We start from the raw sequence: 72,089 nt of genomic DNA on the forward strand, positions 1-72,089 counted from the left end.
AAATGATTGGGAGCACTGGTTAACTCTTGCATTAGAGATTTGTTCAGAAAAGAGATGAGAGGAAGAAGAAAGCCTTGTGCACTGAGGCTGCAGGAGGAGGAGAGGCATGCAGTTAGCAAGATCAGTAGAAAAGTTAGCATGAAAATAGCGATAAGAGATAGAAAGAGATGCAACATTTCAGCGGTGAGAAATAGACTGCAGACAGTCAGTCAGAGGAGGGGAGTTAATGAGACGAAAAGCTCTTCATTCCACTCTATCTAATAAAGCTGTACGAGAGAAACCTTCCCCAAACATGTGAAGAGTACTCCATACAGGGGCAGATAATGCCCTTGTACAGAGTAAGCAGTTGGAGGGGAGAGAAAAACTGGGGAAGACACTGCAGAAGCTGTTTTAGCAAGAAATGAGATGTGAAGTTTCCAGTTAAGATTATGAGTAAAGGACAGACCAAGGATATTCAATGTGGAAGAGGGAGACAGTTGAGTGTCTTTGAAGAAGAGATGATAGTTGTCTGGAAAGCTGCGTCGAGTTGATAGATGGAGGAATTGAGTTTTTGAGGCATTGAAAACTACTAGATTTTCTCTGCCCCAATTGGAAATCTTAGAAAGATCAGAAGTCAGGTGTTTTGTGGTGTCCCTGTGTGATCTGTTGACTTCCTGAAGGGTTGGACATCTCTGAAAGGACATGGAAAGATGTAGGTTGGTATTGCCATGCTGGTGATCAGATAGAAGATTGTGAAGTGACAGATGTTTAAGAATCTTCCTGTTGAGGATAAATAAAAAAAAATTTAGACAAGCAAGAAATTAAAAGCTATAGGATGGTAGTTTGAGGGATTAGAACATCACCCTTTTTTTAGGGAGATGCTGAATGTAGGCAAACTTCCAGCAAAACGGGAAGGTAGAAGTTATTAGACATAGACAGACAAGGTGGAAGCACGGAAACACAGTTTTTTTAAAACCATAGGAGGGACCCCATCAGGTCCATAAGCCTTCCAAAGGTTTAGGCCAGTGAGGGCATGGAAAACCTCATTATGAAGAACTTTAATTGTAGGCATGAAATAGTCAGTGGGAGGAGGAGAGGAAGGAACAAGCCCAGAATCATCCAAGATGGAGTTGCTAGCAAAGCTTTGAGAGAAGAGTTCAGCTTTAGAGACAGAAGAGATGACAGTGGTACCATCGGAGGGAAAAATGTAGAAATAAAGTTACAGTAAGGTTCCGGGTTACGTCGGTCTCGAGTTACGTCAAACTCGTAGTTACGTCAGTCCACTATAAGGCAATTTAAGATTTTAAAAAATTGAAAATATATAAATCGTAAAGCGCGGGATTTATTGTTATTGTTGGCCACCAGGCGTCACTAGTGGTTACCCGCCACACCACCCGCCTCACGCTTGAATACAATAACACTCGGCCTCAGTTCCACCACACCGTCGCCCCTGGCAAGAGTGTTATCCTACTTCTGCGTTTACTGACTCAAGTTCTTAGTATCCTGCTCAATGGCACCAAAGAGAAAACTCCTTAGTGACAGCAGTGATGCTAAGAAAAGGAAAACCATTACGCTACAAGAAAAAGTGGACACAATTAAAAGACATGAGAAGGAAGGCAGCAGCTGTGTTTGAGGGAGGGAGGAAGAAAATGGGAACCCCGTTACCATGACAACGGGGAGGTTGACGACCTTGAGGGCTCGCGCACCCACCATCACAACAATAACAACTCTGGAGCCTTCGCCTGGGCCACACAACACTTGCAGCTCACTTGCACCGTCTGCGCCTGTCTGCTGATCCCTATTGCCCTTTCCTATTGCATTTCCTGCTCCGCTGCCCACGCTTTTACTCTTACCGCACTGGACTACGCTCCCAGCTGTCTGCCCTGGGCGTCACAACATTCGACCTGCCCACCCTCCTGGCAGCCTCAGGCGTCCACCCCTCTCGGCAACCTGCAGTCCTTCGCGTTCGCGGCCCTAATCAACAACAAAAACAAGCTTGTGTTTCATATTCCTACATAGTTGTAAATAATATAACAATATAACCTTTTACTTACCTGAATGACCATAAACAATGATTGGTTGAAAACTCGATAATATGCTTTGAAATGTACGGAAACTCGAGTTACGTACAAAATCAACTTACGTCATGTTTCAGGAACGTAACTCTGACGTAAACCGAGACCTTACTGTATTGATATTTTTGGCTAGATGCCAAAAGTCATGAGGGGAGGTGGAGTTAGAAAAATTTTGACATTTTATATTTGTGGAAGAGTGTCTGGCAAATTGAAGAACAGACTTTGCTTGATTCTGGGCAAAAATATAGCGCATGAGATTTAGGAGATGGAAGGCTCACGTACCTTTTGTGGGCGACTTTTCTATCATGTATAACATGAGAACAGTCTGTGTTAAATCAAGATTTAGAAGGTTTAGGTTGAGAAAAAGATTGAGGAATGTACACCTCCATGCCAGACACTATCACCTCTGTTATGTGTTCAGTACACAGAGACACGAAAACAGTAATAATTCCAGAGAAAATTAGCATAATACCTCCTCAGGTCCCCCATCTGACAGAGGCAAAATGCCACAGGCACCTTTGCTTTTAGGGATCCTGAGGAGGAATCAGAGAAATAGGACAAGATACAGAAATGAGATTGTGATCGGAGGAGCCCAGCGGAGAAGATAGGGTAACAGCATAAGCAGAAGGATTAGAGGTAAGAAAAAGTTCAAGAATGTTGAACGTATTTCCAAGATGGTCAGGAATACGAGTAGGGTGTTGCACAAGTTGCTTTGGTCATGGAAGATAGCAAAGTTGAAGCCTAGTTCACCAGGATGGTCAGTGAAGGGAGAGGAAAGCCAAAGCTGGTGGTGAATATTGAAATCTCCAAGAATGGAGATCTCCACAAAAGAGTAGAGGGACAAAATGTGCTCCACTTTGTAAGTTAGATAGTTAAAAGATTAACTATAGTCAGAAGAGTTAGGGGAGAGATAGACAGCACAGATAAATATAGTTAGAGAGTGACTATTGAGTCAAAGCCAGATGGTGGAAAACTTGGAAGATTCTAGAGCATGGGCACGAAAGCAAGTTCAGTCGTTGCACACAGACACAAAATCCAGCTTTGGAGCGAAAATGAGGATAGAGAAGGGAACAGTTGCTTCAGACAGCTGTGTTTTGGTAAGGAAAAGAAGATGAGGTTTAGTAGGGGAAAAGTGGTGTTCTTCAGATTGAAAATTAGATCTAAGACCACAAGTGTTGCAGAAATTAATGAAGAAAAAAAAAGGAAGGTGTCAAGACATTTTGGGTCAACACCAAGAGAGCAGTCCTACCTGGGGACATTTCTGGTCCCCTCCCCAGAAGGGGACTCCAAGGCTGGATTTGGAGTCACCATTTTGAATTTTGAATTTTAAGTGAAGGGTGTGTATGTGTGGTAAGTGCATGTAGTTTTGTGTGGAGAATGAAAGTTGTCTTTAGAGGGCAGGCTGTGACTGCCCCCTTGAGTTGTGAGACACAAAAGGAAACATTCAGTGAGATCACAATTAGCATTAATGAAAAGTTCACAGCACCTCCTGAACTAGTGCTATTAGACCACATGGGTAGATAATGCCCCTGAAAAGAGTTAACAGTTAGAAGAGTGAGAAAAATTGGCAGAAACAACTCAGATTTCTTCATAGAAGCAGTCTTAGCAAGAGATAATGTATTTGTCCTTGGCACCAGTGTACTGGGGCCCCAGTACCAGTTACAGACTATTTACCCCTTCTGTCCTCCCTTGGACAAGTCAAAACTAACAAGGTAAAAAAAATATAAATTTTAATGACAAAAAGTAACAAAAATATACTTTCTCTTCTCTATTGGTTGACAATGCCCTTACATTACCAGGTACGCTATGAACACCAGTCACCAACCACTCCTACCACTACTTTAACTAATCTGACACATGGTCTATGTTGGGACTATAGTTGTGGGGCAATAGACTCAACTGGCAGGGTAGCTGTGGAGATCCTCCTCCTGGTGTTTTCCTTGTCACTTGTCTCTCTTTCTCTTTTTTCTGTTTCTATCCTGGGTGTCTCCAGACAGCCGTACACACCCAAGGGGGTTAAGACAGACTCGGACTGGTCTACCTGCATTAGCAATGACAGATACAGGTTAGCTACCTGGTCTAGATTATCCACGTGGATTATTGAATCCTACGAGGCGTATGGGTGGGAGGTTATCATACCTTTGTGTGTATTTACCTAGTTGTAGTTTTACAGGGCCTGGGCTTTATGCTCGTGTGGTCCCGTCTCCATATCTACACTTATCCAATTTTTCTTTAAAACTATGTACACTCTTTGCTGATACCACTTCCTCACTCAAACTGTTCCAAGTCTCAACACATCTTTGCGGGAAACTAAATTTTTTAACATCTCTCAGACATCGTCCCTTCCTTAGTTTCTTACTATGCGATCTTGTGCTTCTAAAGTCATATTCTTCTCTCAGGATCAGTTTCTCATTATCCACTTCATCCATTCCGTTAATCAATTTATAAACTTGTATCAGATCCTCTCTCTCTTCTCTGCTCCAAGGTTGGTAGATCCATTGCCTTTAGTCTCTCCTCATATGCCATCCCTTTAAATTCTGGAACCATTCTTGTAGCCATTTTTGTAGTCTCTCTAATTTTCTTATGTGTTTCTTTTTATGGGGAGTCCACACAACTCCTGCATATTCCAATCTAGGTCTTATTTTAGTACTTATCAATTTCTTCATCATTTCCTTGTCCATATAGTGAAATGCTACTCCAATATTCCTTAGCAAATTATACGTCTCTCTGAAAATTCTATCAATATGGCTAACCGGTTGATTATTTTCTTCCATTGTCACTCCCAAGTCCTTTTCCTTTTTTACTTTTTCTAGTTCTACTCCATCTCCAAGCAAGTAAGAGACTGAGCTACCTACAGTCATAGCAGAAATTTTGGGCACAAAATTACAGTCGAAAAATGTGATAACGGAAGTGAAGAATAAATAGGAAATAAATAAGTTTGTGCCTCGACCCAAAATTTTTTATAAAAAAACAGATCTGAGCAACAGAATACAGGCAAGCCCCGCTTGACGAAGGGGTTACATTCCTAAAAAATCCTTCGTTAAGCGAATTTTTGTTAAGCGAACCAATTATAACAAGTTTAACACCTGACTTGAACTTCCATTGAGAGTAAACAAAGCTAGAGGGCATCATAGTTTTAATGAAAGTAAAGATTATGAAGTTAAACATTTAAGCAGTTTAATTTAAGACTAAGTCATTATAATGTACACTAATGTATGTATGTAAGTAACTTTATAATGTTGATGATCTTAAATTTATGAAGGGAGGGAGAGTGGAGCAGGAAATACGCTAGCTGGTAACCTGTGGAATGTAAACAAAGAGCGCATCATTCTTCTGCATACAAAATTATGTACCACATTTCCACAAGCCTTTACATTTTATCCATTGCAGAGTCACGTGTTCAGGTGGTTCTTTTAGCTTGAAAGGAAGATATGATCTCACCAGCCTTCTTAATAGAGTCTGATGACTTGAAAATGGTAGACAGTAGATGGAGTCAAGCCATGGTGGGTAGCAATGCTTTTAGTTTTCTCGCCTCGTGTCTATGAATAATATCCAGCTTCACTTCAAGAGTAAGAGATTTCGTGGTCTTCTTAGCAATGCTGGGCAACATTGCAGGGCGTTTTGGTGGCATGTAGAGCGAGGGAAGATGAACTGCTGCTGACGCTGTTATTGTTTTAAACTAGGGGAGTGAGTGGTGCATGTTTTGTCCACTAGAGGTGCTGGTGTATTCAAAAGCCTGTCGGCTTGCATGATACAGTGGGGCTTTCAAACTTGGAAAAAATTACCTGGATAAAATTTTTTTAAAGAAAGTGGTGGTGGGCAGAGTGACCGGAACCAGTCAGCTCCCTTATTCAAATCACATGACGTGAATACACAGCAATGATTGGCTGCTGGCTCCTCCTCCTCATGATCATCATTTTTCTCCCCCGCCACCTCTTCCTCCTCCTCCTCCTCCTCCCCCATCTAAACATTCATCGGTGTGTGGTAGTACTACTACTACTACTACTACTACTACTACTACTACAACTACTACAGGTGTGCAATAACAACTTTCCAGATGTGCTAAAACTTAATTTTGCAGATTTTCGTAAGTGTGCGATAATGCCTAAACGCAATAATGGAAGGATACGGTAATGGAGAGTTAGGTGTAAACTCAAAACACAATAAATACCTAATCTGCAACCAAACTTTTCACTACTTTCAATGGTATGGTTTGTACCACTATTTAGCAGAGACAATGCGCACGACTTGGCAACTCTGTTGAGTTGCTCCCAGGCCCATGTGGTGTTAATGTACAAGCATATATCATGCAGATTGCATGTTTTTTTTTGTGGTGGTCTCTGTGTTTTTGCCTTAATATCTCTGAAAAGGGAAGTGTTAAAGAGCTGGAAAGGGACACAATTGTTGCTATTATAACCCTCTATAAGAAATATTATAATTGTAAAGATATAACCACTCATGTTGGAATAGAAGTGCGAGAAGTTCAAAAGTGGACCACGAAATTTTGAGTGGGGGAGGTGACGCCATTCCTACCCCCAAGCCTCACTCTAGTCAGTCAAGAAAGATATCAAATCATACTTCTAAAGTCATTAGGAGGCAGTTGGATAAAGATCTAACACTCACAGCTAAAATAATGAAGGAAAATAATCCTTCACTGCTTCATGATGTGTCTGTAAGATGTATCTCTTATCATTTACTCAAAGATTTACAATATTTTAGTTGTTGTTTCAAAGTTCTTCCCTTGCTAAGTGTGAAAACATGCATGATTGCATAACTTTTTGTAAGAAATATAGGGATTGGGCTCTAAAATACTGGGACCAAGTCTTGTGGAGTGATGAGTCAACATTTGTGGTGTCATTAAGCTGCAGATCCAAGCGTGTGAGGCACCCCAGGGGGTCTGACCACAATGACCCATGCTATACTGCTAAAGTGGTAAAACATGCTCCAAGTGTTATGGTGTGGGGTTGCTTTGCATTTGACGGAGTTGGCTCTTTAGTGTTTCTTGAAAAAAAATGAGAGTATAAATCAGCAAAGTTATTTCAAGTTATTGTGTGATAACCTGCCTGAAAGTTTTAAAAAGTGTAACGCTATTTGGTTTATGTAAGACGAAGCTCCTGCTCTTACAGCTCAGTCTGTTACCCAGTGGTTAGAGGACAGTGGTGTAAACTACAGTAAGCCCCCACACTTGGCGAAATTCACTTTTGGCGGTAGGGTGGTCACGGACCACCGAGTGCACACTTGGCGATTTGAATTCAAACTTGGCGATCCCCTGGCAGCTGCACAGCGAACCACGTGGCTCCCATGTGATGTCAGACCTCTCTCTAAACCTATCAGAATACAGTGTGAGAGTCCCCTTCAGCCATTTTGTTTGTGCTGTTCTGCTAGCGTGGGAACGAATTCTGGCGATTTACCGCCAACACGGCCTCTATCAGTGCAACAGGTGGTACCGATGGTGGTACGGACAACGGTGGTGGCGGCAAGGACGAAAGTGGACGAGGAAAACGGGTGGAAAGCATAACAAATGCTTGTTTATTGGTCTGTTTTGTACATGTATTCTACAGTCTGCGCGGATAATCATTGCGCGCCTCCGAAATGGGAGCGTTTATAAATGTGACGTACCATTTTCATTACAAAAAACAAAAAAAATCAACACTTACCATAGTAATTAGTACTTTGTTGCATAGCCCCGTTTCTTAATGACCATTTGAAGGCGACGTGGCACACTGTCAGCAAGATTTTGAAGTTTCTTAGGATTAAATTATTCCCAACACTATCGGAGTTCACTTTCTAGTTTAGGGAGAGTGGAGGTGTCACGCGCACGAAGTTTGCCTTTAATGATGGCACAGAGGTTTTCTATGGATGAGATGTCGAGAGAATTACCTGGCCAGTCATGTATTCTCTGAATGCCACAATCGTCAAGCCACTGTGTTACTTCTCTGGCCGTGTGGCAGGTTGCTCCGTCTTGCTGGAAAATCTCCGCATGTGTTTTTTCAAAGCACTCCTCTAGATGGTCATTAAAAAGTTCAAAATTCACAATTTTGTAAACAGTTGTGTTTTTTGGGAGAATAACTAAATTCCTAACACCATGGTATGTAAAACATCCCCACACCATTAAACTTGGCGGGTGTTTTGTGGTGTTTTGCGTGTACCGGGAGTTGGTAGGGTCTGAACCAGGGCGACGGTACACTCTAGTTCGTCCTCCTCCACTTACACAGAAGGTGCTTTCGTCACTCCACAGCACAGTGCGCCACTTTTCAAGAGGCCAATCTTTGTATTTCTTGGCAAACTTAACCCTCTTCTTCCGCTGGCGTTCATTAATTAGTAGCTTTTGCGTGCAGGGTTGCACTTGTACTTAAGGTCGCGTTGCAAAGTTTCCTGCACAGTACGAAGTGACACATTAGAAAGAAGTCTTGGGTTTTGTTCTTTTAATTCCTTCGCTGTAATGGTAGGAGTGATGTCAATTTGTCGTTTTAGCACATTCCTGGTCCTGCTACCAATTTTCTTGGGTTTCCCTGGCTGCTTCACAGGGAGCGGAAGCACTTTCTCCCCGCCAGCCTTAAATCGGTGGACGAGGTTTTGTATTGTTCTAAGCTTCAGTTTTTTTATCTGACAAATTTCCTTACTGCTGTGCCCAGCTTTGTAAAGATCAATGATTCCTTGAATTGTTTTGGGATCTGTATGTTTTCCAGGCATTAGGTAATGTAAGAAAATAATGCAAAAACACTGCGTGGTAGGGAGAACCTAGGCAGTCACTTCAAACATATTCAAAACTGTCAACTGTCACCAGAGGAAAGGGGGGGGTGAGAGTAACACCCACACACCCCCACCACTGAGTGGGGAAGAAAACGTGCATCACTACCAGACACACGATTCATGCTGCTTGTATTTTTTTATACATTATGGGAGGAGGTTTAAAGATTTGCATGCCAAACACCGCTATAAGGACTACGGCGCAAAGATTATTCGCGCAAGCCTGTAATATGTGAAGGCAAAAATTTTTATTTCAGCTCGAAAGATGGTATTTTAGGAATCAAAAAAGGGACTTTGGCAATAACCAAAGACTAATTGAGGCATTTTTTAGGCAATTTATATGGTATAAAGAACTTGTGCTTGGCGAAATTCACATTTGGCGGTACTTTCGTCAGACTAATTGATTAGTTAAGAGCGTGGGCTTACTGTACTTAAAAAAATGGCCTGGGAATTCACCGGACTTGAATCTCATAGAGTACCTAGGTACGTGTGGTATATCATTAAAAAACAGCTTAAAAATTGTGATGCTTTGACTGTAGCAAAGCTAAAGATAGAAATACAAGATATTTGGGATAACATTATTCCCAATCATGTAGAAAAACTGGCAAGAAGCATCCCAGCATGTTTGGAAAAGGTCATCAAGCTTAAAGAAAAATTGCTTGGCAAATAAAGTATGTCATGTATCATTTATGTCTTGCTCCCGAACTTTCTGCTACGATTGTACAAGCTAATATTTAAGCCCTCCTTGACATCACCACTAATCTAACCCTTCGTTATCGCGCGAAATTGGTGCCTAAATAACCGTGCGATAGCGGAAAACGCGATAACGGAAGTAAAGAATAAATATGAAATAAATAAATTGGTGTTTCAACCCAAAAGTTTTCCTAAAAAATTTTCCTTTTACCCTAAATTTATTACGATTAATACTGATGTAGCTTATTAACATTTGACAATCTGAATTAATTTGAAATCTGAATCTGAAATGAAATGAAAGGTAATGATATTTGCTAATACTTTATTAACCATCATCATGATCATCATTCTCCCCTCCACCTCTTCCTTCTCCTCCTCCCCCCATTTAAACATCCATCAGTGTGTGGTTGGGATATGGGTAGTAATACTACTACTACTACTACTACTACTACTACTACTACTACTACTACTACTACTACTACTATTACTACTACTACTACTACTACTACTACGGGTGTGCGATAACGACTTTCCAAATGCGCTAAAACTGAATTTTGCAGATTTTCATAAGTGCGTGATGACACCTAAACGCGATAACGGAGGGTTAGGTGTAGTCCCTATTTGTGGCCATCGTTTCCCACAACTAATATTCCCTACTCTAAAAATAACAATACATTTAATAATCATAAGAAAGTGTAGAGTATAAGGATTTTTATGATGGCTTCTTGAAAAAGGATGTTAAGGCCTCCCTCTGCCATGACCAATACAGGGCTTTCCCCTTTGAAAAAAAAAGAAATCCTTGTACTCCAACTCTCATAAATATAACGAAAGTTAACAGTGTTTGACACATTACAATGCCTGTGTTTTCACATTTGTCTTTTGTTCCATCTCTTCACTCTTCTTTGTATCTACTTCACTTCATTAATGCCTTCTGTCTTCGACAAGACTGCAGGTCAGACGAGACCCAACCTCATGGCCAGAACAGGTGTGATCTACTCCCACTAGTCCTGGCAAGCTGAGCAGGGTGGTGGTTCCACCAAAGCCATCATCCTTCCCTTCATAGCCCTCAGGATTGCAGTGATATCCACTACAGCTGCAGGACCAGTGTACAGGCAACCCTTGCTTAACGAACGGATTATGTTCCTAAAAAAAACATTCGTTAAGCGAATTTTCATTAAGCGAACCAATTATAACAAGTTTAACCCCTGACTTGAGATTCCATTGAGAGTAAACAAAGCGAAAGAGCATCATAGTACAGTGAAGGGTTTAATGAAAGTAAAAATTATGAAGTTAAACATTTAAGCAGTTTAATTTAAGACTAAGTCATTATAATGTACACTAATGTATGTACAGTAGAATCTCGAATCTCGATCAATCTCATCTCGATGTTTCGCATCTCGATTGCACCATCAAAAACCCACGATTCACATATCTCGATCAAATTACACGAATCCCGATAGCTATTTTTCATTTTACTTCGTCAAATCACCTTCTGCCACGTGGAGATTCCTACACCGGCGAGTCAGTTGCTGGACCGTTCCCGTGCTGGTCAGACGTGTTCTTCAGACGTGGTCATTGTTTTCCACGGTGTTTCCTTCGATCGGCGTTTGTCACGACAGGTACTTTGCCCTTTATACTCAGGTTGGATCTATGGTATGGGATGGGCCTACCATAGGGCATTGGTATGGGATGGGCCTGCCAATTTGCCAAGTTAGTAAATTTTGTGGGCTAATGTAGGCTTTTGGCTTGTTGGGTGCAGGTGTCAGTCATGTCGGGGCTGGAAGACCGCACAGCCCTGCCACCTGAGGTGTCCTGCCATGGTAACAGCAGGAGGAGTGCCACTGGGTCATCAAGTGTGAGGTCAATGGATAGCTTGGACGACTCCCAGGCAAGGCTGGAGAGGGTGCATGACAGTCGGATTCGGCGCCGCCAGGATGTAAACAAACCAGTTAGGCGCACACGTGCACACATCCCCAGTTCATGAGGAAAATGTTACTTCCTGGCAAATGGTCATGAAAGAACTGGTGCATTTGAAAGGTGAAGTGGCTAAACTGTCGGCTGATAAGTCCCCTGACCCACAGACGCACCAAGTAAATTACCAGGCAAGTAATTTGGGGTTGCAGGCAGCTGCTTCGCCTGCGACTTTTTCTGGAATTGTGGACTCCACTGATGAGGAAGAAGGTGAGATTAGAGAGTTTCCTCATCGGGGGTAGTGTTTTATTGCAGGCTACCAAAGTTCTGGGACCCACGGACAGTGTTATTGAGGATATTGACTCTAAGGTGGCTGCTATGGTGAATTTACTTTTTTGAAAAAGGACTGCAGCTGTGGAAGCTCGAATTATATATGTATATTCATTTTAATGCATGCTTAATTTTTTAGTTACTGGTGTTAACCTAAGGATGTAAAAATTCCATAACTAAAAAAGTAACGATTCTGTTTTGTAATCATGTGCATTGTGTATAATTTGTTGCATATTAATTATTCAAGATCATAGCAATACACTAGGAATTTATAATAAACTAAACTTTTTTCTATTTAATTGAAAAAAATAGGTGAAAGCTCATTTTTCTGAATTAGTCTACTAATGTGTAATGAATTAATATCAAAGGATGTCAGATTTAATTAAAGATAAACATACACAACAAAATGAGTTTCTTTTGCTAATATTTTTGTATGTTTTACAATTTTAGTAATTTAAAAAATATTTTTTTATCGCCAAAATATCGTCAATAAAATTTATAATGAAAATGCAGAAGACCAAATGGTCGCTAAAGGAGTACGAAGAATTTAAAATAACTGACAAGAATCAGAAGACTGAGAAGATATTAATTCCAATTACTGAGTAATTTACCTTTGCAAATGGCTTCAAAAAGCTTCTAGAATTGCTCCTATTTCACAAACGTTCTCAGGACTTACAGCATCCCCCAAAACAAAGCCTCCCATCGGATAACGCTCGCCGTCCACCAACTCATCCTGGTGTCCAGTGCAGTATTCACTATAAGGAGTAGTATCGGTATCGGTGGTATCGGTATCGGTAGTAGTATCGGTATTGGCCAAATTAAGTGGTATCGGTATCTGTATTGGAATCGGCCAAAATTTTGGTATCGGTACATCTCTACTCGTTTTTTTTTTTTTTTCCATTTAGAACCTTACAATGGCACCGAAGAGGCTTGTTAGTGGTAAGAATAAGCCTACAAAAAAAATGTGACAACCATCGAAAGGAAAAAGGAGATTATTGATAAATACGAGAAAAAAGGAAGAATAACCGATCTTACAACTGAGTACTGTATGGCTAAATCTACAGTAGCCACAATACCGAAGAAGACAGAGCTCATTAAAAAAGCTGATGTGGCTTTTGGTGTGAAAAGGTAATTTAAGCGACCTGCGGCAATGGAAGAAATGGAAAAATTGTTGATTGAATAAACCAAAGGCATATGGCTGGTGATTCTTTGTCAGAGGGCATAATTTGTGCGAAGGCTAGGCTGCTGCGCATCGTGATCTTATTTCTGATACTACATCTGGGTCCAATGATGATTTTAAAGCAAGTAAAGGGTGGTTTGTGAATTTCAAGAAAAGAACTGGAATTCATTCTGCTATGACGCACAGCGAGCCTGCAAGTGCTAGCAGACAGAGTTGCCGCTGAGTAATTTTTGTGCCTGAATTTAAGAAATTTGTGGATAAGGAGCACTTAAGCCCACAACAGATCTTTAGTTGTGATGAAACTGACCTGTTTTTGAAAAAAAAAAAAAACTACCAAACATGATCTATATAACAAAGGAAGAGAAGTGTTTGCCAGGCCACAAGCTCATGAAAGACAGACCAACCCTGCTTCTGTGCAGTAGCGCCACCAGGGGGTGGCCTGGGGTGGCTGCAGCCACCCCTTCAAATCTGCTGGCCACCCCACTGGCCAGTCACAAATATCGATTGCCAGTTTTATTTTACAGTGTTGCCAGCGCTTGAAAATTTTTTCAAGATCTTGAAAAATTAACCCTAACCTCTGAAAGCTTGAAAGAAAAAGTCTAAATCCCCAAAATCTTGAAAAATCTACACCGACTGTATAAAAGTCGTATAAAATGTTAGAGAGAGAGAGAGAGAGAAAATAGCGCTGGCTCAGCTGACGGCCTGACGCATACAATACACGTGGTAATGTAACATCACACAGTGCTGCCAGGTGCAAGGTAATTACCCTGTTTTAGGGTAATCTGAGCGCTATCAGGGTAACGGCAGAAAATAAAAAAAAACATCGATTTTAGGGTAATTTCGTCACTTTAAACTGTAAACTCTCTGAGACAGCCATTTTGTTGTGTGTGTTAGAAAGAGAGAGAGAGAGGGGGGGGGGTGGGATTCGGGTACCGCGTACTGTTGTCCGTTTAAAGTTCGTCAAGAACGTGTAAAGTATGTATCAACCTGTACTGGACGTGTACTATACGGGACCGGCGGCATCGCTTGCCTAGCCAGCATGCCAGAGTTGCCAGGTCATGTCATATATGGCATTTTGTGACAAATTGGGCATCATATTTTAGAAATTACAGATAAACAATAAAATCTGCCTAATTTCTTGTGGAAGAAAACTATAAAAAAGCTCCGTTAAATAATGTTGAATACCATGAACATGGCTGAGTGCCTAGCAACCTCTGCTAGGTGCCGGCGAGCATGTGGGCCTATGAGGCAGTCAGTAATTACTCAGCGACGCGTGTTACTGCGGCGTGTAGTGCGACTGCCCACACTGATTGGATTGATTGACTTACGTACTGACGTGCTACAACCATGGATTCTCCGTACACTACACCCCCAGCCAAACGCAAGCGTTCACCCTACACGCAAAAGTATAGTGAAAAGTGGGAGGATGATGCGAACTTCAAGGGCTGGCTGAGTAAAAGCAGTAAAGGTGCGCTTTTTTATCACTGCCAAGTCTGCAATTATGATGGAAAAACAGGTAAATCAGAAATTGAAAGACATGTGGGAACAATGAAGCATGTGAATAATGTGAAAACCCCGAAAAACACAAGGAGCATATTGGACATGCCATCCGTTAGTGGAAACAGCAAGAAAGAAAAACTGGTGAAAGAAGGCGAAATACGGTTAGCGGCTGTTGTCAGTGAGCTGAATCTTCCCTTTTCAGCTGTTGATCGTCTCCTTCCTGTGATAAAGGCAATGTGTCCAGATTCAGAAATAGCAAAAAAATTGAAGTGTGGAAAAACAAAATGCTCAGCAATTGTGAAGAATGTATTAGGTAAGAAGGAGCATGATGATTTGCTTGATCTACTAAGGAACAACTGATTTTCTTTGATAGTGGATGAATCAACTGACCGTGGCTGCATTAAACATCTAGCTCTTGTAGCCAGAGTGGTAACTGTGAAAGGTGTGAAGGATATGTTTCTAACGCTTGTTCCTTTGGAAAGTGGCACTACATCCAGCCTTCATGAACACACAAAATCTGTGTTCAGAGAAGCTGACATACCATATAAGGAACACATGATTGGATTCGCTGCTGACAGTGCCAATGTGATGATGGGGGTAAATAATTCCCTTTCAACTCTCCTTAAACAAGATATTCCAAATTTGTTTGTGATGAAATGCATTTGTCACTCTTTTCATCTCTGTGCTTCGTACGCTTGCAAAAAGTTACCTAGGTCAGTTGAGGATCTGGCACGTGACATACACAATTACTTCTTATCTCCTAAGCAGTCCATGGCTTTCAAGGAGTTTCAGGAATTCGCTGATGTGAAACCCCACAAGATTCTACATCCATCCCAAACACGATGGCTATCGCTGCACAGTGTAGTGAAAAGACTTCTAGAACAACTCCCAGCTTTGAAGCTGTTTTTTGCTCAAGCACCGATGGAGGATTGACTACAAGCATCTCAGTCCATCTTACAAAAACTTAGTGATCCTCTAAATAAACTATATCTAGAATTTCTAGATTATGTATTGCCCTTCTTCAATGATCTTAATAAAGAAATGCAAGCCGAGGATCCAAAGATTTATGCTCTTAGCAGTAGAGTCTCTGCAGTCTTGGCAACTATACTCGAGTGTTACCTGAAGCCAGGCTACTTAAAGTCAACAGCACTAGCAAACGTGAAAATCAGAGACCCGGCTAATTTTCTTCCCTTAGAAGATATGTACTTGGGTGGTCGAGTAACTGCATCACTACACTCGTGCCATGGTATCGAGAAACAGGATCTTACAAACTTCAGGTTAAGATGTCTTGATATTTATATTGAGAGTGCATCACAGCTTCTACACAGATTTAATCTGACTGATCCATTACTTGAATCTCTCAAAGCATTGGATCCTCAGTGTATTTTGAAGAAAACCATCCCATCCATTGCCCCATTAGCATCACAATTTCCAAATCTTGTCCCTGAGAATGACTTGAACACCATTGACAATGAGTGGTGTTTGCTACGGAACACAAAAATTAATGTTCAGAGCGACTGTAGTGTTTGGAAGTTTTGGATGGAAGTAAAGAAAGTTAAGAAAGGTGATGACACACCCTTGTTTCCAAAGGTGGGAAACTTCATGACGAACTTGTTATGCTTGCCTCATTCAAACGCCAGTGTCGAGAGAGTTTTTTCTCAAATAAATCTTTTGAAAACAAAAACAAGAAATTCACTTAACACAGACACATAATTGGAATGCTTCATGCTAAGAGAACATTTGAAAATTCAACATCAGACAATTTCAAAATTACATCAACACACGTGAACCTGATGACGGAACGCATATACGACCAGCAGGAGTAATCATTATGGACACTGGCAACACGAGTAAATAGCATTGCAAGTACATGAGAGTATAATTTTGTATTACTGTATATATTATGCTGATATCTTTTACATATATATGCGTATAAATCATTTTTAAAAAATAGGTTAGTAGTAAACAGGGTAATCTTAAAGCAAACAGGGTAATGTTAAGGGTGAATTTAGGGTAAAGTTGGCAACTTGACCTGGCAGCACTGACATCACATCAGTTGAGCAAACACTGTCTGTGCGTTGCCTTCAGTACGTTCTTCTGCTTTGCTTTGCTGGTAAGTGTATCCTACTAAAATTAAACTTGAGCGTTAATTAATCGTATTAATCTTTACTGATATATTCTCACCCTCAGGCATAGTGTATTATTCACTTAAAGACACTCATTATTTATGTCCCACGAGAAAATAGTAAAACTAAGTGTGCCATTCGAGGTGTGGTGTTGAGTAAATTGAGTAATCTAGCTGATGAGAGGGGCAAAAAAATGCCACAGTAGGTGAGGTCACTGGGGTGTACTTGTAAGTATAATGATTCTTATGGAGCTCCGCAACAGGAGAATAAAGTTGTAATAATAGTACTAGTAAAATAAAATTCCTGAAATTATGACTTTTTAATTCCTGTGTGCCACCCTAAGATTTTAAGTGGGCCCCCCATGGCCACCCCTATGAATTTTTTTTCTGCAGGCGCCAATGCTTCTGTGCGCCAATGCTAGCGGCGACTGCAAAATTAAACTGCTGCTTTTTTTCTAAATTTAGGTTTGGCAATGGCTGGAACGAATTACCTTATTTATAGATATCAATAGTCGAACTTTTTAATACTTGAACGGCCATTTGGAACGAATTAAGGTCGAGTATTGAATCTCCACTGTACTTTCTCTTCTCTATTGGTTGACAGTGCCCTTATACTCGTATTACCAGGTACGCTTTGAACACCAGTCACCAGCCATTCCTACACTTCCTTAACTAATCTGACACATGGCCTATGTGGGGACTAGAGTGGTGGGGCAATAGACTCAACTGGCAGACTGGCCATGGAGATCCTCCTCCTGGTGTCTCCTTCATCACTCATCTCTCTCTCTCTCTCTCTCTCTCTCTCTCTCTCTCTCTCTCTCTCTCTCTCTCTCTCTCTCTCTCTCTCTCTCTCTCTCTCTCTCCTGGATGTCTCCAGCAGATGGCCACACACAAACACAAGGGGGTCTAGAAAGACTCAGGCTGGTCTATCTGCATTAACAAGGACAGATACAGGTTAGCTACCCAGTCTAGATGATCCACGTGGTGTATTCAATCCCACAAGGCATATGGGTGGGAGATTAACATACATCTATGCATGTTCAAGCAAATAAGAGACTGAGTTACTAAAAGCTGATATCTATACCCTCTGTGACATCACCACTCTATATCCATAGTCCCTATTTTTGGCTATCGTTCCCCACAACTAATATTCTCTACTCTAAAAATAACAATACATTTAATAATCGTATGAAAGTGTTGGGTATAAGGATATTTATGGTGGCACTTTAACCTTTATGTTCCGGTGATTAAACTATTTTCCAATATCCCATGACGGGTAAAAATGGTAAACCTAGAAATTGTCAGAAGACTGTTTGAATACTAATAATTACTTTCTCTTTGTTTTTCTAGATACAATGATGTACTTTCTAGCTCGATGTGACCTCTGAAAGTTTAGTTATTGCCTTATCAAGGATTCCTCCTCCGCCCGCTGTGTGATCCGTCAAGCAGAAACAGCTCGGTGAGCGATGACACCGTGCAAACACACTCTCTCTCTCTCTCTCTCTCTCATCTTGGAAGAGAAATTGTACACCCAATGAGAGAGAGAGAGAGAGATAGAGTATTCTTTCACCTCTTTTCATATGAAGTTTCAAGCAAATAACATGTAGGTATCATCTCTCTCTCTCTCTCTCTCTCTCTCTCTCTCTCTCTCTCTCTCTCTCTCTCTCTCTCTCTCACGCCCCCTTGATCGTCTTCCCAGAACACGAGAGGCACGCCTGCGTCTCCGTGAGCCACTCTGGGTTCTCAGTACGATGTTTGGAGTCTGTTATCCATCACCACTATCTCTGTCTTCTCTCTGTTCTGAGAAAACAGGTGGATCCTTTGAATAATTTTCCGAGTCTTCACTACTGCTGTCTTCGCTTTCTTCAGTTTCTTCCTCATAATCACTGTCACTGTAGTCAGGCTCAGAAGCACTGCTAAATAAAACATTATCTGTCTTGTTCCATAGTGAGTTATGAACTGAGACGTCCCTTCGCTCTTATCAGGGTGCTTTCGACTCGGCGGGTCGCTGGGGTTGCCAAGTGTCACCCTCAGAATGGGAGAATAGCTTTGTTACCCCTAAATATACAGAGCTAGTGGCAATACTACGGGTGGAAAAAGAAGCCAGATACTTCCACTCGCCATCTGACTCAAAAAACGGCGCGTGGAGCTCAAACATGAGGTGTGAAAATTCTTGATTACGGGAACGATCGCCGTCGCTACGGACGCACTGATGTAATCGTTCATATACAATCGCCGGAACATAAGGGTTAAAAAAGGACCTTACGGCCCAGTTTAGATTATAAGTAAAGGACAGACCAAAGATATTCAGTCTAGAAGAGGAGGGCAGTTGAATGTAAGTTTTCTCTGCCTCAATCAGAAATTTTAGAGAGATCAGAAGGCAGGCATTTTGTGGCATTATTGTGTGATCTGTTTACTTCCTGCATCATTAGTCATCTCTGAAAAAAGACAAACATATGACTTCTTATAATATAGAAATAGTAATACAAGGCAAATGCAATGTATCAACAACATTCCCTTTTCCTCATCCACAGGTACGAGATATGGGATCTGGGCAATTATTGGAGAATGGCCGAGTTACCTGGAGTGATGGTGGGGACCAGATTGCTCCCGACTTCCTAATGTTTCACCCAGATGACAGCAGCCGGGTCATCCATGTTCGCACCCAGGAGATCCGGTAAGAAAAGTAGCAAACACACACACACACACACGGCGTCGCCGTCGCTGAGAGAGGACGGCTCGTCTCCAGCTGCGGAGTGCGGACGGGAAGAAGGAAAATACCTATGGTGTTGCAGGGCCCGGGTAACTCTAAGTTAGTGTCCTGTTAATGTCCAACTATCGCTTAGTGTTGAAAGTGAGGGATATGGAGAGTGGTCCCTGAGAGGAGAGTGTGGGCGGTGATTGTTTTGGCCGTAATCAGCTGACGATAGCAAAAATGGCGTCTAGACAAACAAGAGACTGAATGTTTTATTACTACGCCAAAAGGACTGGAGAAACTTGATGTGGATGCAAGAATCCAGGCACTGGATAGTAAGTTCCTAAAGATTTTGTCAATAGAAGAAAAACTGGATAGAGTTCTAGCCGAGAATGATTCGTTCAAAAAAGAGATCTATTTGTTAACGTTAGCGAATAAAGAGCAATTGAAGGAAAAAGTAGAGATGGAGAAAGAAAACCAACAACTAAGGAAACAATGTGAAGAGATGAAGGCTAAACTCATGGAAATGGAGATAAAAATATCCGAAGGGGACTTGAGGAAGGAGGAATGCCTTAATCTAATTGATACCAGGATGAAAGAAGTGAACCATGAACATCAGGAGGTACAAAGGTCGTTTAGGGAGATAGTAAAAAAACAGGAAAAGGAAAATAAAGGGATTACGCAGAGGGAAATGGTAAAGGCACTAAAGGAAAATGAGTATGTGGTGAGAGATATTGCTGAAAAGAAAAAATGTGCGATCATAATAGGATTGCGGGAGGAAACTAACAGGAACTGGCAAGACAGGAGGGATAAGGAAAATGACAAGATTAAGTCTTTACTGAACAAAATCTCTGTGGAAGAAGAGGACCTATATGCTGAGGCCTTGTTGAGGAGGGCTTGGAAACTTAAGAACTCTGAGGAAACCAAAACAATTTACATAAGAAGAAATATGTCACAAGATGAGAGAATGAAAATGAAGGAGCTTGTAACTGAAGTGAAAGAGAGGAATGACGAAAGAACAGAGGAGGAAAAGACCAAGTTTTTTGGGAGGATGAGAAATGGGAGGCTAAAGAAGTGACGGATAAAACAGACGGAATAGGCATTACATGGAAGAATGAGACTAGGAATGGAATAAAAGTGACTTACATGAACATAGATGGATTTCTGTCTAAGAGGCTAGAATGTATGGATTACCTAAGAAATAACATACCGGACATAATGTGTGTAGTGGAAACAAAGCTAAGGCCCGAAATAAAGCTAGACTGGTTTGTTGTAAAACACTACAAAGTATGGAGAAATGATAGAAAAAATAAAGGTGGTGGTTCTTACTAAGGAAGATCTGATAGTGAAGGAGGTGAACTATAGTAAGGGAAATGAGGAAGTGATAAGTATGCTTATAACAGATGGCAAGAGGGACATTAATATTATAGCAGTATACATACCACCCAGAACCAGTGCTTGGGAATATGAACCGTACCAAATGGTGATGAGAAATACTCTAGACAGAATGAAGCAAGAACTCATCAGAAAGGATAGAGTGATGATAGTTGGAGACTTTAATTGCAAAGAAATAGTGTGGGAAGACTACGAAGTGGTGAACGGTGGTGAGTGGGCAGAAGAATTGTTAAAGGTAGCAACAAATGACACAGTGGGTGAGATCACCAACAAGGTGCAGGGGACAAGATGTTGCAGCAAGGTTGGATTTGGTATTTACCAGGGCAATCTCTCTAAAAGAGGAAATTGAACATGAATGTCCCTTGGGGAAAAGCGATCATGATGTCCTAAGCTTTGAGCTGGATACGGAATTAAGCACGAATAAGATTGTGGAACACAGGCAGGGAAAATTAAATTATACTAGGGCAAATTATAACCATATAAGGGAGTTCTTTAATGAAATTGACTGGTCCGTGTTATACCAGGAAAGGGATATGCAATTGAAATACGATAAATTTATGGATTTGTATAACTCTGCTGTGAAAAAGTTTGTGCCATATCACAGAAAGAGGACTTTAAATAATAAACAGTGGTTTAATAGAAATTGTGAAGAAGCAAAAAAGAACAAAGAAAAGGCATGGAAGAAACTTAAGAAAAACAGTGATGTATTATCAAGAGAAGTCTACAAAACAGCAAGGAATAGATATGTTGAAGTAAGGAGAACAGCACAGAAGGAATATGAACAGAGGGTGGTGGAAAACTGTGATAGTGACCCAAAATGTTTTACAAATTCATAAATGGAAAACTAAATAAAAGGGAGGCAATAGAAAAGGTAAAAACGGGAAGAAGTATATGAAGATGCTGGAGATATAGCTGAAATTTTGAACGACAACTTTTGCAAAGTGTTTACAAAGGAGGAGCATTTTATGGGAGGAAGGCCTACGAAATAAAGCAAATGCAGGACATCATGGTTACTAAGGAAGATGTAAGGAAAATTATAAGCAATCTGGATATTAATAAATCAATGGGGCCTGATGGCATATCTGGGAGGTTGCTAAATGAATGTAAGGATCAATTGTTGAACCCCGTATTTGATATTGTGGAAACCTCCATACGAACAGGATTAGTCCCGAAAGAGTGGAAAAGAGCTGACATTGTGCCTATATATAAGAATGGTAGTAGAATGGAACCGCTAAATTATAGACCAGTATCGTTGACTAGTATATTGTGCAAGGTATGTGAAGAAGTAATTAAAGCTAAGTGGAGTGAGTATCTAGAAAGTGAAAACATTCTGAGTGAAAGGCAGTTTGGTTTCAGAAAAGGAAGATCGTGTGTATCCAATTTATTATGTTTTTATTCAAGAGTGACTGACATACTACAACATAGAGAGGGATGGGTGGATGCTATCTACCTGGACTTGAGAAAGGCCTTTGATAAAGTACCACACAATAGACTGATGTGGAAACTAAAGATGTTTGGAGGAGTAAATGATAAATTAGCAAAATGGATGGAAAATTACTTAATGGGAAGAGAAATGAGAACAGTGGTGAGAGGAAGGAAGTCCGAGTAGAAGAAGGTAACCAGTGGAGTTCCACAAGGGTCAGTGCTTGGTCCCATCATGTTTTTATTTATCTTAATGATATGCCAGTAGGAATTGACAGTTATATGAACATGTTCGAGGACGATACTAAAATTATGAGGAGAGTAAAGAATGTGGAAGATTGTAACAAGTTACAGGAAGATCTTGATAAAATATATGAGTGGAGTAAGGAGTGGCAGATGGAATTTAATATAGACAAGACCCATGTTATGAAAATGGGAAGAAGACCAAACAGGGATTACAGGCTGGTTGATGAGAAAATTAAAGAGACCAATGAGGAGAAAGACTTAGGAGTAACCGTGCAAAACACCTTGTCACCAGAGAAACACATTAACAAGATTTTTGAGAAAACATACAACATGCTTCAAAATATTGGCCTTGCATTCCACTACCTAGATGAAGGAATGATGAAGATATTATGTACCTTAATAAGACCCCAGTTAGAATATGCAGCATGTGTCTGGTCACTGCATATGAAGAAAAATGTGAAGAAGGTGGAAAGGGTACAGAGGCTGGCAACAAGGATGGTACCAGGACTCAGGGAGTTAGACTATGAGGAAAGACTGAGGAAGCTGGGGCTGACCACATTAGAAGAGAGAAGAACAAGAGGAGACATGATAACTATGTATAAATTGGTGAACAAGATTGACATACTGGATAGAGAGTTGATAAAGGTGACCACAAGTAATCATCTCTGAGGACATGGAAAAAAGCTAATAAAGGACATCTGTCTAAATGACGTGAGAAAATACAGTTTCCCGCATCGTAGCATTGATAAGTGGAATAAACTGAGCAGTGATGTCGTTGACGTGGTGTGTGTCAACCAGATGAAAGAGAGATATGACAGGAATGGACAAGGAGACAGGACACAGAGAGCTTAGCTTGGGCCCTGTAATACATAAATAGGTAAATACACACTGCATAGTGTAGTTTTTAGCACGCTCGACTCACAATCGAGAGGGTCCTGGTTTGAGTCCCAGGAAGTGACGAGGCAAATGGGCAAGCCTCTTAATGTGTAGCTCTTGTTCACCTAGCAGTAACTAGGTACGGGATGTAACTCGAGGGGTTCTGGCCTCGCTTTCTCGGTGTGTGGAGTGTGGTGTGGTCTCAGTCCTACCCGATGATCGGTCACTACGAGCTCTGAGCTCTTTCCATAGGGAGAAAGGCTTGCTGGATGACCAGCAGAAGACTGTGGTGGTGGTGATGAACTAGGAAAATTATTAAAGTGGTATGGGGGAAGAAGCCTGGGGAGATAGATTCCTGAATCTAATGATAGATAATATGATGGTCCAAAGAGTAAAGGAAAACAAGATTCAGAGGAAACGATGAGCTGGCAAGATTGGACCTAGTTTTTACAAGGGGTATACAAATGAACGATGATATAAAATATAAATTGTAAGATTAAACGAATACTTACCAAGTGTGAAGTTTGATCGCAATTTTACGATCTATTGAGGACGTCACAGGGGTGTACAACGAGATGCCAATCCGCCAAATCACCGACAGTCAATTTAGAGAGTAGGTTTGAGGAAGCATTTACAAAACAGGTAGGAAACATGCCCCAAAGCCCAAGTAAAACCAGACAGGGTAGGGAGGGGGGGCGTTGTACACCCCTGTGACGTCCTCAATAGATCGTAAAATTGCGATCAAACTTCACACTTGGTAAGTATTCGTTTAATCTTACAATTTCACGTCACGGATTGAGTGACGTCACAGCGGTTCCAACGAGAGATTTAGAGAGGTTCCTCAAACCTACAGAAACCAGGAGAAAGGGGAGTAAAACCCTGACCTTTGGAAAGGAAAAACAACCATAACAGAGTAAGGCATAGCCCATGTATTGAAACCCAAAGTGACCTTACAAAACTTGTCCAGGTGACAAACAATACAAACCAATGTAAGCCACAGTGCTAATAATTATAATACAACCCGTTATACAAAAAATGTGGGACCCAATCCCAGATACATACAAATACAAAAGTATAATGGCAAACCAAAGAAAAGTGACCACAAGGCCTTACAAATATTAAACAAGAGACAATCTCAGAACCATTAGGACAAAACCGCCCTTGCAAACTGGCCAGGCTGAGAAAGAGGCTTGTGGTAATGCCGAGTAAAGGTAGACTCCCTGGCCCATCCAATGGTGGAGACTATTGTAGAAAGGGGCAACCTCCGGGCTGCCTTGCTGGAAGAGGCTGACCTAGTAGAGTGGGGAGAGAAAACAGTAACATCAACGCCAGCAGCTCTCATCACATCCTTTACCCAACGACGCAATGTATCCTTAGAAGCCAACCTCACCGGAGGTCGCGTAGTCAGGAAAAACCCTGTAAGTGATCCTCTGATGGATCTAGTCCTATCCAGGTAATGCTTGATGGCGTCAACGATACACAAGCAGCTGTCATGTGGATAGGCGTCGAAAACCAAACTTGATATGTGGGCCCCAGGACGAGAAGTCTTCAACAAATCCCCAATCCCAAAAACAACCTGTGACTCCATGAGAGACATGTTCCTAATGTCTAGCAAATGTAAGATTTGACCACGATGGCCCGACAACAAAAGCATAAGAGTAACTAATTTTCTGGACAATTGAAGAAGAGACAAGTCCACAGTAGGACCAAGACCACAAAAAAAATCTAACACTATCTGAGGATCCCAAGTTGTATGAGAGCGGGGAAAAGAAGGTCTCTCCAGGAAAGCTGCCTTCATAAATCGCGTGACTAAAGGATGTTGTCCTGCCGGACGGCCGTCAATAGTAGCAATAACTGAGATGGCTGAGCGAATGGTGTTCATGGAGCTGTATCCACGACCTGTCTTGCGTTTAAATTCCAACAAAAGGAAATCTAATAGAATACTCACAGATGGCTGAAGTGGATCAACTTCCCTTCTGAGGCAAAATAACAACCATCTCTTGATATGCGGCCCATATTGTGCCTTAGTGCTAGATCTCCAGGAGTGAAGCAAAAACTGGGCAACCTCCGGCGAAAGGCCGCGATCCGTGAATGCTGCCCTGAGAGCACCATCGCTGTCAAAACCAACCCCTGAGCCCGAGGGTGTGGTAGAGTTGGTTGCTGAGGGAGAAACAGGGGACAGCGAGGAAGCAAAACTGGATCTTCTGTCAGCAACTGCAAAGCTGTTGGGAACCATACTTGAGTCGACCATAATGGAAGAATCATCAGAGCTGTTGCTTTGTCGTCCTGCAGTTTCCGAAGAGTTCTGGATACAAGGCTGAAAGGTGGAAAGGCATATAAGCTCTTATCTTTCCAATCCAAGGTGAAGGCATTAGTGCACATAGCAGATGGGTCTGGCCGCCAGGAGACATAGACAGGCAACTGAGCATTTAAGCGAGTGGCAAAAAGATCAATCCCAGGAGTATAAAAAAGCTGACAAATTTTGTGAAAAATATATGGCAGTAACATCCACTCACCATCCATCCTGGTGACCCTAGATTCTACATCAGCTGTTACATTGTCCAAACCCAGTACATGCTGTGCAGATAGAGTAATATCCCTAGAAGCAGCCCACTCAAAAATCTTTTCGGTAAGAACATGAAGGTTAGGTCTTGTACTGCCACAACGATCAATACAAGCAACTGCAGTGGTGTTGTCCGATCTGAGCCTAACATGGGAGCCAGTCCTATCCTTACACAAGGATTGCAAGCCCAACAGAATGGCCTTTAACTCCAAGATGTTAATATGGTCTAGCTCCTCTTGGGCCCAGTGACCTCCAGTCGTGACATTCCCTATTGAAGCACCCCAACCAGTGAGGCAGGCATCTGTGAACAACTCACAATCTGGGGAAGAAGAGAGTAGAGACTTCTCCTGAAAGTCTATATTAGCCACCCACCAAGAGATCAAATATCTGGCATGGTCATCCAAAATAACATTGGCATAATAATCACCACAGGAGCGAACTAGACCCTGATTTCTAAATATTTCCAGGTACTTGTAACGGAGAGGAGCTAATTCTACTGCAGGGGGCAGAAGCCACAGCCAAACCAATAAAAGATGATAAGTCCTGTAGAGTGACATTACCCTTGAGAAGAAGCAAGCCTTGTTCCTTGATGCGCTCCTTCCTACTGAATGGTAAAGTAGCAGCCATGGCGACAGAATCCAGAACCACACCCAGAAAAGTAACCTTCTGTGTTGGCTCCAAAACAGACTTCTGCACGTTGATAGTGAGACCCAGGGAATCAAAGAGAAGTAAAGCATAGCCAACCTGAGTCTGTAAAATCTCTACTGATGGAGCAATGAATAGGCAGTCATCAAGATAACATAAGACTACTATCCCAAGGGATCGCAGGTGGGAAAGGACAGGTTTCATCAATTTTGTAAAAAGGCGAGGGGCGGAAGATAACCCCTGGAAGACAAGTAAATCTGAAAAATTGGCCCTTCCAAATAAATTGTAGCCATTTTCTGTCCTCAGGTCTAACATAAATGGAGTAATAAGCATCCTTAAAATCCACTGTAACAAAAAACAGTTAGGAGAAATTAAAGGCATCGCATCCTTCAATGTGTCCATCTTAAAATGCAAATAAGGAACATATGTATTAAGATGCTTCAAATTTAGAATTACTCTCGCTGGCCCAACCGGCTTGATGATGGGAAACACATTTGAAAAATAGCCAGATACATCAGGGAAACAATGCTCCACAATAGAATGACGAAGGAAATGATGTAAAGCATTGGCCAGAGCTCGATCGTCAGCCCTAGACAGAGTTAGAGGGCGTGGAGGAACAGTCTGAAAAGGTAAAGATATAAACTCTATGAACTTCCCCCTCACCACATCATAAATCCAGGAATCCTGTGTGAGAGACTGCCACAGGGGCTGAGCAGAAAAATTTTTTCCCCCTCTAAAGTTATCAGGGGTATTAACTAACTGTGGAGTTAAGGAACTCACCGGAGAGATTACTGATGGTGTAGCTTCGGCCCGTGCATCCCCCTCCCCTGGGGTGGCCGCTGGGCGAAAAAAGGCCGAGTCTGAGAACGAGGCCGGGACTGGTGGTGAGCCTGAGAAGACCGGTGGGTTGTGCGGGAAAAGGAAGAGTACCTTTTGCCAGATGACTTAGCAGGTGGGCGAAAAGACGGCCTGCCCAGCCGGCCTGCCTTGTGGATCTCCTCACATTTCTTGGTAACGTCAAAGGGGAATAACTCCTGCTGACCAACTTCACATTCCCACTTGCAGAGATCAACCATGGCCGAGTCACGGACATGGATACGGGCAACATCCTTGCGCAGCTGATTTAGGTAATTCACCGCTGAAGTGAGAAGGCGCAAACAACTATTAAGGCCATCTAAATAACAAGCCAAACTCTTGTCCTTCTTTTTCCCAATATCATCAAGACACACAGCAATAGGGACTAATGCCTTTGTCAGTAGGCAATTAGTCTGGAAAAGCTTGGTATCTACCAGCCTCCCGTTTACACTCATGGCCTTAGTTATCGCCGCGTTTGTCACAGGCACAGCGAGGTTCGGCACATTACTCGGAAGCTTGATTTTTCCACAAGTTAACTTCACACTCTCTGACAAAGGTCGACGGCGAAGACTGGCGTTGAGGATGGTGGCCAACTGGTCAGACAGCGGGTCTCCCTTTTTCTCCTCGCCATGGAAATGGCCAGAAAGGTCACTCAAAGCCCTCAGGAAATCCTCATCTGCACCCTCCTCACGCCCAAGCTGGTCCAGGCTGTCAAGAGGGTCAGGCTGGCTCGTGCACGGAGTCGGAGGAACAAAAACTTCCTCCTCTTCCGAGGAAGAGAGGCATGAAAGCCACTGAAGTCAGTCCCGGTGTCCCTGTCCAACTTTTCGATAAGGCCAGACACGAGGGTAGACAGTCTATCCAGGGCAACCCGGTCGTCAGACACAGAAGGCTGTGCTGACGTGGCGGTGGCGGCCTGACTGGTCCCTGGGAGCGAAGCGTCATTTTGTGGAAGGGTGAATTCATCCACAGGATCGTCTCCTCTTTTCCCACCAGAGGATGATGAACGGTGGGGCGTGGGAAGAGACTGTTCCATGCCCGACATCACACTGCCCAAAAAGGAGACAGAGATAATGCGATCAACACCTACCATATGTTGTTATTGTGCGGTGGTAGAAAACTCACCCACAAACTCCCGACTGCATAAAAGCAGGAAAAGGGGAGTGTATTATCAGATGTTTGTAGTCCAACGATGTACTTTTCACCCACAGTCAACTTTGGACTGTATAGGAGAAAGCTTACCAGCAAAGTATCCAAAGTGGAGCAGCAGCGTGCGTGACTGCGGGAAGGTGGAAAACGACTGTCGGTGATTTGGCGGATTGGCATCTCGTTGGAACCGCTGTGACGTCACTCAATCCGTGACGTGAAATCCAACCCTGGAACAGAGAAGAGAGAGAGAGGGGATCTGATACAAGTTTATAAAATGGACCAAGTGGATAATGAGAAACTAATCCTGAGAGAAGAATATGACATTAAAAGCACAAGATTGCATAGTAAGAAACTGAGGAAGGGGAGATGTCTGAGAGATGTTAAAAAATATAGTTTCCTGCAAAGATGTGTTGAGACTTGGAACAGTTTGAGTGAGGAAGTGGTGTCAGCAACGAGTGTGCATAGTTTTAAAGAAGAATTGTTGAAGTACATGAGACTTATCGCAGGTCAGTTGAAATGTGCCTTGGATTTTATGATGCAGATCACCTCTGCCAGCAGGGAGCTTTCATATGAGATACACCATGCTGCCTCGCCACATCAGACTTTAAAGTATACGATCACCCACATGATAATAAAGAACTCAAAACAAACCAACGTAACTGTCCAAGTATGTGACGCCCTATAGCATATGGAGGGAGCGGAGGGCATATGAAAGCTCCCTGCTGGTAGAGGTGATTTGCATCATAAAATCCGAAGCACATTTCAACTGACCTGCGGTAAGTCTTATGTACTTCAACAATTTTATGTCTGCAAATCACTCCTCTGCCACTGCTCACTTTCCTATGAGATTTGAAGCCATGTGGGTGTAGTACAGAAACATAAGGAAACGAGGATGTGCAATGGGGAAAGGAAACATACAAGAAACAAAATAACATGTAGTGATGAAGTTACATAATCAGTACATATGTATGTAGCCAACCAAAATTTAACTGTGCAACCAAAGGGGGTACACACTAACCCAGTACCCCATCTTGGAAAGTGTCAATGTCCCCAAGAACCTCTTTGTTGTAATGCCTGGCAAAAGTGGCTTCGCTTGACCACCCAGCCTTTGCCAAGATATGTGCAATTGGCACCGCCATGGCCTTTGCCCTCAACGCTGCAGCCTGCCTTACACTGCCAGCTGAATACATCCTGGTGTCCACACCTGACCTGTGTAGCATAATCCTAACCCACCTAGCAATAGTGTCTCTAGTGACAGGTTTATGGGGTCTCACAATACTAAGGAATAAAGGACCGTCCATCTGGTCCACACCAGTCCGAAACTGGGCAGTCCTCTCAATGTACACTTTCAGTGTCTCACAAACACATAGCCTCCTATCAGTAGCGTATGCTGTAAAGTCCACAAATTTTACATTGAATTTTGGGCAACACTGCTTGATGTTGTCTCCTAATGATACACAAATAGAGGTTTCCCCAATGCAAATATTTTTCAACACTAACAAATACAACGTTTGCAGTCTGGCAGCTTGCATGAATGCCATCAGCATTACTAATTTCAATGTGAGTTCTTTTAGTGTAAGGGTGCATAACGGTTCCAGAGTACGCAGCTGTTCCAGCACCAACTTGACATCCCAGGTCTGTGTGTAACAGCATAGGAGGTCTTAGGTTGAAGACTCCCCTCAGAAACCTGTTAACAAGAGGGTGATTCCCAGCTCTACATACATCCACCACAATGCCAAGTGAAGAGAAGGCTCTCCTCGCTGTGTTGACACAGTCATAGGCAACACCCCTGTGGAAAGTGTCGGACAAGAGATATGCCATCAACCGGGTGTGCTTCATGACTGGGTGTTCCTCCTCTGAAGACGGATGCCGCAGAATGTCCTTCCTCCACATGATTAGCCGGGGCTCCCTGATGAGCATCTTCAGGAGGGGGGTTCCCATCCAAGGTTGTGAAAGCCATAAGGGCACAATGAGCCACCCTCTCGCCATTTCTGCATGCATCTTTTGAAGGCATCTTGCAATCAGAGCAAAGGGGGGAAAAATGTAGACCAGAGGAAACTGTGACCAAGTTATGGAAAAGGCATCAAAGTGTTCTGCCTCTGGGTTAGGATGCCAAGAACAAAAACGAGGAACCTGGTTATTTAACCTAGAAGCAAACAGATCAATGCTGGGGACACTAAAGATGTTGCAAAGCTCTCTAAAAATTCCCACATTTAATTTCCATTCATGTCTATCATTAAACTGTCGTGAAGCTGCATCTGCCATAGAATTATCACTTCCTGGGATGTGAGGACACGTAATCCAAACATTGTTTTCTGCACACCAACCCCAGAGGTCCCAACAGATGTCATTACAGGATAGTGATTTCGTGCCCCCCATTTGATTGACATAAGCTGCTGCTGTTGCATTGTCACAAAACACCTTAACATGCTTTCCTCTGATGAGATGGGCAAAGGACTTCACAGCAAATAGGATGGCTTTTAGTTCCTTCGAGTTTATATGCAACTCCACTTCAGTCACGGACCATCTGCCATTAATACATTGGTCATAAAGGCATCTGCCTCAACCCAAGTTTGAGGCATCAGAGTACAGGTCTAACTCTGTGCCAGGTCTAAAAATTTTCCTGTCCTGCATTGCAACATTAGTGATCCACCAAAGGAGATCTTTCTTCATGTCAGCCGTAATGTCCATCCACTTGTCAAAGTTACCACCTGTCCGCTGCAATGCTGAGATTTTTGCCATCTCCAGCTTCCTATAATGCAGTTTCCCCATTTCTACCGCAGGAACTGCAGCAACCAAGTATCCAATCACTTTGGCCACATTCCTGATTGTGTCACGACTCTGGTGAAAAAGGCGTGTGCAACTTTGAACTATTTTCTCTCCTCCTATCAGGTAAAGAGTCTATGATGTTCCCCAAATACTCCAAACGCTGTGTGGGCACAAAGACAGATTTCTTCACGTTAATACAGAAACCCACCTGCTGAAATAGCTCAAGCGTTGAATTGATACTCTCTTAGCATCCTTCAACTGAACTCTGGGTAATAAGAGTGTCATCTATGTAACTTGTGATGGTGTAGTCTCTCTGTCTCAAAGTAGCAAAAACAGGTTTCATTAGCTTAGTGAATAGGTGAGGCCCTTCAGAAACCCCATTTGGAAGGCAGGTAAATTGATAGATCTTGCCTTGCCACCGAAAACAAAGAAATTTCTGTTGCTCCTCAGCTATCCTGACAGAGTAGTAAGTGTGTCTTAGGTCCACAGAGGCCATGTAATCTCCCCTGTTAACAAGGCGAACCACCTGCTTGAAGTTTTCCATTTTAAAATGTTTATAATCCAAGTTTAGTATCATCCTAAAGCCACCATCCTTATTCTGGCATTCAAAAACAGGGGATAAAATCTGTCCCTCCTGTCTTTGTGTCAGCTTTATAACCCCAAGGTCTAAAAGCTTGTTAACCTCCTGAGTAATAATGCACCTTTCCTCCTCACTAAAAAAACATAAGTAATATCCTCAGAAAATAAGTGACTGATATCATCTACATTAATATCCAAATGACAATGTGCTACAATGTCAAGAATATGAGGATCACTTGTCAATTTTTGCCACTCATGCACAAAATGTTGAAGCCTGCCAGCTTCAAAGTCAAGTCTTATCTCAGTTATTGCCGGGGGTTGTTGGGACCCTGGCCCGTGGAGTTTTTTTGCCTCCAAAGCCTGTCGCAGAAAGGCCTGTCTGTGGTCTACCCTTTGGCCAGAAGCGTGGTGGCAATAGGGTTGGTACCTAGACGAAACACCCCGTGAGGGCCCTCTCCCAAAGGAGCCTCTGCCTGGTCCAGCATTGAACCTCCAAGTAGGTAACTGTTTCTTGGCCGTGAACTTAGATCTTAGTCTCTCAGACTCCTCAATGGTTCTGGCAGACTGAGAAACATCATCCTCGAAGAGGAATCTAGCCATTGGAGCCTTATCAGAGCACAAATGAGCATATTTCTGATTGATCTCCCGCTTAATGATAAATCTCCATGTCAAGTTGTTCCTATGGTTGGCATGGCCAAGTAAAGCCAGAGCACAATTAAGCATATGTATCTCGTTGCCCACCTCCGGGCGACCCTCCTAGGCAACCTTATCCAAAACAGTGAGTGACTTGGTGACGATCGTGGCAGCCTTAACTATGTCCTTACTGACCCCTTTCATGCGAAAGTCAGCCTTCCTTGCGTCTGTTTTCAGCGCATCCAACACCTGAGTGTTACACTCAACAGGTGCCAAAGCCGGACAGTTGCTCGGCCTCTTCACAACATCTGCCTCCATAATCTCCTTGTACTCGTCCTCACAAATGCCACAGTCAAACACACGATTGACCTTGTCAGCAACATGCTTGTCAATCCCATCTGAGATTTCATCCACTGGGCCGTAAGACTTAGCACACTGCCTGAGGACACTAACCGTGGGTAAATCGTCCTGAGAATCACCGTCCGAGTCAACCTACCATACTGAGGGAAACCCAGAAAAACTTGGGCTGGCACTGCCTCCGACTCTCACCGAGTGAGGTGTGTTGACAACATGGCTGGCGACTCCACCGCCACCTGGCGCCTTGTTTCTCTCCTTCTTCATTTCCTCCAAATCCCCACGTAATTCAGCCAAAACCTCCATAACCATATTCCAGGCTGGAGCACAGGCCTCTTCCCAAGAAGTAGAAGGCCTAGAAACGGTAGGGGAAGGCAGGTATACATCTCCTCCCTGTGAGCCGCTGGTAACGCCATGTGGAAGTTCCCGACCCGAACTTTCCTGACGGATAGAGCTCATTCCAGTCCTGGAGGAGTCCTTTCGAGAGGTGCCTTTGCCTTTATGCTGCTCATAAGTGGGTGCAGCCCTCAAACTCGGTGACGGCACGTCGGACAAACCCTCCTGGACATCAGACATGTTGGCGTGGGGAAGCAAGAGCGGAACTGTTTGTTTGTCAAGGAGAAAGAGAGTCGTAAACTCTCTTCTCAGTGCACCAAAATGGGCACGCCCCTGTTCCTGTATGGATAACAGGATGACGTTGCAGCCAGCTCCTAAACAGATAACAGGCCGAGGCAAAGCCTTTCTGCTCCAAACAAGGATAACGGGAAGAAGGCTGCCTGTACTTGAAGTCCAGGTCCTGGCGGAGCGTAGACGTCTAACTGTGACGACAACAACACAAGTACTGATGTGGCGAGACAGCATGGTGTATCTCATAGGAAAGTGAGCGGTGGCAGAGGAGTGATTTGCAGACATGAAATTGGATAAGTGTAGATATGGAGACAGGGCCACACGAGCATAAAGCCCAGGCCCTGTAAAACTACAACTAGGTAAATACACACACACAAACACACACATTAGTAGCTCTTTGATGGAAGGGAGAGTACCAAGGGAATGGAAAGAGCAAGATGTATTTCTCCATTTTGCAGTTTTGAAATTACATGAGGTAAAAAAATTTTTCAACTTATGCAAATGATTTAGAATAACACGGTGTCAAGAAAATCAAGCTGGGTGGCTAGTTTAGTTTCGTGATGTGGCCACCCGGTGTTCGACCAGCCAACATGCTGTCCCCTTGCACAGTGCCCAAAAAACTTTACTTTAAATGGGCTCCTTAAAATAATAATGATCATTTTCCAATTACAAGAGCATCCAAGATCTGAGCGTTACATTCCACTGGAGACAACGCTTCACAGTTACTGGATCTCTTGGTAGCGTCGTCCTCGAGAATTTCCTTGTACTCCTCCTCTCTCAGTCCGTTATCAAAAACATGATTCACCATGTCAGCCACCTGTCCATCAATCTCGGCCGCCACGGCATCCACAGGACCGTATACCTTGGCACACTGCTGAAGGACACTTACAGACTGCTGATCAGTCACTGTGTCCCCTTCATCATCCTCATTAGAGGAGGAGTGATCATTGGCAGTAAATCCAGAGAACTCAGCAGTCGAGGGAGAGGCAGAACGAAACATCGGCCTTCCGGTGTTTACATTGTCGGTGGGGATGTCATCACCTTCACCACCATCAGTGCCCGAACATTTACCTTCTTTCAACTTGTTCATATCCCTCCGTAATTCAGCAATAGCGTCCATAACCACGTTCCAGGGCGGACCAGGAGAAGCATCACGGTGGCCGTCAGCCCGTGAAGTGGAAGGGAATGAAGTAGCAACATGGACTGGCATGCCCGTCTTGCCATCACCATGCGATAGGTTGTGTTCATGCCGCCTAGAACTTCTAGAACATTCCCACTAAGAAGAACCACTACGAGAATTGCTGGAGCCCTTGCTGGAGTGCTTACGGGATGAGGAAGTCTTCGAATAGGAACTGGCATGTCCAGAACCGTCTTCCACGCCCGAAAGTTGAGAATCGAGCAAACCAGAAGTCAAAGACATGATGACAGCGGCAGGCAGAAGAGGAGGCTGGTCAACATCAAGAGCCGTAAGCTTCAAAAAATGCACCAATTGGGCATGCACCCGCTCCTAAATGGATTACGGGTGTAGAATCAGTCAGCTCCTAAACGGATAACAGACTGCAGCCAGCCTTTCCGCTCCGAAATGGATAACGGCAAGAAGGCTGCCAGGCTTGATCGCCGGAACAACAAGGGACGTCTGGTTAGCGTGACAACAACGAAGCAACTGGTGGGTGCAGCAGCGCGGTGTGTCTCATGTGAATGCTTGCTTCGGCAGACAAGTGATTCGTGATGTAAAATGATCATTTTCCAATTACTATATACTCCTATATCGGATATTGAAAAAAATTTTCAAATCTTCCATTGATTTTCAAATCTTCCATTGTTACCCGTGTACCACTAATGTTGTCGTCTCTCTCCACGCTCCTAAGTGCCTTACCCAACATATCACACACATCCCACAACTCATATCCTTTAACTTAAGGTGTGTTCAAACATGTCAATATGTGATTGGCAATGTTATCCATTAAGGCTAGAGATATTGGATGGAGCTGCTACCAGTGAAACAAGACTGATATGTTCGTCTTGTCCAGCTGCTAACAGCTTTTTTTTTTTTCATTGTGATGTCATGGAAGAAGGTTTGAACTTCTAAAAAATTGTTTAGTAGGTCAGCATACCACTTGTGTTGTGCTACGACCCAAAAGTTATACAGGCAACTCCCGTTTAACGAAGGTTCACACAACGAAATTTCGCTACAACGAAGATTTCATTTTACTACCATCTGCTCGTTTAACGAACACCAAACTCGCTTTAACGAAGTTTTATCCAGGTAATTGTTTTCCAAATTTGAAAGCCCCACCATATCACGCAAGCTGACCGGCTTTTGAATACACCAGGAACTGCTGGTACTAAGGCCTGCCTCAGGAAAAATCCTGGGACACCTATAGAATAAAGATCAAGATCAAGATCAAGCCTCTCGTGGACAACACGCGCAACACTCACTCCCCAGTCAAAACATAACAGCGTCAGCAGCAGCTTGTCTTCCCTAGCTCAACTTACCACCAAAACGCCCTGCAATTGGCCTAGTGTTCGTAAGAAGACCAGGAAGTCTCTTACTCTCCAAGTGAAGCTAGATATTATTCACAGACACGAGAGGCCAGAAAACTATAGCAGTGCTGGCCACCATCTATACCCCATATTATACTGTCTCTATTTTCAAGTCAGCAGACTATTAAGAAGGCTGGTGAGACCGTATCTTCCTTGCAAGCTAAAAGAACCACCTGATCTCGTGACTCTACAATGGATAAAATGGAAAGCCTTGTGGAAATGTGGTACATAAGTTTTGTATGCAGTACAATGATGCGCACTATGTTTACATTCCACAGGTTACCGGTTAGTGTCTTTCCCGTTTCATTCTTCCTCCCTTCATAAAGTTAAGATCATCAACATTATAAAGTTACGTACATACATACATTAGTGTACATTATAATGACTTAGATTAAACTACCTAAATGTTTGACATCATAATTTTTACTTTCATTAAACCTTTTATTGTACTATGATGCACTCTCGCTTTGCTTACTCTCAATGGAAGTTCAAATCAGGGGTTAAACTTGTTATAATCGGTTCGCTTAATGAAGTTTTGCTTAACGAAGTGTTTTTTTAGGAACGTAACACCTTCGTTAAACGGGGGTTGCTTTGATTTCTTAAACACCCGCACATCCAGCAGTGTATTATTCGGTAGACAAAAGGCTGTCATAAGCTGGGATCCTACATCCTTAAAGCTTCTTCACCACCATAGTAAATGTTTCTATTCATTCGCATTTGAGTCGTTCAGAATAGTAGTGACGTATGCGTCACCCAAGCCGATTTTGAGGTTTGTATACCATTTTCTTCGTCTCGTCTTCTGCTTTCCGAATCTGCAATGTCCAAGTCAAAATTCAGCCTGCAACATGGTCAAAATTTCCATTCCTTGGAGGGGTACACACGGGCGTGCAGCCGTCAACAAAAAAAAAAACTTCTCGCGCTCACTCGGTAATGACGTATTTACTCGAGCAAGCAATGGAAGGCCTGCATTTTCACCATGGCGTGTCCCAGCAATCTGTAGTATAGCACTTTCTTCTTCCTATTTTGTTTGGGTCGCATCTGTGCCATCAGAAGTACAGGCAAATCCCGCTTAACGAAGGCGTTATGTTCCTAATAAACCCTTCGTTAAGCGAAACTTCGTTAAGCGAACCAATTATAACAAATTTAACCCCTGAGTTGAACTTCCATTGAGAGTAAACAAAGCGAGAGTGCATCATAATACAGTGAAAGGTTTAATGAAGTTAAACATTTAGGCAGTTTCATTTAAGTCATTATAATGTACACTAATATATGTATGTACGTAACTTTATAATGTTGATGATCTTATATTTATGAAGGGAGGGAGAGTGAAACGGGAAAGACACTAACCGGCAACCTGTGGAATGTAAACAAAGGGCACATCATTGTATCACATACAAAACTTATGTACCACATTTCCACAAGGCTTTCCATTTTATCCATTATAGAGTCACGAGTTCAGGGGGTTCTTTTAGCTTGCAAGGAATATATGGTCTCATCAGTCTTCTTAATAGAGTCTGCTGACTTGAAAATAGTAGAGACTGTAGATAGAGGCGACATTGCAGGGCGTTTTGGTGGTAAGTTGAGCGAGGAAAGACAAGCTGCAGCTGACGCTGTTATTGTTTTGAACAGGGGGAGTGAGTGGTGCGCATGTTGTCCACGAAAGGCACTGGTGTATTCAAAAGCCTGTCAGCTTGCGTGATACGGCGGTACTTTCAAACTTGGAAAAAATTACCTGGATAAAACTTCGTATAAGCGAGTTTGGTGTTCATTAAACGAGCAGATGGTAGTAAAATGAAACCATCGTTGTAGCAAAATTTTGTTGTGTGAACCTTTGTTAAGCAGGGGTTGCCTGTATTATGCCAATAAGGGTGAAATTCCGCTAGTAGTGAACGCATTAATCGATCGTATCGGTATCACATTAAAGTGACCACACTGTGAATTTTACACCAAGGTATCTCCACCCGGGCCACTTAGCGACTAATGGGGAGGCAGGGATGCAGTGACATGACTGATGACAGCCAATGAGAGCCTGCCATTGTCCCTCCCCTCATGCACATGCACTGTATTTATTTGGATTTATAAAAGGCATTTGACAAAGTGCCACATGCAAGATTACTGTGGAAGTTAGAGGAGAAGGGTGGCTTAAAAGGAAGCACATTGATATGGATGGAAAATTATTTGAGGGGAGAGAAATAAGGACAGTAGTTACAGATATGAAGTCCAAGTGGAGAGCAGTAGAAAGCGGAGTGCCGCAGGGGTCAGTATTAGCACCAATACATTTACTCATATATATAAACGACATGCCAGAAGTGAACAGCTAAATAAATCTGTTTGCGGAAGAGACAAAACTGTGCAGAGTTATAAAGCAAAAAGAGGATTGTGAAATACCGCAGGAAGACCTAAATAAGATCTGGGAATGGAGTAAAAAGTAGGAAATGGAATTCAATGTGGACAAAAGCCATCTCATGGAAATGGGAAAGAGTGAAAGACGACTCATGGGAATCTATAAGATGGGAGATGGAGTAGAACTGGAGAAAGTAATAAAGGAAAAGGACTTAGGAGTGACGATGGAAGAAAACAATCAACCAGTAAGCCATATTGATAGAATTTTTAGAGAAACATATAATTTGCTGAGGAATATTGGAGTAGCATTTCACTACATGGACAAAGAAATGATGAAGAAATTGATAAATACTATAATAAGATCCAGATTGGAATAAAAAGAAACACATAAGGAAATTGGAGAGGCTACAAAAAATGGCTACAAGAATGGCCCCAGAACTTGAAGGGATGACATATGAGGAGAGACTAAAGGCTATGGATCTACCAACCTTGGAACAAAGAAGGGAGAGAGGAGACCTGCTACAAGTCTATAAATTGATCAACCGAATGGACCAAGTGGATAATGAGAAACTGATCCTGAGAGAAGAATATGACATCCGAAGCACACGATCGCATAGTAAAAAGCTGAGAAAGGGAAGATGTCTGAGAGATATTAAAAAATATAGTTTCCCGCAGAGATGTATTGAGACGTGGAACAGTTTAGATGAAGAAGTAGTGTCTGCAACGAGTGTGCACACTTTTAAAGTAAGATTGGATAAGTGTAGATATGGAGACGGGGCCACACAAGCATAAAGCCCAGGCCCTGTAAAACTACAACTAGGTAAATACAGAGAGAGAGAGAGAGAGAGAGAGAGAGAGATCAACCACTCCTATTCCTTGGGGGGAGCAAGGGTCAGGTGTGAGAAACACATTCTCTATCTCTCTCTCTCTCTCTCTCTCTCTCTCTCTCTCTCTCTCTCTCATTGCTTCAATTTTTTTTTTCATTATATTTTCGTTGTTTACTGTTAAAACAATTATTTTTAATAGAATTAATGATATTAAGTAGAACAAAATGTTTATCATTACTTATGTTACTAGACACACTCACACAAGTGTGTGTTTCACTGTTTGATCTGCTGCAGTCTCTGACGAGACAGCCAGACGTTACTCTACGGAACGAGCTCAGAGCTCATTATTTCCAATCTTCGGATAGGCCTGAGACCAGGCACACACCACACACCGGGACAACAAGGTCACAACTCCTCGATTTACATCCCGTACCTACTCACTGCTAGGTGAACAGGGGCTACACGTGAAAGGAGACACACCCAAATATCTCCACCCGGCCGGGGAATCGAACCCCGGTCCTCTGGCTTGTGAAGCCAGCGCTCTAACCACTGAGCTACCAGGTGTGTGTGTGTGTGTGTGTGTGTGTGTGTGTGTGTGTGTGTGTATTTACCTAATTGTATTTACCTAATTGTAACATACGGGAAAAGAGCTATGCTCGTACTGTCCCGTCTCCATATCTACTAATGTCCAGCTTTTTCTTAAAATCATGAATATTCCTTGCGTTGACCACTTCCACGTCTAAACTATTCCATGCTTCCACCCTTCTATGAGGAAGCTATATTTTTCACATCTCTCCTATAAGTGGCCATTTTAGTTTTTCCCATGCCCTCTCGACATTCTTTCATTCCACATACACAGATCTTCCCTATCCATTTTTCCATGCCAATCATCACTCTGTATATTGCTATCAGGTCTCCCCTTTCTCTTCTGTTTTCCAGGGTCGGAAGTTGCATTCTGTTCAGTCTGTCTTCATAAGTCAAATCTCTTAAGTCAGGCACCATTTTTGTTGCAGCCCTCTGTACTTTCTCTAGTTTCCTTATGTGTTTCTTTAAGTTCGGAGCCCACTGTATTGTTGCATATTCAAGCCTCGGTCTTATCATTGCAGTAATTATTTTCTTCATCATTTCTTCATCTAAATATACGAACGCCACTCTTATGTTCCTTAATAAGTTCAATACTTCTCCAATTATTTTGTTTATATGTCTCTCTGGCGATAGGTCATTATTGGTAATTGTCACCCCAAGGTCTTTTTCTTCATGACTGGTTTTTATGTCTTCATTTCCTATCTTGTACATACTCCTGATTCTTCTTTCACTCTTGCCAAACTCTAATTTCTTGCATTTTGTCGTGTTGAACTCCATTTGCCATGTACAGCTCCATTTCCATATTCTGTCCAAGTCTTCCTGGAGTAGTTCGCAATCTTTGTCACATCTCACTTTTCTTAACAAATTTGCATCGTCTGCAAATAGGCTCACATAACTGGACACCCCATCCACCATGTCATTTATGTAGACCGCGAACATTACTGGTGCCAACACTGATCCCTGTGGAACTCCACTCTCCACCAAGCCCCATTCTGATGGTCTGTCCTTAATTATTGTTCTCATTTCTCTTCCTACCAAAAAGTCTTCCATCCATTTTAGTAAACTGCCATGCACTCCTCCTACCATTTCAAGTTTCCAGATCAGTCTCCGGTGTGGTACCTTATCAAAGGCCTTTTTTAAATCCAGATATATTCCATCAGCCCAACCATCTCTTTCCTGTATTACATCTATCACCCTCGAATAGTAACATATCAGGTTTGTCGTGCATGAACGCCCTTTTCTAAAACCAAATTGACACTCACAAAGTATGTCATTTTCTCCAAGAAGTCTGTCCATCTATTCTTCACCACCCTCTCACACATCTTAGCTACCACACTTGTAAGTGACACTGGTCTATAGTTCAATGGGTCTCTCTTGTTACCTGATTTATAAATTGGGACAATGTTAGCTCTTTTCCAGTCTTGGGGCACTACACCTTCCCTTAATGAGACATCAATTACTTCACAAACTTTTTCTGCCAGTTGCTCCCTGCATTCTCTTAAAATCCATCCTGATACCCCATCAGGTCCCACAGCTTTTCTCACTTCTAAACTCCCCATCATATTCTTGATCTCCTCCACAGTTACTTGAAACTCCTTCATAATCCCTTTCTGTTCCATTACCAGTGGTTTGTCAAAAGCAGTCTCCTTTGTGAATACCTTCCGAAAGCATCCATTCATAGCCTCTGCCATTTCCGTGGGATCCTCACTGCATACTCCATTTACTTCTAAACTTTCAATACTTTCTCTATTTTTGATGTTGTTGTTCACATGTCTGTAAAAAAGCCTTGGTTGGTCTTTACATTTATCAATTATATCCTTTTCTTGTTTCTTTCTTTCTTCTCTTCTAATCAACACATATTCATTTCTTGCTCTTTTGTAACTTTCCCACTGCTTAATCCGTCTTTTCCTTCTCCACCTCTTCCATGCATCCTCTTTTCTTGTTCTAGCCTTTTCACATCTATCGTTAAACCAGTCCTGCTTTCCAACTTCTCTGTTTTTTTTTTTTTTTTTTTTTTTTACATTACAAGGGCACTGGCCAAGGAAAACAAAGTGTTGGAAAAAAAAATCCCGCTGGTTGCCAGGCCCTGTGAAGAGGAAAGTAGGAGAAAGAGAAAAACAAAAAATCTAAAAGGAGGGTCCAGTTAACGTAAGAGGTGTCTTGACACTCCTCTTTTGAAAGAGTTTAAGTCATAGGCAGGTGGAAATACAGACACAGGTAGAGAGTTCCAGAGTTTACCAGTGTAGGGAATGAAGGAGTGAAGATACTGGTTAACTCTTGCATTAGGAAGATGGACAGAATAGGGATGAGAAGAAGTAGAGAGTCTTGTGCAGCGAGGCCGCAGGAGGGGAAGGCATGCAGTTAGCAAGTTCAGAAGAGCAGACAGCATGAAAACAGCGGTAGAAGACAGATAAAGATGCAACATTGCGGCGGTGACTTAAAGAATCAAGACAGTCAGTTAGAGGAGAAGAGTTGATAAGACGAAAAGCTTTAGATTCCACCTTGTTTAGTAAAGCTGTGTGTGTGGATCCCCCCCAGACATGAGAGCCATACTCCATACACGGGCGGATAAGGCCCCTGTACAGAGCAAGCAGCTGGGAGGGAGAGAAAAATGGACGAAGACGCCACAGGACACCTAACTTCTTGGAAGCTGATTTAGCAAGAGTAGAGATGTGAAATTTCCAGTTTAGATTTTTAGTGAAGGATAGACCGAGTGTGTTTAATGTAGAGGAGAGGGAAGTTGAGTGTTATTGAAGAAGAGAGGATAGTTGTCTGGAAGGTTATGTCGAGTAGATAGTTGTAGAAATTGAGTTTTTGAGGCATTGAACAAAACCAGGTTTTCTCTGCCCCAATCAGAAACAAGTGAAAGATCAGAAGTTAGGCGTCCTATAGCATCTCGCCTTGAGTCATTTAATTGTTGTTGGGTTGGGCGTCTGTTGAACGCTGTTGAATAATGCAAGGTGGTATCATCAGCATAGGAGTGGATAGGGCATTGAGTCAGATTTAGGAGATCATTGATGAATAATAGAAAGAGAGTGGGTGATAGGACAGAACCCTGTGGAACACCACTGTTGATAGTTTTAGGGAAGAACAGTGACCGTCTACTACAGCAGCAATAGAACGATCGGAAAGGAAACTGGAGATGAAGGTACAGAGAAAGGATAGAATCCGTAGGAGGGTAGTTTAGAAATTAAAGATTTGTGCCAGACTCTATCGAAGGCTTTCGATATGTCAAGGCCGACAGCAAAGGTTTCACCGAAGTCCCTAAAGAGGATGACCAAGATTCAGTTAGGAAAGTAAGAAGATCACCAGTAGATCTGCCTTTACGGAAACCATACTGGCAATCAGAGAGAAGGTTGTGAGCTGATAGATGCCTCATTATCTTCCTATTAAGGATAGACTCAAAGGCTTTAGAAAGGCAGGAAATCAAAGCTATAGGGCGGTAGTTAGAAGGATTGGAGTGGTCACCTTTTTAGGGACAGGTTGAATGTGAGCAAACTTCCAGCAAGAAGGATAAATAGAAGTAGAGACACAGATGAAAGAGTTTGACCAGGCAGTGAGCGAGTTCGGAAGCACAGTTTTGAGAACAACAGGAGGGACTCCATCCGGACCGTAAGCCTTCCGAGAATCAAGGCCAGAGAGGGCCAGGAAAACGTCTTTATAAAGAATTTTAATTTTAGGGATGAAGTAGTCAGAGGGTGGAGGAGTAGGAGGAATATGCCCAGAATCATCCAAAGTTGAGTTGGTAGCAAAGGTTTGAGCGAAGAGTTCAGCTTTAGAAAAGAAGAGACAGCTGTAGAGCCATCTGGATGAAGTAAAGGAGGGAAAGACGAAGAAGTAAAGTTGTTAGAGATATTATTGGCTAGATGCCAGAAATCTCGAGAGGAGTTAGAATTGGAAAGACTTTGACATTTTCTATTGATGAAAGAGATTTTAGTAAGTTGGAGAATAGATTTGGCATGATTACGGGCAGAAATATATAGGGCATGAGTTTCAGCAGTTGGATGGCTACGGAACCGTTTGTGAGCCGCCTCTCTATCATTGACAGCACGAGAACAAGCAGAGTTAAACCAAGGCTTTTTAGCTTTAGGGTTAGAGAAAGTATGAGGAATGTATAGCTCCATGCCAGAGATAATCACCTCTGTTATGCGCTTGGCACAAAGAGAAGGATCTCTGACATGAAAACAATAATCATCCCAAGGAAATCAGAATAGTACTGCCTTAGTTCCTCCCACTTAGCAGAGTTAAAATGCCAGAAGCACCTCCGCTTAGGCGGGTCCTGAGGCTGCACTGGAGTGATAGAACAGGTAACGGAAATTAGATTGTGGTCGGAGGAGCCCAACGGAGAGGAAAGTTTAACAGAGTAAGCAGAAGGGTTGGAGGTTAGGAAAAGATCAAGAATGTTGGGCGTGTCTCTAAGGCGGTCAGGAATACGGGTAGGGAACTGCACTAGCTGCTCTAGGTCATGAAGGATAGCAAAGTTGAAGGTTTGTTCACCAGGTTGGTCAGTGAAAGAAGATGAAAGCCAAAGCTGGTGGTGAACATTGAAATCCCCTAAAATGGAGATCTCAGCAAAAGGAAAGTGAGATAAGATGTGCTCCACCTTGTTGTCTTATTGGTACAAATTTTTTCTCACCTTCTTTGTATATTTTTATAAATTCCTTCCACTTTTCATTTGCTCCCTTAGCACTCTTGAATTTCATCCAATTTGTCTCTTGAAAGAATTTCTTTAGGTTTCCAAAATCTGTCTTGGCATAATTCCATCTTCCCACTTTATATTCTTCATTTCTTCTAGATTTCTCTTCATCTATCACCTTGAACTCCAAAACTGCATGATCACTCTTTGCTAAAGGGCACTCCACCCTCATCTCCTCAATGACCATTGGCTCTGTACTAAAGACCAAGTCCAGTCTTGACGATGCTCCTCTCCTCCAAACCTAGTATCTTCTTTGACCCACTGAGTTAACACATTTTCCATTGCCAGTGTCAATAGTGTATTTCCCATGTTGTCTCTGATCCTTCCATTGACCAGTCCTCCCAACACACCTCTTTACAATTAAAATCTCCCATCATTATAGTTCGTTCACAGCCACCCAACATTTCTTCCAGACATGTTCCTGTATCACTTATCATTTCTTCATATTCCTGTACTGACCATGCATTTGTCTTAGGTGGTACGTACACCACTATGTAGTGCCTCTTTTTCCTTCATTAGTTTCTGCTCTGATCTTTAGCACTTCTGTCTTTCCCATACCTTCTTTCACTTGATCCACCTTTATATCTTTCTTAACCAGCAACATCACTCCTCCTCCCATCTTACCTACTCTATTTCTTTTCCAAACATTATATTTCCCTTCTCCAACCATCATCAGGTCTTCTTCCTCTCTCAGTTTTGTTTCAGTAAGACCCACAATATCTGGGTTCTTGTCCCTCAAGTAATCGTTGAGTTCTAAAATCCCCGATATTACTCCTTTTATGTTGGAATACATTACATTCCGCTCATACGTAAGTTTCTTTAGTCCTTTCTTGCTGTACTTTTCTGGATTATGAACCACTTCCTCAGTCTCATATCCAAGATTCTCCAGAAAAACTCTTTCTTCTCCTCTTCTGTCCTCTCTTCATTTTTTCTCAAAGCCTCCTTTCTCAACTCATTTAACATTTCTCTTTCCTTTTCACCGAGATCTCTTCTCAACCAAATCTTCCTTGTTGTTTCCTGCTGGGCTAGCCTCCATGACTTCTCCACCAATTCATCTACATCCTTTTGTGACTTAAGTTTGATTCTTATTGGCCTCATACCTTCTCTGTGAACTTTCCAATTCTATGGAAGTCCTCTATTTCTTGTACTAGGTCTTTTCCTCCTCCTGCACCACATTAATGATATTATTTATCACCTTTTTATGTTTTCTCTCTCTCCATTTTACTCGGTGTCTTATCCTCCTCCACACCAAATATCACCACACATCTCTTTTTGTCTACAGTTTCCCTCACCAATGTCTCATTTGACTTAATAACCTTCACCACTTTCTCAGCAATCTTCTCTTCTATGATCTGTTGATCTATAATTTCAGCAAGGCCCAAAGTTTTCTCCCAGACTCTTTGATTTCCTTTTCCAGACTTGCAACTTTGTAATTTACCTCCTTTCTTTCTACTTCCTGACTTTTTTTCCATTCAGCCTGCTTCTCCATCATTTTTCCTAGAGATTCTCCACATTTGTCGCAATTCACTTTAATTAGCTTAACTTCCTCTTTCAGTACTTCATTTTCTTTCTTCATATCGGCACACTCTTTCATTACATTGTCATAACTCGTTTCCAGGCCCCATACTTTTCAAACAGTTTTCAGTTTTACCTTCAACTCCAGAATTTTCTTCACATAAATGCTCTTCTCCATTATTCCTTGAAATCCTGTGTGTGTGTGTGTGTGTGTGTGTGTGTGTGTGTGTGTGTGTGTGTGTGTGTGTGTGTGTGTGTGTGTGTGTGCAGCATGCTCAGAACTGCACTTAGAGAGAGAGAGAGAGAGAGAGAGAGAGAGAGAGAGTAGTAGTAGCAGTAATAGTAGTAGTAGCAGTAGTAGTAAAAGTAGCAGTAGTAGTAGTATCGGTAGTAGTAGTAGTAGTAGTAATAGTAGTAGTAGTAGTAGTCGTAGTAGTAGTAGTTCTAGTAGCAGTAGTAGTATTATTATTATTATTATTATTATTATTATTATTATTATTATGAGGTCAATGAAGGCGACCCACTGGAAAGCATAACTGCATAAACCCAAAGGCCCAGTGGGCGGCACCTCACCGATAAGTGAAAGGAAGTAACAGGAATGAACAACAGAATAGGAAGATTGGTAGAGATCTAAGAGGTAGTGAGTTCAGAGAGAAGAAAGGTATTCACACGTTTTTTAAATGCTTCAATGTTACTAGAATTAACAATCTCGTTGGGAATTGTATTCCAGAGTCTAGCAGATACTGGGATAAAACATCGGGAAAATTGTGAAGTATTACATCGATTCACAGACAAGGAACGGTCATTCATGATCAAGGATTGTCTTGTAGCACGTGCTGGTAGTGAAGGGACAGGCAAATGACAATGCAACGGGTGGTTGGAATTAGACATGATTTTGAAGAAATAGGACAATGATCCAACCAAACGACGATGCCGAAGATTAATCTCAAGATTAGGAAGAAGAAATTTAATCTGGTTGAATGCTCTATCTAAAAGCTTTAAGTGAGACTCTGCTGCAGAGATCCACACAGAGTGACAATATTCAAAATGAGGCAGTATGAAAGAGTAAAAGCAATTTCTTACAATATCATCAGAGGAATATATCCGCCTACATTTGCGTAACAAACCAACTTTACATGAGACTGATGATGCAAGTGAACAAGTGCAACTCAAAAGTAAGTTTGGGATCAAGGGTGACTCCGAGTAACTTCAGAGACGAACAATTAGGAATAGGTACTTCGTTGACAACAATATCAGGGTGAACTGGGAAAGGTGTCCTTGATCTACTAATAACCATACTATGGGATTTACTCGGGTTCAGTTTCATACCCCACCGATCACACCATGACAGAATCCTTGAAACATCTTGAGTGAGTACATTAGCGACTCTCTGCCTATCCTGTGGGGAAGGAATTGTCGCATATATAGTGGTGTCATCAGCATAAGCAACCATATTAGATTCAATCCCACACCACATGTCAGATGTATAAATAATAAAAAGAAGAGGTCCCAGAACACTTCCCTGCAGAACACCGGATACAACTGGACTAAAAGAACTAAGGCACCCATCAACAGTCACACGCTGCCTTCGACTCGTTAGGAACTCTGACAGAACTTGATGGACGCGGCCACCAATACCAATAGATCTAACTTTCGATAAAAGGGCTCTATGATTAACACGATCAAATGCAGAACTAAAATCAAGTGAAATTACTCTAGATTCATGACCAGCATCAAGGGCAGCTTGCATGTCGTGCGTTATGCAAACGAGAGCATCAGAAGTACTGAGACCTTTTCTAAAACCAAACTGACTAGATGGCAACAAATTATTAATATCTAAAAACGATTGAGACGCTTGGCCAGCAGGCGCTCAAAATCTTAGATAACACCGGGGTTATGGAAATGGGTCTATAGTCACCGGGGTGAATGGAGGATGAAGATCCCTTTGGAATAGGGTAACATTTGCAGTACGCCAGCATACCGGAAAAGAACCCTTACGAAAAGAGCTCTAAAAATAACTGCCAATTTTGGAGCGAGAGGAGAAGTAATCTTTTTGTAAAAAAGAGGCAGAAAACCCAAAGGATCACAACCCCCGAATGAGTCTAACTCATTAAGATATCTTAAGATTTCGGAGGACTTAAAGGCAATGGAGTGTAATTTAATGTCCTGGGGACAAGACGGCAGATCAAACTCTTCATCACTTTGTTTCGAGTTAAAATGGAAGCTAAAAGATTGGCTTTGTCCTTAGAATTATGGCAGATTGAACCGTCAGTACATGACAGAGGAGGTAAACTTGAGTCCACACCAAAGAGTGATTGCTTTAAAGCTGACCACCATGAGTGTGGTTGGGAGGTGCCAATCAGAACATTTTTAAGGTGTTCATTGTACTCATCCTGTGCGCTAGAATATGTACGTTGGGCAAATAAACGCAGACGAACGTAATTTTCCCATGATTCAGGTGAACGCAGTCGGGACCATTCACAATAAGCAACCTGTTTTCCACGCTGAGCACGCCTGCTCTACTACTACTACTACTAAAGTAGTAGTAGTAGTAGTAGTAATAGTAGTAGTAGTTGTTGTTGTTGTTGTTGTTGTTGTTGTTGTTGTTGTTGTTGTTGTAGTAGTAGTATTAATAATAGTAGGAGTAGTAGTAGTAGTAGTAGTAGTAGTAGTAGTAACAGTAGTAATAGTAGTAGTTGGATTATTATTATAGTAGTAGTAGTAGTAATAGTAGTAGTTGTAGTAGTAGCAGCAGCAGCAGCAGTACTAGTAGTAGTAGTAGTAGTAGTAGTAGTAGTAGTAGTAGTAGTAGTTGTAGTAGTAGCAGTAGTTGTTGTTGTTGTTGCTGTTGTTGTTGTTGTTGTAGTAGTAGTAGTAGTAGTAATAGTAGTAGTAAGTAATTAGTAGTACTAATAGTAGTAGTTGTAGTAGTAGTTGTCGTATTATTATTATTATTATTGTTGTTATTATTATTATTAGTACTAGTAGTAGTAGTAGTAGTAGTAGTAAGTAATTAGTAGTACTAATAGTAGTAGTTGTAGTAGTAGTTGTCGTATTATTATTATTATTATTATTATTGTTATTATTATCATTATTATTATTAGTAGTAGTAGTAGTAGTTTTTGTAGCAACAGTACTAGTAGTAGTAGTAGTTTTTGTAGCAGCAGTAGTAGTAGTTTCAGTAAACTTATTGTTCTGCCTAATGTAATTTATATTGGAAATAAAAGTTTAAAGGAACAAATAAGAAGAAAATATGTAAATAAGATGAACAGAGAGAGAGAGAGAGAGAGAGAGAGAGAGAGAGAGAGAGATTACTACACTAATCATTGATGAAAATTATAATAAAACAATCGTAATAATTGTAAATATGATAATAATAGAAATGTCATAAAACACTAAAATCATACAATAATATTTATAATAATAATGACAATAATGTGTGTGTGTTCGTGAGAGAGAGAGAGAGAGAGAGAGAGAGAGAGAGAGAGTGAGTGAGATTTTATCCATTGAGGTGACGACCTGATAAGCTTCTTCCTTAGGTCAAAAGGCGGAAGACTCAAAGTCGTAAAAGGTGTGAAATATTTTGTTAATCCTCTCGCTTCCATCACTACCACTGCTACCACCACCACCACCACCACCACCACCACCACTTTGAAGTCATTGACATTTGTAAACTCTACTATACAATATCAATATATGAATATCATATTGATTTCAATAGTAAAACTTCAATGCTGAAAATGAAATATTAAATCTCTCTCTCTCTCTCTCTCTCTCTCTCTCTCTCTCTCTCTCTCTTTCTGTATATATATATATATATATATATATATATATATATATATATATATATATATATATATATATATATATATATATATATATATATATATGAAGGATGAGGGTGGAGGAGGAGGAGGAGGAGGATGGTGGTTGTTGTGGAGGAGGAGGACGAGGAAGATCAGAGAGATTGCTATGCTATATTTGCTGTGAACTGAGAAAATGAAATAAAAACAAAGATCACACACACACACACACACACACACACACACACACACACACACACACACACACACACACACACACACACACACACTCTGAGGTCACGGGAAAGGAAAGGGCATGAACCAGGAGGGGAGGGTCAAGTGGGTGGAGCTTTAAGGCTTAGTTTTTGAGGGAGTTTAACCAATCAAACGGAACCAGAAGCCTTCACCTGGTGTGGATCTGCCAGGTATCGCTACTGGAAAATATATGGACTAAGATGGCAAGGAGTTTACAGGCCGCAACTGTACACACAAGCCCAGACACCACCTACGGGTGACAACAGCTATACACGGAGTCCAGATACTCGTCACAGACAAGTCTGGCGGACGACAACTACGCACCACTAGCCGACATGAAGCCTCTCAGCATTCAATAGTGTGCGTGGCTACTACCACTACAATACTGTATACTACTGATACTACACAAAAGATGGTGGGGGCACACAGCCGCCCACCAAACCACACTGGTGATTACAACCACCAACAGCAAAACAGGACGAGACAAAGCGTGTCTCTCCTCCGCGCCGCCACACCCGAGTGGACGAACGCACGAGAAATGCAGCCCCAACCGGCCACACTTTCTCAGAACAACAAGCCCGTTGTTCTACACAGCCACGGTCTACCGAGTAACAAGCCAGCTACTCAAGGGACGGCACAACTCCCAGACCGATGACTAATGAGCAACAAGAGAAGCCCAGCAACACGAATCTCCCTACACTGTGCCAGACCGACGAGAGTGCGTGTCTATCTCCGCTGAAGGCTACCTTGAGACTATAAACAGTATACTACTGATACTACACAAACGATGGTGGGGGCACACAGCCGCCCACCAAACCCCACTGGTGACTACAGCCACCAACAGCAAAAACAGGACGAAACAATAACATGTCCCTCTGCGTTGCCACACCCAAGTGGACGAACACATGAGAAATGCAGCCCCAACCGGCCACACTTTCTCAGAACAACAAGCTCGTTGTTCTACACAGCCACGGTCTACCGAGTAACAAGCCAGCTACTCAAGGGAGGGCACAACTCCCAGACCGATGACTAATGAGCAACAAGAGAAGCCCAGCAACACGAATCTCCCTACACTGTGCCAGACCGACGAGAGTGCGTGTCCATCTCCGCTGAAGGCTACCTTGAGACTGATGCGAGGCTCGCAGGCACACAAAATGGTGGAAACAAAGAGAGGGTGGTTAGCCGCACAGCGGAACAGTGACAGCCCGCGCTTGAGGCCATAGGCTACGCATATAATAAAATAATAAATTAAAAGGGGAAACAAGGCAGTGCCCCTCACACGCCCACCCTTAAAAGAAAAAAATTTTGGAAACAAAACATTTACAAAATTTTTAAAAATGCATGGAACTGATTAAAGGGAATAGCCCCGGGACAGACAATCGGCCACTACGTTGTCTGATCCTTTTATATGTCTGACAATGATATTGTACTCCTGGGTTCACTCGGTATGGGGGCCATTTGACAGGCTCTTCATCCCCAACATCAATATCGTGTTCTATCAACGGTGTCCTGTCCGGGACACTGCTAAACACAGAGGAGTACTTCCTCAGGCGCCGAAGCAACTCATCTTGCTGATCCTCTAAGTGTTCAACGTTCTCTTTCAAGAGATGGAAGCTATTCTGTTCCCACTGCCCTGTAGGAACAACAGGTTCAGGCCCAATAACTTCTGGAGCCTCTCCCTCCCGGCAGAAAAACAAAACTGAAAATGCGTCTTGCACGGCAGAACTAAAAGAGCCCTTCTGGCTAGTAGAATGAAAATAGAGCTTCAGCATGTTAACGTGACACAGCTGAGCCCTCTTGCACCGGTCAGGAGTGACCACCAGGTAGTTGAGGTCACTCACCTTCTTCTCTATAACATAGGGGCCACTATAGCGGGCAGCAAACAGCTGGCTCTGAAGTGGTAACAGCACAAGCACTTCATCTCCAGGGGCAAAACTCCGATACTCGGCCCTGCGGTCATAATACCCCTTCATACTCTGCTGGGCCTTACACAGGTGGGCCTGCGCCACCTCTAATGCCTTGGCTAATCTTTCTCGACTGCTCATGAGGCTCTTAACCCCTTCAATACGGTGACACCTATGTAGGCATCATGAAGCCCCAGTAGCAAATACGGTGATGCCTACGTAGGCATCATATTTCTTTTCTGAGCTTTCTTCAGTTCAGTTGTCCCGTATAGTGTGTTGGATACCAACTACACACGCCATATGCTGTCCTTGAAATCCTAGTGTTCCTCCCACCATCCTTGTCTCCACCAATCACTAAAGATAAGCTACATGCATCCCGCCTTGTGTCTAAAATTACCCAATGGCATAGACTGTTCTCTCTCTCTCTCTCTCTCTCTCTCTCTCTCTCTCTCTCTCTCTCTCTCTCTCTCTCTCTCTCTCTCTCTCTCTCTCTCTCTCTCTCTCTCTCTCTCATCTCCCTTTCTCTCCCATCTCCTTCCTCCATCCCCTCTCCTCTCGAAAGATAAGTTACATGCGTCCCGCCTTCTAAGATTCGTGAAAACACACACACACACACACACACACACACACACACACACACACACACACACACACACACACACATTGGTGGTGGAGTGGAGTTCCACAGGGATCAGTGTTGGCACCAGTAATGTTCGCAGTCTACATAAATGACATGGTGGATGGGGTGTCCAGTTATGTGAGCCTATTTGCAGACGATGCAAAATTGTTACGAAAAGTGAGATGTGACAAAGATTGCGAACTACTCCAGGAAGACTTGGACAGAATATGGAAATGGAGCTGTACATGGCAAATGGAGTTCAACACGACAAAATGCAAGAAAATAGAGTTTGGCAAGAGTGAAAGAAGAATCAGGAGTATGTACAAGATAGGAAATGAAGACATAAAACCAGTCATGAAGAAAAAGACCTTGGGGTGACAATTACCAATGACCTATCGCCAGAGAGACATATAAACAAAATAATTGGAGAAGTATTGAACTTATTGAGGAACATAAGAGTGGCGTTCGTATATCTAGATGAAGAAATGATGAAGAAAATAATTACTGCAATGATAAGACCGAGGCTTGAATATGCAACAATACAGTGGGCTCCGAACTTAAAGAAACACATAAGGAAACTAGAGAAAGTACAGAGGGCTGCAACGAAAATGGTGCCTGACTTAAGAGATTTGACTTATGAAGACAGACTGAAAAGAATGCAACTTCCAACCCTGGAAAACAGAAGAGAAAGGGAGACCTGATAGCAATATACAGAGTGATGATTGGCATGGAAAAATGGATAGGGAAGATCTGTGTATGTGGAATGGAAGAATGTCGAGAGGGCATGGGAAAAAACTAAAAATGGCCACTTATAGGAGAGATGTGAAAAAATATAGCTTCCCTCATAGAAGGGTGGAAGCATGGAATAGTTTAGACGTGGAAGTGGTCAACGCAAGGAATATTCATGATTTTAAGAAAAAGCTGGACATTAATAGATATGGAGACGGGACAACACGAGCATAGCTCTTTTCCCGTATGTTACAATTAGGTAAATACAATTAGGTAAATACACACACACACGGGACATCGTCGATGGCGGATGTGGTCGCTGAGCTCCAGAGCAATCATCTCTAATTCTACAGTTACCATTGCCTAAGAGTAACCAAGGTGGGAAAGGAGCTGGTAATGTTTGTCCCGTCTCCATATAGTCATGTTAACTGTTGATTAGCAAAATAATGTCCAGGGAAGGTAAATATAAACTGTAGCCTGCGTTTGAGCCATCAGCTGGTTTGTTTACATCTGCGCAACATGGCGGCCGTGAACTCGAAAGATGAATCAGACTTCACAGGATTTCAAGGAATAATGGAGAAGAGCGCTTATGTGAAGAAAATTCTGGAGTTGGAAGGTAAAATTGAAAAACTGTTTGAAAAGTATGGGGGCCTGGAAACGAGTTATGACAATGTAATGAAAAAGTGTGCCGATATGAAGAAGGAAAATGAAGCACTGAAAGAGGAAGTTAAGCTAATTAAAGTGAATTGCGAAAAATGTGGAGAATCTCTAGGAAAAGTGATGGAGAAGCAGGCTGAATGGAAAAAAGTCAGGAAGTGGAAAGAAAGGAGGTAAATTACAAAGTTGCAAGTCTGGAAAAGGAAATCAAAGAGTCTGGGAGAAAACTTTGGGCCTTGCTGAAATTATAGATCAACAGATCATAGAAGAGAAGATTGCTGAGAAAGTGGTGAAGGTTATTAAGTCAAATGAGACATTGGTGAGGGAAACTGTAGACAAAAGAGATGTGTGGTGATATTTGGTGTGGAGGAGGATAAGACACCGAGTAAAATGGAGAGAGAAAAACATAAAAAGGTGATAAATAATATCATTAATGTGGTGCAGGAGGAGGAAAAGACCTAGTACAAGAAATAGAGGACTTCCATAGAATTGGAAAGTTCACAAGAGAAGGTATGAGGCCAATAAGAATCAAACTTAAGTCACAAAAGGATGTAGATGAATTGGTGGAGAAGTCATGGAGGCTAGCCCAGCAGGAAACAACAAGGAAGATTTGGTTGAGAAGAGATCTCGGTGAAAAGGAAAGAGAAATGTTAAATGAGTTGAGAAAGGAGGCTTTGAAAAAAATGAAGAGAGGACAGAAGAGGAGAAGAAAGAGTTTTTCTGGAGAATCTTGGATATGAGACTGAGGAAGTGGTTCATAACCCAGAAAAGTACAGCAAGAAAGGACTAAAGAAACTTACGTATGAGCGGAATGTAATGTATTCCAACATAAATGGAGTGATATCGGGATTTTAGAACTCAACGATTACTTGAGGGACAAGAACCCAGATATTGTGGGTCTTACTGAAACAAAACTGAGAGAGGAGAAGACCTGATGATGGTTGGAGAAGGAAATATAATGTTTGGAAAAGAAATAGAGTAGGTAAGATGGGAGGAGGAGTGATGTTGCTGGTTAAAAAGATATAAAGGTGGATCAAGTGAAAGAAGGTATGGGAAAGGCAGAAGTGCTAAAGATCAGAGCAGAAACTAATGAAGGAAAAAGAGGCACTACATAGTGGTGTACGTACCACCTAAGACAAATGCATGGTCAGTACAGGAATATGAAGAAATGATAAGTGATACAGGAACATGTCTGGAAGAAATGTTGGGTGGCTGTGAACGAACTATAATGATGGGAGATTTTAATTGTAAAGAGGTGTGTTGGGAGGACTGGTCAATGGAAGGATCAGAGACAACATGGGAAATACACTATTGACACTGGCAATGGAAAATGTGTTAACTCAGTGGGTCAAAGAAGATACTAGGTTTGGAGGAGAGGAGCATCGTCAAGACTGGACTTGGTCTTTAGTACAGAGCCAATGGTCATTGAGGAGATGAGGGTGGAGTGCCCTTTAGCAAAGAGTGATCATGCAGTTTTGGAGTTCAAGGTGATAGATGAAGAGAAATCTAGAAGAAATGAAGAATATAAAGTGGGAAGATGGAATTATGCCAAGACAGATTTTGGAAACCTAAAGAAATTCTTTCAAGAGACAAATTGGATGAAATTCAAGAGTGCTAAGGAGCAAATGAAAAGTGGAAGGAATTTATAAAAATATACAAAGAAGGTGAGAAAAATTTGTACCAATAAGACAACATAGAGAAGTTGGAAAGCAGGACTGGTTTAACGATAGATGTGAAAAGGCTAGAACAAGAAAAGAGGATGCATGGAAGAGGTGGAGAAGGAAAAGACGGATTAAGCAGTGGGAAAGTTACAAAAGAGCAAGAAATGAATATGTGTTGATTAGAAGAGAAGAAAGAAAGAAACAAGAAAAGGATATAATTGATAAATGTAAAGACCAACCAAGGCTTTTTACAGACATGTGAACAACAACATCAAAAATAGAGAAAGTATTGAAAGTTTAGAAGTAAATGGAGTATGCAGTGAAGATCCCAGGAAATGGCAGAGGCTATGAATGGATGCTTTCGGAAGGTATTCACAAAGGAGACTGCTTTTGACAAACCACTGGTAATGGAACAGAAAGGGATTATGAAGGAGTTTCAAGTAACTGTGGAGGAGATCAAGAATATGATGGGGAGTTTAGAAGTGAGAAAAGCTGTGGGACCTGATGGGGTATCAGGATGGATTTTAAGAGAATGCAGGAGCAACTGGCAGAAAAAGTTTGTGAAGTAATTGATGCCTCATTAAGGGAAGGTGTAGTGCCCCAAGACTGGAAAAGAGCTAACATTGTCCCAATCTATAAATCAGGTAACAAGAGACCCATTGAACTATAGACCAGTGTCACTTACAAGTGTGGTAGCTAAGATGTGTGAGAGGGTGGTGAAGAATAGATGGACAGACTTCTTGGAGAAAAATGACATACTTTGTGAGTGTCAATTTGGTTTTAGAAAAGGGCGTTCATGCACGACAAACCTGATATGTTACTATTCGAGGGTGATAGATGTAATACAGGAAAGAGATGGTTGGGCTGATGGAATATATCTGGATTTAAAAAAGGCCTTTGATAAGGTACCACACCGGAGACTGATCTGGAAACTTGAAATGGTAGGAGGAGTGCATGGCAGTTTACTAAAATGGATGGAAGACTTTTGGTAGGAAGAGAAATGAGAACAATAATTAAGGACAGACCATCAGAATGGGGCTTGGTGGAGAGTGGAGTTCCACAGGGATCAGTGTTGGCACCAGTAATGTTCGCGGTCTACATAAATGACATGGTGGATGGGGTGTCCAGTTATGTGAGCCTATTTGCAGACGATGCAAAATTGTTAAGAAAAGTGAGATGTGACAAAGATTGCGAACTACTCCAGGAAGACTTGGACAGAATATGGAAATGGAGCTGTACATGGCAAATGGAGTTCAACACGACAAAATGCAAGAAAATAGAGTTTGGCAAGAGTGAAAGAAGAATCAGGAGTATGTACAAGATAGGAAATGAAGACATAAAACCAGTCATGAAGAAAAGACCTTGGGGTGACAATTACCAATGACCTATCGCCAGAGAGACATATAAACAAAATAATTGGAGAAGTATTGAACTTATTGAGGAACATAAGAGTGGCGTTCGTATATTTAGATGAAGAAATGATGAAGAAAATAATTACTGCAATGATAAGACCGAGGCTTGAATATGCAACAATACAGTGGGCTCCGAACTTAAAGAAACACATAAGGAAACTAGAGAAAGTACAGAGGGCTGCAACAAAATGGTGCCTGACTTAAGAGATTTGACTTATGAAGACAGACTGAAAAGAATGCAACTTCCGACCCTGGAAAACAGAAGAGAAAGGGGAGACCTGATAGCAATATACAGAGTGATGATTGGCATGGAAAAATGGATAGGGAAGATCTGTGTATGTGGAATGAAAGAATGTCGAGAGGGCATGGGAAAAAACTAAAAATGGCCACTTATAGGAGAGATGTGAAAAAATATAGCTTCCCTCATAGAAGGGTGGAAGCATGGAATAGTTTAGAAGTGGAAGTGGTCAACGCAAGGAATATTCATGATTTTAAGAAAAAGCTGGACATTAATAGATATGGAGACGGGACAACACGAGCATAGCTCTTTTCCCGTATGTTACAATTAGGTAAATACAATTAGGTAAATACACACACACACACACAAAAACAACAAATTTTCTAATCTCTCTCTCTCTCTCTCTCTCTCTCTCTCTCTCTCTCTCTCTCTTTTTTCCTTTCCTTCTTTTGTCTTCCTCTCGAAAGATAAGCTACATGCGTTCCTTGTGTCTAAAATATTAGCAAATGTCACTCTCTCTCTCTCTCTCTTTCTTTCTCAGAGAAGCGTCCACTTTGCTCTTCGAAGGCGATATAGTGACTAAAAATAGCAGCATAATACACAAAGATGAAGATGACAAGCTTGACAAGTTTGGCTGGGCGGGAAGGGGTTAAGTGTGAGACAGGGCGCTCAGGCGACGGCTGACAAAGCCTGAACAACGTCGAGCAGTCCATGCACTCGGTGTCCAATACTAGCTGATTGGGTGAGAAAAAGGACTCAGTGGGCGCTTCTCTCAGAAATAAGACAAAGGGACATGTCTCAATCCTTATCTCTCTCCATGCAGAAACTCTTGAGCATGGTCTTGAGAGTTTGATGATGTCTCTCAGGGCTCCTGAGACTGTGGATGATAAGCACTGGACACGATGTGCTTGATAGAGTCATCGTATCCTTAAACAACTTTGAAGTAAAGTTGGTCCCCTGATCGGACTGCAGCTCTGCTGGCAATCCAAAGTGTGTAAAGAAGGTTAACAAAGCCTTCAGCATCACCTTAGAGTGAGTGCTTCTCAGGAAATTGCTTCAGGGTACCGCGTGGTAACATCCATTATGGTCAACAAATACTTGTGACCAGCCCTGGTAGTAGGCAGAGGACCTACTATCAATCAAAACCCTCGTGAAGAGGATCAATAGCAGGGATTGGAGTGGTGCCACAGGGGTGTCTAATTAGGCTTGACCACTTGACAAGTGTGGCAGCACTTTAGAATCGTGGCTATTCTAGACATGCTGGGCCACAAAATTGCGACGCAGGCGAGCGACGATCTATGGATGCCCAGGTGTCCAGCCTCATGTAACAGCACAAGTGCCTCACGCAGCTTATGACAACTATTGCAGTAGGTCACCAGTCATTCCTGCCATCTACGACACAACATTGATGCAAGACAAATTTGTAATTATTTAATGAGCTACAAACATGTCCTCATAGCAACAACTAAAGCCGAGTGGTGCATTAACAAGTGACTACGCCGTCACCGTCAGTTACATCAACTCAATGGTGAGAACGCTGGCTTCACCATCAGCACTGATATATCTGGAGTCAATATGGCTGAGCAGTTCCTGGTAGTAACAGGCTAGCCTGGCGGGCCTGAGATGGTAACAACATTTACAGAGTCTTGCATTGGAGACTCTTAGCAATCATCCTCATCAGAGGTTGGGATCCATACACCCACCAGCCAAATCATTAAGCAGGAAGTCCACTCTGCAACTGGCAGTTGTCTGCCACTGCTATGAGTAGCAGTGACAAGAGGACATGACAGCGTCATAGTCACGAATTCCTACAGTGTTAAGTCCACGACACAACACTGCCTTGCTAGATGTCATTCCTACCAGTGACATTTCGGCACACTGACTGCTGCTGTATCACGCAGTACGGTGACGGGATACTTTGTGCCATCAATCTCAACAGTGTACACAGGAAAGGACGGCACCAGTCAAGCTCACTATCCTTAGAGTCGTAAACAAGGAACAGGTGGGAATCTCCTCCTAAACACAACTCAGACACAGTGCCTTCTCACTTCTAAAGCCTGAAGGAGCAGTCAACTCATCACCAGAACTGTGTCAGGACAAACAAGGCAACTGGTTTCTGAGGACTTGGGAGTTTCAGCTGTCACTAACTTTCAATTGAACTTAAAATGCCCTTTTCCTCGGCAGTGATAGCACGTAGGCTGGTAATCATACTTGGGCATTCTAGGGCTGCCTTGGTGTCCTTCGCAGAAGAAGGATCCTCTTTAAAATCTTACTGCCGAATCTAGTATATCGCCTAAAGTGGCCTGGAGAGCCTGAGGAAGAACTGAGCACTGGTTTAGGACCATCCTTACTTGATATTCAGAGCTAGCTGCGGTGGCGAGTGGACGTGTTGTGTGTGCGCTCCGTTTTGGGCTGTGGTTTTTATAGTTAGCGAGTGGTATTTGTGCTTGGTGTCTGTGTGTGGTGCTTTTAAGTGTTAGTAAAGTGAAAGTGTGTACTGCAAGTGTTAGATTAGAGTGAAACAGTGGTTAGAATCAGTGTTTGTGAGTTAAAAGTATTTTGGTAGAGCGAGGAGACTAGGCTTGTAACTGTCAAGTTGACCTTGAAAGGATTAGTTGATCACTTAGGCCACCACCGCGGTTCCCCACCCCGCCGTCACCAAGTATTTTTATTTGTTTGTGAGTTAACAGATTGTAATTAGTATGGCGGTAGCTACTGAGGTATATCAGAGTGTGATTGAGTGCGTGAAAGAGAGTGTTGAGATGGGATTAGAGTTTATTGTGTGAGAGATGTGGGCATGACAGGAAGGTCGTTGACTTTTCTGAGTGTATGGTGTGTAGGCTCAAGAGCGAGAATTTAGTTCTTTCTCTTGAGCACCAGAATTGCGAGAGGAAATCAGAAAGCTAAGTGAAAAATGAACAAGTTCTCATCTTTGAGTTGAAGGAGGAGGTTAAGAGGCTTACAGTGGAAAAAATTAGGCAGGAGATCAGTGTTACCGAAGGTTGGACCTTCTGAAGGCGACATGGCTTCCCTCTGTCAAGAGCAGAGTAAGAGGAGCAGGCGAGCCAGACAAAAGATAGTAGTCAGGATGGGCAGAGATGGCATTGCGAAAGGAAACACAGTTAGGAGGATAGGACTAAACCTGTTGAGTGTGAAAATAGGTTCTTTGTTAAAGAGGAAAGTGAGAGTATGAATGAAGTGGTTGTGGTGAGTGAAAGGAGAAAGAATAGAGGAGAGGAGGAGGATGGTTGTGCTAGCATACCTCATGTGTGGTGGGTGACTCTCATTATATTTAGATAGCACTTTCTGTAAAGACAATAGGAGGATGAACTGTGAAGGCAGTGAGTAGGATGCAGAAGATTATAGAATAGTAGTTTTGCACGTATGGAACGATGTCAGAGCATGGGTCAGGAGTTAGTGGCAAGATTTCAAATGTTAGGCAAGATAAGGGAGAGTGGTAGGATGTGTAGTGTCAGGAATCTTGCCTCGTGTGTATGTTAGCAGGAATGGTTGTCTAGAGCCATTGGTGTGAATGATCGGGTAAAAGGGATGTATTCACCTAGTTGTATTCACCTAGTTGTAATTTTACAGGGCCTGGGTATCATACTGTGTGGCCCCGTCTCCATATCTACACACATCCAACTTTCCTTTAAAACTATGCACACTCCTTGCTGACACCACCTCCTCACTCAAACCATTCCACACCTCCACACATCTTTGTGGGAAACTATATTTTTCACATCCTTCAAGCATATTCCTTGGCTATCTTTTTACTATGCGATCTTGTAGTTCTATTTAAGTTTTCCTCTCTCAACATCATTTGCTCATTATCCACTTCATCCAGTCCATTCAACAGTTTATAAACCTGTATTAAATCTCCTCTTCTCTTCTTTGTTCCAAGGTAGGCAAATTCATTTCTTTTAATCTCTCCTCATAGGTCATTTCTGCCAATTCCGGAACCATTTTTGTTGCCATTCTCTGCAATCTCTCCAACTTCCTTATATGCTTCTTTTTATAAGGGGACCAAACCACTCCAGCATATTCCAATCTTGGTCTAATTACCATACTAATTAATTTCTTCATCATATCTTTATCCATATAATGGAAGGCTAATCCAATATTTTTATCAAATTATACGTTTCTCCAAACATCTTATCAATATGAGCCTCAAACTGCCCATGGTCTTGTATTATCACTCCCAAATCCTTTTCCTTTTCCACCTTTTTCAACACTACTTCTTCACCCATCTTATATGACCCTCTTGGCCGTCTTCCACTCTTTCCCATCTCCATCACATGACTTTTGCTCAGATTAAATTCCATTTGCCACCTCTTGCTCCACTCCCAAATCTTATCCAGGTCTGCCTGTAAAATTTCACAATCTTCTTCACTCTTCACACACCTACACAACTTCGCATCATCCGCAAACAAATTAATATAACTGTTTACTCCTCTGGCATGTCATTTATATATACCAGGAAAAGTATTGGTGCCAGCACTGAGCCTTGTGGGACTCCACTCTCCACCACCAACCAGTCCGACCTTGCATCCCTTATTACCGTTCTCATCTCCTCCATCTCAAGTAGTTTTCCATCCACTTTAACACTTTTCCTTTCAGTCCTCCATAAATCTCTACTTTCCATAACAGTCTCTCGTGAGGTACCTTGTCAAAAGCTTTCTTTAAATCCAAATATACACAGTCCATCCATCCTCTCTCTCCTGTATTTTGTCAACCACTCTTGAATAAAAGCTCAGTAGATTTGTTACACATGACCTCCCTTTCCTGAAGCCAAATTGATGATCCGATAATAACTTATGATCCTCCAGGAACCGTATCCAATATTTCTTTATCACCCTCTCACAAATCTTACCGACCACACTTGTTAGAGACACAGGTCTATAGTTAAGAGGCTCTTCCTTACTGCCTCCCTTATAAATGGGCACCACTTCAGCTCTCTTCCACTCTACTGGTACTTCCCTGTTTCTAATGAGCACCTTATAATATCATATAATGGATCAATCAATTCTTCTCTACACTCCTTCAATAATTTTCCTGAAACTTCATCTGGTCCCATCGCTTTATCATCTTTAAGTTCCTCCAACATTTTATATAACTCCTTTTAGGTATCTTAATGTCCTCCATGTGCACATTTCCTTGTACATTCTGTGGCTTTACAAACATTGTTTCTTTAGTAAATACTTGCTGAAACCTATTATTTAGCAATTCCGCTATATTCTTAGGGTCATCTACTATCCCTTGCTCTCCTTTTAATCTTTCAATGGACTCTCTTTTTAAGTTTACCATTTATGAACCTGTAAAACAATTTTGGATGTTCCTTACTCTTGTCTACAATATCTTTTTCAAATTTTCTTTCTTCCTCCTCCTTACCCTCACATACTCATTTCTTGCCACTCTATAATTCTCCTTATTTAGTATATTCCTGCTCTTTTCCATCTTTTCCAAGCCACATCTCTTTTTCTTTAGCCTTAACACAAGTTGCATTAAACCAATCCTTTCTTCCTTCCTCTCTTGGTTTATACTTTGGTACAAATTTCATAACTCCTTCTTTATAATATTTCATAAAAATCTCATATTTCTTTTGCACTTCTCTGATTTGTAACATCTCCTCCCAATCTAATTTTCTGAAATAATTTTTCAAACTTTCTGTGTCCATCTTTCTATAATTCAATCTACCACTCCTGTATGTCTCATCCTTCCTTCGCTGTGTTGTTGCTATCTGCATTTCCATAACCACATGATCACTCTTTCCCAAAGGACACTTGTATTGTATATCTCCACATAGGTACACTTCTCTTGTTAACACCAAATCCAGTCTAGCCGGTTCATCATCTCCTCTATATCTAGTATTTTCCTTCACCCTCTGTTCCATCATATTTTCCATCATTAGATTAAGAAATCTCTCTCCCATGCTTCTTCTCCAACACCACTTACTAGATTTTCCCAATCCACCTCCTTACAATTAAAATCTCCTACTAGTATCACCTTTCTTTTTCCAGATAATACACTTTCCAAACTCTGTAAAGTATCCTTGATCATATTGTCGTATTCCTTAATGTCCAAGAATTTGTTTTAGGAGGTACATAGGTCACCATGATTATTAATTCTTTTCCATCACTTTTTATCCTTATGCTTATCACTTCTGTTGTTCTTCCCATACCAAACCTTATCCACATTTATTTATTTCTTCGTCATAATCATAACTCCTCCTCCACCTTTACTCTCTATCCTTTCTCCATATATTATATTTATTATCCAAATTTATCTTTGTTTTTCATGCAATTTTGTCTCAGTCAAACACACGATATCAGGCTTCTCCACTATCATATAGTCTTGCAATTCCAATCTACTTGACAGTATCCCATCTATATTAGTATACATTACGGTCCACCCACTGCTCCCTCTAGGGTTCCTCCGTATTCCTTCTTTCCACATACCACTTTCTGACTCTCTCTCCTATAACTCTCCAAAAAACTTTTCTTTCCTCCTCAGACCGCTCATCATTTTCCTTCTCGCCTCTTCCACCAATTCCTTATATCTTCTCCTCTCTTCCTCATTTCTATTCTTTCTCACAAACACCTCTTTACAACCTTCTATCTCTCTTAACTTTGATGTTCTATATAGGACATCCTCCGCAGATTGTTGTGACTTCAGTACTACTTTAATCGGTCTGTTCACTCCCTCCTTATACGGACCCAGTCTATGGATCTCTTCCACTTCTTCTTGTAGGTCTTTTTTCATCATCATTTAGATTTTGAACAGATCTCTTACCGTTTTCAATTCTTCCTTAATTCTCTTCGGCTTATATGTTATATTTTGTTCTTTCATCCCAAATATTAACACACTCTTCTTCTTTTCTGCTATTTCCCTTATCAATGTTTCCTTATTCTTCATTACATTAACCAGTTCCTTGGACCTTTCTTTTTTGTCTTCCTTCAACTGATCTTTAATTATTTCTTGTAATCCAACCATCTCTGCTTCCCTCGACTCAGTCCATTGTGTTTTCTTCAGTTCCCATTCCCTTTCAAGCTTTTCATTCTGCTCACTAATAATTTCCTTAAAGTCATCTTTCTCCTTTACTACTATCTCCATTTTTTCCTCCAACCGTCTCTTGTATTTTTCAACCTCCACCTTCAAATGCGCATTCTCATCCACCAATCGTTTTTCATTTTCCTCCAGTCTCTTAACTCTTTCCGTCAAAGCCTTGCGGAATTCTCTATCTTGCTCCTCCTCACTCCTCTGAACTTTTAATTCCTTCACTAACTCCTCAAATCTCTTCTCCAACATCACCAATCTACCTTGCAATGTTGCCCCTGTTGAAGCTGGACTCATGCTTTGACTGGCCACTTTCGGCTTTGCTCCTGGGCCTCATCAACATATTTTGAATTTGGTAATTTATTCCTTACCGGTCTATCCATTTTCCTTACTTTTCCTGGGAACATGTGGTGTGTGGTCACTGGGGCCAGGCCTGGTAGTTACGTGTGGTTGGATGCGTTGGCGGCTGCTATGGCTGGCCTTTGTGGGTACCCTCTCTGTCGTTTGGAGTGTGGAGGTTCTCCCACTTCCGATCACTCCCATGTACACGTCACCAGGCTACGTTCACTCTGTACACTGTTCATCGCTCTGGTCGTCAATAGCAATAACTATTCTCACTCAAGCACATTGCTTAGCGTGTGGATTGTTATTTAGATGCCGTTCATGCGCAGGAGGCACGTCCGCTCTCCACGGAGCGCGGAGTGTGTGTGTAAGGATGTGGGTGTCAGCTTTGTCGATGTATGGGATAGGTTCTATGGGCGAAGGGATTTGTATGCTAGAGATGGTGTGCATCTGAGTAGGAAGGGTGTGGATGTGCTGAGTGGATGTCTGGAGGGGGGAGTTGGGATGGAGTGTAGGGGGTGAGGTAGCAAATGCATTCCAGAAGAAAGATGCTAGACATAAATTAGATAGGATAAACAGAGATAGTGGAAAGATTAGGAAAGATTTCCAGGTGCAAATAGGAGAGAATAAGATTAGGATTCCAAATAAGGAGACAGCATCTAGGAAGGTAGCTGGACTTAAATGTTTTTATGTAAATGCCAGGAGTCTTAGGAACAAGAAGGACGAGTTATCTAGTTATATAGTTGAGGAGGATTTAGATGTTGTATGTGTCACAGAGGCATGGGTAAATGAGGAAAAGTTTAGGAAAATAGGAAAGAATATGAAGTAGATGGATACATTATGTATTTACACCAGAGAATTGGTAGGATAGGTGGAGGAGTAGTTATTTATGTAAAAATCCTTCATTTCCAGTCAGGTTAATGGTATTAAGGTAGATAACAGAGTAGAGTCCTTATGGCTGGATGTTAGAGTAAACAAAAGTAAGGTTATTAGAGTAGGAGCTTTTTATAGACCACCTAACCAGTCAGCAGAGGTAGACAACCTTATGGTAGATGAGATAAATAGGGGGTGTACTAGTCAGACAATTATCTTAGGGATTTTAATCTTAAGTCAGTAAACTGGGAGAGGATGGTAGGAGATGCTAGTGAAAATAAGTTTATGGAAAGTTTTCAGGATAACTATTTAGTGCAGATGGTAGATAAACCTACTAGGGGAGGAAGGTTTTAGACATAGTACTAACAAATATTGAGCATTGTTTAAAGGAAGTTGAGGTAGGAGAGACTTTAGCAAACAGTGACCATCATATAATTAGATTTATCATTAATTCCAGTAGGGATAATATAGTGAATAAGACTAGAGTCCCAAACTATCAGAAAGGCAATTATGGTAGGTTACGTCAGTTATTAGGAGAGGTAAACTGGGAAGATAGTTTTGGAAATAAAACTGCACAGGAGATGTGGGATATTTTAAGGTTGTAGTAAAGGGTATAGTGATGCAGTGTATCCCTTACAAAGATATAAGGCAGAGAAACAGGAAGCCATTATGGTGGACTCATGAGATAGGTAGCCAGATCAGAGAGAAGAGGGCATACAGAGAGTTGCAGAAAAGTGGGAAGATGTAGATTTGATTAGGTACAGACAGGTCAGAGATGATTTGAGTAAGGTTATAAAAAAGTAAAAGGCAGGCAGAGATAAAACTAGCTAGAGCTGGGAGTAAAGATCCCAAAAAATTATATAGTTATTACAAGGTCAGTGATAAAAGAAATAAGGATAGGATTGGACCACTCAGAAAAGATGGTGTAGTAGTGGATCAAAATGAAGACATAGTAGAATTATTGAATGAACAATTTTCTTCAGTATTTACTAGGGAAAGAATAGGAAATCCTGTTACAAACAGTGCGACGAGTAGTTTAAGAGCTTTAGAAAATATTGATATAAAACCGGGAATTATTAGGAAATTTATTCTTGAACTAGACGATAGGAAAGCTAGTGGTCCTGATGAGCTACATGCCAGAGTACTTAGGGAGGGTGTAGACAGTATTTCTGAAGCACTTAAGTTAATCTTTGAAAGATCACTTAGGTTTGCTGAGATACCTCAGGACTGGAAGTTAGCTAATGTTACTCCAATATTTAAAAAAGGTAGGAAGGATAAAAAAAAAGTAAAAGGCAGGCAGAGATAAAACTAGCTAGAGCTGGGAGTAAAGATCCCAAAAAATTATATAGTTATTACAAGGTCAGTGATAAAAGAAATAAGGATAGGATTGGACCACTCAGAAAAGATGGTGTAGTAGTGGATCAAAATGAAGACATAGTAGAATTATTGAATGAACAATTTTCTTCAGTATTTACTAGGGAAAGAATAGGAAATCCTGTTACAAACAGTGCGACGAGTAGTTTAAGAGCTTTAGAAAATATTGATATAAAACCGGGAATTATTAGGAAATTTATTCTTGAACTAGACGATAGGAAAGCTAGTGGTCCTGATGAGCTACATGCCAGAGTACTTAGGGAGGGTGTAGACAGTATTTCTGAAGCACTTAAGTTAATCTTTGAAAGATCACTTAGGTTTGCTGAGATACCTCAGGACTGGAAGTTAGCTAATGTTACTCCAATATTTAAAAAGGTAGGAAGGATGATGCGAATAATTATAGACCGATCAGTTTAACTAGTATAGTATGTAAGATACTAGAGAAAATCATTAAGGGTAGTATTTGGGAGCATTTAAATGAGAATAGATTAATTAGAGATACCCAACATGGCTTTAGATCAGGGAGGTCCTGTCTTACAAATTTGCTCGATATCTTAGAATATATTACCAAGGAGTTAGATGATGGAAATAGCATAGATGTTATATATCTAGATTTTAGCAAGGCGTTTGATAAGGTACCGCATAGGAGGCTAGTGTACAAATTGAGACTACATGGGATAGGGGTAGGTTAGTTGATTGGATTAGTGAATGGCTTTCTGATAGGAAACAGAGAGTAGTATTAAATGGGGCAATGTCTGAGTGGAAGGAAGTGGTTAGTGGGTACCCCAAGGATCAGTGCTAGGACCTCTTCTTTTCTTGGTGTACATTAACGATTTAGATATAGGAATTAGTAGCAAAGTATCAAAGTTTGCAGATGATACTAAGATAGCATGTGCAGTACAGGGTGAAAAGGACAATTACAGAATACAACGAGACCTGGACAGGCTGATAGCATGGGCAGACAGGTGGCAGATGGAGTTTAATTCTAAAAGTGTCAGGTTATGCATTTAGGTAAAGACAACACAAACTTTAACTATGAGATGGAGGGATGTTGGCTAGAGGCAGTAGAGGAAGGAAAGGATTTAGGAGTAGTGATAGACAGGACTATGAAATTTTCAAAGCAATGTTTAGAAGCAAGAAATAGGGCAAATAGGATCCTGGGTTTTATAAATAGAAATGTTAGTTTTAAAAGTAAGGAAGTGGTGCGTAGCTTATATAATTCCTATGTTAGACCCCATTTAGAGTATTGCATACAGGCCTGGTCACCCCACTATGGGCAGGATATCAACATGTTAGAAGCAGTTCAGAGAAGAGCAACTAGGATGATACCAGCATTAAAGCGCCTGGAGTATAGAGATAGATTAAAGGAATTAAACATGTTTTCATTTGAGAGGAGATGTATAAGAGGGATATGATAGAGTTATTTAAAATGTTCTCAGATACAAACTACATAGATGTGAGATCTTTCTTTACCTTAGAGGAGGAAGTAGGACTAGAAATCATGGCAGGAAGATTAGAAAGCAAGGCTGCAGGTTAGATATAAGAAAATATTTCTTTAGTCATAGGGTGGTAGACTTCTGGAATGCATTGCCAGAGACAGTTGTAAATAGCACTAGTTTGACAATGTTTAAAAACAGATTAGATAAGCACTTAAATTTATTAGATTTATAATTATGTATAGCACTGCATGATAGTTTTATAAGAAATTTACTATAGTTAAACAAGACATGATCCCCATGTATGGGGATCACAGATTAAGAGGATTTCGCTGCAGGACTTAGCCCTGTTAATGGGCCAAATATTTAGAATTAGTATATAATGTATTGTGTACTTGTAAGTGTATCTTTAAGTACTGATGACGAGGTCGCTGTGCGACTGATACAGGATAACCTAGATGGGCCCTGGTGGCCCTTTGTTATCCTATTATTTATGTTATGTTATGTTATGCCATCAAAGTCTAAACCTCTTCTCTCTCAACAGAGGTACCAGCTCCTTATCAGCAATATCAATGAACTGCTCCATAACTACTAACTCCTTTAAAGGCTTGAGAGAGTCAACACCCTCGCTTGCAATCCACCTCTCAAACACTTGCTCCAGTGAACGAGCACACTCGAGTGAGTCACTTGCTCGCTTCCTCTTTCCTCTAAATTGCAAGCGATAGGCTTCTGGTCGCAGCTCATATGCCCGCAAGATGTCAGCTTTAAACTCCTCATAATCATCCAGATCATCAGCTGACATTTTATCATAAACTTCAAGGCTTTTCCTTGAGTTTATTCGCAAAGCCTACCCATCTCTCTCGAGACCAAGCAAACTCCTTGGCTTTCCTCTCAAGCGAACAAACCATTCAGCTACTTTAGCCTCATCAAATTCAGGGACTAGCTGGAGACTTTGAACAAAAGCACGCTCTACACTCTGTTCTCCTCCTCCTACACTACCAACAACTCCAGGCGTACTTATTGCATGGCGAGTTCTCTCCCACTCCAACTCTCTATCTTTATCTGCCCTTTCTCTCTCCATCTCTCTAGCCTCCTTCTCTGCTGCTAGTCTGTTTACCTCTCGTCTCTCTTCCATCTCTCTAGCCTCCTGCTCTGCTGCTAGTCTCTGAAGTTCTCGTCTTTCTTCTGCTTCTCTAGCCCTCTCTTCCGCCTCTCTAGCCTCTTGCTCTGCTGCTTGTCTGTTTGACTCGTCTCTCTTCCCAGCTAATCTCTTCAACTCTCGCCTCTCTTCTGCTTCTATCTCCATTTTCCTCATTTCCAGCTTCAATCGCAGTTCCTCCAGTCTGGCAGCTGACTGGACACTATCAACAATACTGCTTGCTGGACTAGATCGTCAGGAGCCTTCCCTGCTTCCGATACTTCTGCCAGGGCTAATATATCCCATCACCTTCACTGACCGCCACATCCATTGTCATGAGACATACGTGCGTCTCCATGACCCCATACGGCCAACGACTAATCATACCCACGTGGTGAGTCTCGCCGGCTCACTCGCATCCTCACCCTCCACTGGTGAGGTGAAAAGGCCAGTAACTCTCTCCATGGTGCTCACAGGACTCGTTCTCAAACAATAAAATAATATAGTAATAATACCCCACAATATATACACTATAAAGCACTTGATTATCCTGGCGAGGTTGCCACTTTTATGTTACGTACACCACACGCTGCGGTTCTGCTACAGCTCACTAGAGTGTTATTCTGGCAAAATCGCCAACTATTGTTACAGTCAGTACAGTGGGGATAATAAAACACTCACAAGTCCCCACTACTATAACTCACAGCTGCCGTCCCCTCAGGTTCTTTCAAGTCACCAACAGTGTATAATTTCCCCACTGTGAGGGAATCTCCTCAGCAACTTCTCCTGTACCCAACCAAAGTGAATTTATAAATGGTAGATGCTATGTGTGTCAGGGTGAGGCCTTAATACCCCTAGAGAAATCCCACAAGGACAATTCCACCCACCTCTATGTATTAATGCCTCTCCACACGCCTTGTCCACAGACTGTGATAACTCACAGAACAACATCGTGGTATATTACTTTATTATTCTACTACGACAAGTGCTTCCTAACACCTGTCAGACTGACACCCTAGCCTACTTCTACTACTATGATATATGATGTGTACAGCACATCCGGTGATGTACACACAACTGCCCACCCTCTTACAACACTATACATTCAGATATAAATAGAAAAGCAGTCTGGCCGGACGACAACTATAGCAATTGGCCGACATGAAGTCTCAGCATTCAATATTGTGGCTATCCACTACTATTACAGTATACTGACTGATACTACAAAAAGATGGTGAGCACTTAAAACCCCACTAATGATGTGCCACCAACAGCCAAACATGATGAGGCGTGCCCGCCGCCACACCCACGGGAACGCACGAAATGCCCATAGGACACTTTCTCAACAACAACGTTGTTTTACACATATCTGGTCTTCATTAACAAGCCACGCTCTCAATGGACTGCACCAAGTCTCGCTTCGTCTGTGGCTCATCTCATCTCTGCTTTATTTTTGGTATTCCATGTAGATTTCACTTTATGCATTACAAAATCAATCCTTTCTTCAAGGTTTTTAAAAGCTAAAAGAAATGTTGTTTGGGAACATAAATATCGAGAATGTGAGAGAATTTTACGTAGGCTCCTCTAGCTTCAATGCGGCTCATATGATGTCTTAGTAGACCAGTGGTATATTTTCTCCAAACGCATAAATATTTTTTTTTTTAACACATGTGGTATGTTGGGGACCAGACCAGAACGCATCCCCCCTATTTCCATTATTTCGTATGGGAAAATTACGTCCGTAACAAATTTTCTCTCTCTACAGCTTTGACTTACCCCTATCCTGTTCGTTAAGCGGACTATTACTGTACAGTGAAAGGTTTAATGAAATTAAAAATTATGAAGTTAAACATTTAGGCAGCTTAATTTGTCATTATAATGTACACTAATGTATGTATGTACGTAACTTTATAATGTTGATGATCTTAAATTTATGAAGGGAGGGAGATTGAAATGGGAAAGACACTAACCGGCAACCTGTGGAATGTAAACAATGGGCGCATCATTGTATCACATACAAAACTTATGTACCACAATATTTCCGCAAGGCTTTCCATTTAATCTATTGTAGAGTCTCAAGTTCAGGCAGTTCTTTTAGCTTGCAAAGAGGATACGGTTTCACCAGCTTTTAGAGTCTGCTGACTTGAAAATAGTAGACAGTAGATGGGTCAAGATGGTGTGAAGCAATGCTTATTAGTTTTTTCGCCTCGTGTCTGTGAATAATATCCAGCTTCACTTAGAGAGTAAGAGACTTCCTGACCTTCTCAGCAAAGATAGGTGACATTGCAGGGCGTTTTAGTGATAAGTTGAGCGAGGGAAGATGAGCTGCTGCTGATGCTGTTATTGTTTTGAACAGGGGGAGTGAGTGGTGCACATGTTGTCCACGAGAGGTGCTCTTGTATTCAAAGCCTGTCGGCTTGCATGATACGGCGATGCTTTCAAACTTGGAAAAAATTATTTAGATAAAATTTCGTTAAAGCAAGTTTGGTGTTCGTTAAACGAGCAAATGGTAGGAAAATGAAACCTTCGTTGTAGCAAAATTTCATTGTGTGAACCTTCATTAAGCGGGGGTTGTCTGTTTATATATATATATACATACAGTAAGGTCTCGGTTTACGTCAGAGTTACGTTCCTGAAGCATGACGTAAGTCGATTTTGTACGTAACTCGAGTTTCCGTACATTTCAAAGCATATTATCGAGTTTTCAACCAATCATTGTTTATGGTCATTCAGG

General features: G+C 41.8%; 3 protein-coding genes across 3 annotated transcripts; all 3 read right to left on the reverse strand.

Moving 5' to 3' along the window:
- Positions 1–24,085: 24,085 nt before the first annotated feature.
- On the reverse strand, positions 24,086–29,248 carry LOC123498235. The gene is made up of 4 exons (XM_045245398.1): positions 29,226–29,248; positions 28,127–28,289; positions 27,166–28,034; positions 24,086–25,494 (listed from the first exon to the last, which is right to left on the reverse strand). Exons 1-3 carry the CDS (start codon positions 29,246–29,248, stop codon positions 27,174–27,176), a joined length of 1,047 nt encoding a protein of 348 aa, XP_045101333.1. The 3' UTR covers positions 24,086–25,494; positions 27,166–27,173.
- On the reverse strand, positions 25,442–26,589 carry LOC123498234. The gene is made up of 3 exons (XM_045245397.1): positions 26,301–26,589; positions 25,694–26,236; positions 25,442–25,494 (listed from the first exon to the last, which is right to left on the reverse strand). The coding sequence occupies exons 1-3, from the start codon at positions 26,587–26,589 to the stop codon at positions 25,442–25,444; spliced, it is 885 nt and encodes a 294-aa protein (XP_045101332.1).
- Positions 29,249–29,402: 154 nt separating the features above from the next.
- Positions 29,403–30,768, reverse strand: LOC123498236. Its single transcript, XM_045245399.1, has 2 exons — positions 30,112–30,768; positions 29,403–30,026 (listed from the first exon to the last, which is right to left on the reverse strand). The coding sequence occupies exons 1-2, from the start codon at positions 30,766–30,768 to the stop codon at positions 29,403–29,405; spliced, it is 1,281 nt and encodes a 426-aa protein (XP_045101334.1).
- Between the last annotated feature and the right edge of the window lie 41,321 nt (positions 30,769–72,089).

The sequence above is a fragment of the Portunus trituberculatus genome, chromosome 47 (assembly GCF_017591435.1).
Source record: "Portunus trituberculatus isolate SZX2019 chromosome 47, ASM1759143v1, whole genome shotgun sequence".
NCBI lineage: Eukaryota > Metazoa > Arthropoda > Malacostraca > Decapoda > Portunidae > Portunus > Portunus trituberculatus.

Coding starts and splice junctions, on each gene's coding strand:
- LOC123498234 (XM_045245397.1), bottom strand. CDS start 26,589: ATGAAACCTGTCCTTTCCCACCTGCGATCCCTTGGGATAGTAGTCTTA. Junction 26,237..26,300: donor AGGCTTGCTTCTTCTCAAGG/GTAATGTCACTC, acceptor TGCCCCCTGCAG/TAGAATTAGCTCCTCTCCGT. Junction 25,495..25,693: donor TAGGGTCACCAGGATGGATG/GTGAGTGGATGT, acceptor TCCACCTTTCAG/CCTTGTATCCAGAACTCTTC.
- LOC123498235 (XM_045245398.1), bottom strand. CDS start 29,248: ATGGCTTCAAATCTCATAGGAAA. Junction 28,290..29,225: donor GCTTCAAATCTCATAGGAAA/GTGAGCAGTGGC, acceptor CTTTTTGGGCAG/TGTGATGTCGGGCATGGAAC. Junction 28,035..28,126: donor CCACGTCAGCACAGCCTTCT/GTGTCTGACGAC, acceptor GACTGACTTCAG/TGGCTTTCATGCCTCTCTTC.
- LOC123498236 (XM_045245399.1), bottom strand. CDS start 30,768: ATGGGGGGCACGAAATCACTATCCTGTAATGACATCTGTTGGGACCTC. Junction 30,027..30,111: donor CACTTGGCATTGTGGTGGAT/GTATGTAGAGCT, acceptor TGTTACACACAG/ACCTGGGATGTCAAGTTGGT.